Source organism: Salmo salar, chromosome 05 (genome assembly GCF_965601325.2).
Source record: "Salmo salar chromosome 05, fSalSal1, whole genome shotgun sequence".
In the NCBI taxonomy this organism is placed as follows: domain Eukaryota; kingdom Metazoa; phylum Chordata; class Actinopteri; order Salmoniformes; family Salmonidae; genus Salmo; species Salmo salar.
This window is the reverse complement of record NC_138295.1, coordinates 55,321,462-55,393,550: the sequence shown is the minus strand read 5'-3', so window position 1 is coordinate 55,393,550 and position 72,089 is coordinate 55,321,462. Positions and strand designations below refer to the sequence as shown.

The window sequence follows — 72,089 nt, the reverse complement described above, 5'->3', positions numbered from 1 at the left end:
AGGGTGGAGAGACCCACTGGAGGACCGGTCCGTGGAGGAGACACGGGCTTGACCAGGATAGGGAGATCCACTGGAGGACTGGTCCGTGGAGGAGACACGGGCTTGACCAGGATAGAGAGACCCACTGGAGTACTGGTCCGTGGAGGAGGCACGGGCTTGACCAGGATAGGGAGACCCACTGGAGGACTGGTCTGTGGAGGAGACACGGGTTTGACCAGGATAGGGAGACCCACTGGAGGACTGGTCCGTGGAGGAGACACGGGCTTGACCAGGATAGAGAGACCCACTGGAGTACTGGTCCGTGGAGGAGGCACGGGCTTGAGCAGGATAGGAAGACATGCAGGAGGCTTGGTTCTGGGCGTAGGTACAGGATGTGCAGGGCTGGGAAGACATGGAGGAGGCCTGTTTCTGGGCGCAGGCACAGTCTTTACCAGACAACCAGCACGCACCTCAGGACGAGTATGGAGAGCTGCCTCAGGTGACATCATACCCACGACACGCTCATTAGGGCGAATGCCGTACTTTATGCACCACACTAGCAGCTCTCTCATCTCTCTCTCTCCTAATTTTCCCATTAACCCCGTCACAGTCTCTGTCTCATAGCCCTCGCTCACCTCCAATGTCATCCCGACTGGCTCTGGTTCCGACCTCAGCTCCACCGACTGTCCCGTGTGCCCCCCCCAAAAAAAATATTGGGGCTGCCTCTCGCGCTCGTTGCGCTCTCTCTCCTCGTAGTATCGCCTCTCCGCTCTCGCCGCTTCAATCTCCCACTGCGGGAGGCGATAATCCCCAGCCTGAGTCCATGGTCCCTCTCCGTCCAGGATCTGTTCCCATGTCCATTTGTCCATAACGCAGTAGTCCTGCTGCTCCTTCCTCTTCCGCCGCTTGGTCCTGGTTTGGTGGGTAATTCTGTAATGGTTGTCTACGGAAGAAGTGGACCAAAATGCGGCGGAGTTAGGGTTCGTCATTTTTAATGTTACGAACACTATGCAATTAACAAAACAACAAAACTGACAGCCAACACAGTCCTGTCAGGTGCAACAACAGTGACAAGCACAATTACCCACACCACACAACGGAAACGTAGGCAACTTATGTGTGACTCCCAATCAACCACAACCCTCTACAGCTGTGCTTGATTGGAAGTCACACGGCCAAAATTAAATGAAACAATAAAACACTTACTCCCTTCTGCCACGTCCTGACCCAACTACATCCTCTACTGGTCAGGACGTGACACCAACCCACAACTTCTCTCCAACGATGGGGGATCCCATTCGAATGTGGTGGCAAACTGTCACGTCCTGATCCTAGTAAGATGTCATTTTCTATAGTAGAGTCTGTCAGGGCGTGACAGGGGGTGTTTTGGGTTGTTCTATGTTTTCTATTTCTATGTTTAAGTTCTAGTTTTTCTATTTCTATGTTGGGATTGTTTGGGTTGATCTCTAATTGGAGGCAGCTGATCCTCGTTACCTCTAATTGGAGGTCATATTTATGTTGATGTTTGTCCCACCTGTGTTTGTGGGTGATTATCTTTTGAGTAGTGTGTTTTCCTCTCTGCATCACGGTTTGTTGTTTTTGTGTTTCAAGTATTTAATGTATTGCATTTAGTTTCACGGAATAAATAAATATGTGGAACTACGAACACGCTGCATTTTGGTCCGATCCTTCAGACAGCCGTGACAGAATCACCCACCAAAAAAGGACCAAGCAGCGTGCCCAGGAGGAGCAGGGATCCTGGGCCAGGGAAAGGAGAGAATGGAGGACGTCCTGGACATGGGAGGAGGTAATGGCAGGGGACAAGACCCTGCCATGGAAGCAGGTGGAGACAGCGAGGGAGGAATGGCGACATTACGAGGAGCTAGCCCAACAAAGGAAGCACGAGAGGCATCCCCCACAAAAGTCAGGATTGAGACCTGAGCCAACTCCCCGTGCTTACCGTGGGGAGCGAGTGACGGGGAAAGCACCGTGTTATGCGGTGATGCGCACTGTGTCATCAGGGCGCACTCACTGGCCGGTGCGATCTGTGCCCGCGCCCTGCATTACTCGAGCTAGGTTGAGCATCCAGCCAGAACGGGTTGTGCCAGCTCTACGCTCGAGATCTCCAGTGCACCTCCACGGCCCAGTATATCCTGTGCCTGCCCCACACATCAGGCCTCCAGTGCGCCTGCCCAGTCCGGGGTGTCCTGTTCCTGCTCCCCGCACTCGCCCTGAGGTGCGTGTTACTAGTCTGGCGCCTCCTATGCCAGCCCCACGCATCAGGCCTCCAGTGTGCATCCTCAGTCCGGAGCCTCCAGCGACGCTCCTCAGTCCGGAGCCTCCAGCGACGCTCCCCAGTCCGGAGCCTCCAGCGACGCTCCGCAGCCCGGAGCCTCCAGCGGCGCTCCGCAGCCCGGAGCCTCCAGCGGCGGTCCGCAGCCCGGAGTCTTCAGCGGCGGCCCGCAGCCCGGAGTCTTCAGCGGCGGCCCGCAGCCCAGAACCTCCAGCAATGATCTACAGTCCGGTTCCTTCGATGACGATCCACGGTCAGGTGGTAATAAAGCAGAGGGATCAGCGGGTGGAGCGGGGAGTACGCCCAGAACCGGAGCCGCTTCCTATGCTGGAAGTTATGTGGCCTGCATTTGAGCCGCCATAGACTTTTATCACCCTCCCTACCTCCCTTTGTGTTTTGTGGTTGTTTTGTTGGGTTTTGATTATGTTGCAATCGGAGTCTGCACCTTTGGGGGGTACTGTCACGTACTGATCCTAGTAAGATGTAATTTTCTATAGTAAAGTAGGTCAGGGCGTGACAGGGGGTGTTTTGGGTTGTTCTATGTTTTCTATTTCTATGTTTAAGTTCTAGTATTTCTATGTTGGGATTGTTTGGGTTGATCTCTAATTGGAGGCAGCTGATCCTTGTTGCCTCTGATTAGAGATTATATTTAAGTAGGGGTTTTTCTTCCTGGGTTTTGTGGGTAGTTGTTTTCTGTTTAGTGTATGTCACCTGACGGAACAGTTGTTTTGTTAAAGTGTATTCATTAAAAGTAAATATGAGCACTATACACGCTGCGCCTTGGTCCCCTTTAGACGACCCACGTTACACAAACCTCTGGGTTATTTTGATTGAAATGGCTCAAAGCAGCAGTGGCTCCGTCAGCACTTCGGTAGCACTTCAGTTAAGCTCTGAAACCCCCTTGTCATGAGAGCAGGTTTTCTACAGCAGGGTCTCCACAGCACAGCGCTCTGGAGTGTGAGAGAGAGCTTAGACCGTCAGCAATTCATCTCTTTTTGTTTAGTCAGGCCGGTAGAAAGCTGTACTCCCTCACCAGGGCCACCTATCCAATTTTGACTCAAAGCAGAGCTGCTTCGAGACCCTTCTAATTAACCACACTGAGATATTATCTACAAATGTACATAGACAGTCAATTAGGAGCTTACTTCAATGCGACGCCACGGCTGTTTTGATTATCCCCTCTTGCTGCATGCTGTCGATTTAAAAAAAGCAACTGTACCTTTTAGCCTCGTTGCATCCTCTGCATCTGGCATTTGTCTAGCTAGTGGATAGGGAGAAAAAATACATTTAAACGAAAAGAAAATGTTTATAATTCCTGCCACAGTGTATTAGTGCACAGCCAAACAATAGTGAGGGAGGAATCGCCTAATTGCATTGCTTATGACGAATCATTGTGCTTTTCGGGCACTGCGGTTTTATACCAGCTTTAATTTGATGCTGCTGTGGCCTTTTGAGATTTTTCAGGGCTTCACTGTACAGAGGGGGGCTTTTAACGCCTGGATTTGTGTTTTGGAATTACATTTTCCTGTAGGCCAAAATCTCTCCTCGGTTACAGATTTTGAAGAAGTTCTGTGATTTGTTTTGCTCTGACAAAATCAAGACCGAGGCCACACACTACATGTTCCTGTGATGAACACCTAATCCTCTCACTGAATGGTAACAACGCTGACCTGATTTTGACCTGCATTCCATCAACAACCATAGTACAGCCATAGAACAGCTCAGGTTTCTCTGTCTTATATCATCTATGTTACCAGGCACAGGTAAGCCATCAAGGGGAATTGGTTCTCATTCATTAAACTGCACCAGCCTTTCTGAACCCTCATGTACTTAGGTTAGCTACATAATTAGCCCTGCAGTGTTATTTAAGACATACTGTAACTGAATAATCTCTCAACTCCATTACTATGCAATCTCAAACCAAAGCAATGGTGTCCTAACGACAACGTTTACAGTATCCACAGGTGTAAGAGCAACTTAACGTAAAGTGTTACCAAACAATACAGTCAAATTATGAGACGCCTTGACTCTTAGAACAATATGAGGTCCGGTGTTATAAAACATATGATCAGCTCTGATAGCTCTGATGGGAAACGGTGTTGCCTGGATCTCACGTCCTACTTCTGTGATGTCAGTCACGAACACGCTCCACGGAGGAGGTCCGCATCCATCCAAGAACTTGATCGAGTGAATACCAACCCGCCAGAGGGATGCCATGACCTCGCTCGTTGGCCCTGGGCAGAGGCAGAAACGAAATAAACAAGCTCTCCTTCCCGTGAGGCTCCAGAAGAGGACCCAAAAAGAAGAAAGGGAAGAGAAGCACTCTGCAAGTCATCTGTCAAATATTTATCACACTGGCTCCTGGATGAGTGGCCAGAGCACATGGGGCTCCCCTACTTGCTAGCCCACTTGTTTATATAGTTCTATAAAAACCAATACATGCAGAATCCTGTATTTTAATACAAGATTGCTTGGTAAATCTGCAATTTATTGCAGTGGTGTAATTTAGCTGTGTCTGCCACAACTTGCTCTGTCTGCACGAGAGCACTGTGACCTCACTCCTCCCTCCAAGACATGGCTTAGACGCTCCAGAGTCTGGGAGCACTGATACATGCTTTTGTAAACCTGCCTGAAGAGTAGGGCATAAATAACCTTACCACACAAGTGGAGGAGAAAATAGACCCATCTCACATGGCAAACATCATCAGGATCACTTTGACTTCGTCCTAAATGGCACCCTACTCCCTATATAGTGCTCTACTTTTGACCAGAGCCCTATGGGGCCTGGTTAAAACTAGAGCACTAAATAGGCAATAGGGTTCCATTTGGGATGTACACTTTGTCTGTTTAAAGTCAACCTACTGAAAATGTAAAATACTTTGCAAAACCCCTATGATACAAAGTGACATAGTATATAGTTTACGAAAGTTCAATCAAGAAGGCTGGTCTGAATGCTTGTTTAAATTCATCAAGTAAGCAGAACATAATTTACTTTGTTTCCTATTAAATGGGAATGGTGGGAATGAATACAAACATATCATCAGCATAGCGTCTTGCTTTTTCTCTTTCCTATTAGTCATGTGCGAAATGTCATACACCTATTTACCTCATAGCCTATAAGCACGGCACCGTGATGTACATTCCCTCATGCTTGCTGTTCAACCTATGGGCTCACTCTTGCAATTTTCACCATCTCTCTCAACCAATGGGTGTAAATCTTGGGAGGTATTTTTGTCAACTTACCCATGTTCTCTCACTTGCCGTTTTTCAGCAACAGTTGTCGACAACCGTTCACTTCCCCATCACCACCAGCATAATAACCTTAAGCCCCGTCATTGGAACTCCTTTCCCCCAGTGAGGGAGTTTTGATGCCAGCTGCCTAGCATTGGGCTGTCATCAGCATCTGGCTCCGATGAGTATACCCCAAACTATTCAATAAAATTTCATATTGCATTCTGTCTTTGTTGTCTATTCAGTTTAGCCTGTGTTCTACTTCTGTTAGATAGTTACAATTACAACGAAAACAAATCTTAGTCAAAACGTTTTCCGTATGTTGTAGATGGCTGGTTCCATATGGTAGTAATGACTGGTTTCACTTTGCAACATTAATTTACAACACTTTATTGCTCAAAGAACAAAATGTTAAACAGATAAACAGGAATAGGGTATTATCTATGACGTATGATATGATCAGAGTAATACTCCGAAATTACCCTAAATTGAACTCCCACTCTAATCTAAATGGTTAGGAAAATGTGAAGTGGTCTTGAAGCAAAAAGGCAAGACATTGCCTTACAGCTCTAATGTTAAAAAGACAGATGAGCTCAAAAAGGCAAAAGGTATAAAACCTGAAAATAATTTAAGAGCATTTGTCTGTTCTCTTTGTTTGTCCTAACAAGACCCCAGCCTTTGCTTGACATTTCAATACATTGAGGGGAAAATGCAGCTTTATGATATGAGGGCAACTGTAGTTGAACACTGGCAGATCCACCTTCAGAGGCAGTGAAAATTGGTTCTACGGCATGGCACTGTGCCATATAGTGTAGTACTACCACAGTAGCCAACTCAACTCAACACAATCTTATCTTTACTTCTATGAAGTGTTGAATTGAGTGCAATTTATGTTCTTGCGTCATATACCTTGATGATGAAAGTAAAACACGCTTAATAGGCTGTTAAAGTGGTACTTTACATGTCTCTTCCGACAGGGTAAAATGCCTCTAAATACACAGTCAAGGTAAAACGTTTCAAAATTCATTTAAACCTCATAAAATAGATATAGAGGGCATTATTAAGCTGGGTATGCCTGTTTCTTATTGGCAACGTGCAAGGCCTTTGATGCCATTATCTACGCATTCCACAAGCTATCTGCACAGGTTTCAAATGTATTAGCCTATATACCGTAGGCTAAACACATTTATTATATTTGCCAGGGCTGTACCGTCACACACAAAAATACCTTTAAGATCACATTTTCATCAACTTATCCTCTATGAGCACAGATTGTTGCAGAATAACAATGTAATCTAACCAACATTTGCATTTGAGCTGAAACTGATGCATTTAAGCTAACTTTTTAATAAATTAGTGGACAAGTAATCAGAATGACAGTGTTTTCAGTTAGGAATGCTGAATGGAAACAGCAAAAAGACAGGTAGGATGTATGACAAACAGTCCAAAGTTGGTAGTTAGGCCTATATAAATAGTTGTGTATGCCTATAAACTGCACACGTCGGTAGGGTGTAAAATACATGTTATGTGGTTGAATAAAGTGCAACTGTAAAACTAAAATAGGAAGGCTATTTATAATCCAAATTTATAACCTGACAGAACAGTTGCAATAGGAATAGATGTATAGGATTGACAGTAAAAGGCTTAATGTACACTTCTGTGCATAATCCTCCATGACCCAGGCAAGCAAACCAATGCAACTGTGTAGCACCCTCTTCTGGAAAAAGCAGCAATGTGCAGAATTATAGCATTTAGTAGCTAGTATCACCAGTACAAGCTACTACAAACTACTAACTATATAAATAGGGTCTACATAAAAAAAACTGCTTTCTCAGTTGGTGATAAAAAAATACAAATTCTACAAAAACAAATGAAAGAGCAGAACATTTAGTTTGGGGATTGAGGGAGGTCACCTCGAAAAACACAGAACATGTATTTTATTGGTCGTTTTGGGACGTAGTTTACATTGTTAGTATTTCGCTTGGCTAAACAGCGCCCGTTTGGGAATTTGTTTGGGAATGTAAAAGAAGCAGAAGACCTGAGACCACCAGCTAAACAATTTTAGGACATTCCCCAAAATGTAGGTCTACTCTTAAGGAGCCTACCGTTACTCTTTAAGATCCAAGGATGATATTTATTATATTCATAGGCAACTGGCTCTGCCAGCCAAAACAGCCAAAAGCTCCATCTAAACGTGAATTTATTCCCAATTGCTATACGGTTCTAGAAACATAAAGCCCTTTACTTTCATGTCTCATCAAAATAATTTCACAAATGCAAAATATACATGCGCACAAAAAGCACTGTTTTAACCGACTTCATCACAGTTGCAGCAGACAGTATTTTTCAATGATCAAGTTTATAAGCGCACAGTATTCCAGATAGTAACTCATACCCCGCTTAAGGTGTTATTCGGGAGCTGTTTACATGCACCTTTGATAACCCACTCATAAATATCCCTGTATCTATGAATAAACAGAATGTTCCTCATTTAAATAGATGGGTTAAATGGAATAACTGAAATATGAACTCTGACTGAAGGCCTATAACTGCTCACCTGTTGTGTAATATACACTGAATGAAACAAGTAAAGTGTTGGTCCCATGTTTCATGAGCGGAAATAAAAGATCCCAGAAATGTTCCATGAGCGCAAAAAGCTAATTTCTCTCAAATTTTGTGCACACATTTGTTTACATCCCTGTTAGTGAGCATTTCTCCTTTGCCAAGATAATTCATCCACCTGACAGGTGTGGCATATCAAGAAGCTGATTAAAGAGCATGACCATTACACTGGTGCACCTTGTGCTAGGGACAATAAAAGGCTATTCTAAAATGTGCAGTTTGTCACACAACACAATGCCACAGATTAATCAAGTTTTGAAAGAGTGTGCAATTGGCATGGTGACTGCAGGAATGTCCACCAGAGCTGTGGCCAGAGAATTGAATGTTAATTTCTCTACCATAAGCCGCTGTCACGGCTGTTTGAAGGATCGGACCAGAATGCAGCATGTTCGAAGTTCCACATATTTATTTATTCCGTGAAACTAAATGCAATACATAAATTACATAAATTACTTGAAACACAAAAACAACAAACCGTGACGCAGAGAGGAAAACACACTACTCAAAAGATAATAACCCACAAAACAGGAAGAGAAAAACCCCTACTTAGATATGATCTCTAATCAGAGGCAACGAGGATCAGCTGCCTCCAATTAGAGATCAACCCAAACAATCCCAACATAGAAATAGAAAACAGAACAACCACCCAAAACACCCCCTGTCACGCCCTGACCACTCTACTATAGAAAATAACAACTTACTATGGTCAGGACGTGACAGTACCCCCCCCAAAGGTGCGGACTCCGACCGTACCTAAAAAAATAAAAATAACCCCCCCCCCCCCCCACACAACAAAACACAAAAGGAGGGTAGGGTGGGCGACTAATGTCTATGGCGGCTCATATGCAGTACCCAGAAAATTCTTATCTAGCGCCTCCCCCCATGGAGGCGGTTCGGAATCGGGGCGTAACCCCCACTCCACCCACTGATCCCTCTGCTTCTTTACCACCTGACCATGGATCGTCGTCGAAAGAACCGGACTGTAGATCATTGCTAGAGGTTCTGGGCTGCGGGCCGCCACTGATGGTTCCGGGCTGCGGAGCGCCGCTGAAGGCTCCGGGCTGCGGAGCGCCGCTGGAGGCTCCGGGCTGAGATCCTTCTCAGTAGGCTCCGGACTGTAGGCCGTCTCAGTAGACTCCGGACTGTAGGCCGTCTCAGTAGGCACCGGACTGTAGGCCGTCTCAGTAGGCACCGGACTGTAGGCCGTCTCAGTAGGCACCGGACTGTAGGCCGTCTCAGTAGGCACCGGACTGTAGGCCGTCTCAGTAGGTTCCGGACGGGGAACTGTCGCCGGAAGCTCTGGACGGGGAACTGTCGCCGGAAGCTCTGGACGGGGAACTGTCGCCGGAAGCTCTGGACGGGGAACTGTCGCCGGAAGCTCTGGACGGGGAACTGTCGCCGGAAGCTCTGGACGGGGGACTGTCGCCGGAAGCTCTGGGCGGGGGACTGTCGCCGGAAGCTCTGGACGGGGGACTGTCGCCGGAAGCTCTGGACGGGGGACTGTCGCCGGAATCCTGATGCGTGGTACTGGCATGGGTGGCGCCAGACTGGTAACACACACCTCAGGGCGAGTGCGGGGAGCAGGAACAGGACACTCCGGACTGGGCATGCGCATTGGAGGTCTGATGCGTGGGACTGGCCTAGGTGGCACCAGACTGGTAACACGCACCTCAGGGTGAGTGCAGGGAGCAGGAACAGGACACTCCAGACTGGGCATGCACACTGGAGGTCTGATGCGTGGAACTGGCCTAGGTGGCGCCAGACTGGTAACACGCACCTCAGGGCGAGTGTGGGAAGGAGGCACAGGATGTACCGGACTATGGAGTCGAACTGGAGACCAGGCATGCTGAGCAGGCCTACTCCTTCCTGGCTGAATGACCATCTTTGCCCTACACCGGTGAGAAGCTGGCACCGAGCGCACCGGGCTGTGAGTGCATATGGGCGAGATATTGTGCATCACACCATAACCCATTGCTCGTCCATCCACTCGCTCCTCAGCACACCCGCTCCGTAGTGCTCTTTCTGCCAGTACCTCTCTTCGGAATCTTGTGTCGAGCTCCGCGCTTGACTCCCTGACATCGCCAAACTCCCCGTGTACCCCCCCCCCCCCAAAAAAAACTACTTGTCTCTCGGTGCATATAGAGCCTCGTAGTATCGTCGCTCCCTTTTTGCTGCTTCGATTTCCTCCTTCGGGTGTCGATACTCCCCAGCATGACTCCAGGGTCCTTCCCCGGCCAAAATGTCCTCCCAAGTCCATACCTCCAGCTGATCCCCACCACGCTGCTTGGTCCGTTTTTGGTGGGTTATTCTGCCACGGCTGTTTGAAGGATCGGACCAAAATGCAGCGTGTTCGTTGTTCCACATATTTATTTATTTCGTGAAACTAAATGCAATACATAAATTACTTGAAACACAAAAACAACAAACCGTGACACAGAGAGAAAAACACACTACTCAAAAGATAATAACCAACAGAACAGGAAGAGAAAAACCCCTACTTAGATATGATCTCTAATCAGAGGCAACGAGGATCAGCTGCCTCCAATTAGAGATCAACCCAAACAATCCCAACATAGAAATAGAAAACATAGAACAACCACCCAAAAACACCCCCTGTCACGCCCTGACCACTCTACTATAGAAAATAACAACTTACTATGGTCAGGACGTGACAGCCGCTTCCAACATTGTTTTAGAAAATGTTGCAGTACGTCCAGCCAGCTCACAACCGTTGACCACGTGCATGACGTCATGTGTACAAGCGGTTTGCTGATGTCAACGTTGTGAACAGAGTGCCCCAATGTGGCGGTGGGGTTATGGTATGGGCAGGCATAAACGACGGACAACAAACACAATTGCATTTTATCGATGGAAATTTCAATGCAGATAGCGTGACGACATCCTGAGGCCCATTGTGAGGCCAATTTTTTTATGGTATCTGTGACCAACAGATGCATGTCTGTGAAATCCATAGATTAGGGCCTAATGAATTTATTTCAATTGACAGATTTTCTGAAATAAACTGTTACTCGGTAAAGTCTTGGAAATTGTTACATGTTGCATTTATGTTTTTGTATTGTATAAAATGAATTCCTGCGGAATTATGCATTTTTTTCTATGAAATTATACAACAAATGTTAATTTTGTTTCAGGAACAGGAGTGAATAAATATTTTTTTATTTTTTGGCATCTCTTGAGAAAATGCAAATGCACATGTAATGTGTTGTCTTTGACACTGTTAAGCAAGCAGACAGTATTGCAACCACATAAAATATGCACCCATACATGTTTCATTGTTTTCTCAGCTTTTCATTTCCTTAAAACTGTTCAAACTGATGAGACGTTGTCATTTTGCACAGGACCAATCTTTGCACTGTTTTGGAGTTATTGTGTTTTCTCCCTGCTCCTTAATTGAAATACTAAACTTAACCAGTGTTAACTACACTGAACAAAAATATGAACGCAACATGTAAAGTGTTGATCCCATGTTTCATGAGCTGAAAAAAAAATCCCATAAATGTTCCATACACACAAAAAGCTAATTTATCACAAATGTTGTGCACAAATGTATTTATATCCCTCTTAGTGAGCATTTCTCCTTTGCCAAGATAATCCATCCACCTGACAGGTGTTGTCATGTCCTGACCATAGTAAGATGTGATTTTCTATGGTAGAGTAGGTCAGGGCATGACAGGGGGTGTTTTGTGTTTTTCTATGTTTTCTATTTCTATGTTTAAGTTCTAGTTTTTCTATTTCTATGTTTTTTGGGGGGGGGTTGATCTCTAATTGGAGGCAGCTGGTCCTCGTTACCTCTGATTGGAGATCATATTTAAGTAGAGGTTTTTCTTCCTGGGTTTTATGGGTGATAATCTTTTGAGTAGTGTTTGTTTCTCTCTGTGTCACGGTTTGTTGTTTTGTAAATTCAGTTATTTATGTTTTGCAAAGTTTCCCGGATTCAATAAAATGTGGAACTACAACAACGCGCACTTTGGTCCGATCCTTTCGACAGCCGTGACAGAATCACCCACCACCAAGGGACCAAGCAGCGTGATATGGACCTTTGGACATTTGAGGAGATAAGGAGCGGTATATCTAGGGCTTTGGAGCATTTAGGGGCAGGAGAAGAGCGCCTTCCCGGGGAACGGGTGGAGGCAGCAAGAGCGCAACAACGGAAGAACGAGAAGCAGCCCCTCCCAAAAAATTTGGGGGGCACACAGGTAGTTTGGCTGGGCCAGGGGTGAGACCTGAGCCAACTTCCTGTGCTTATTGTGGTGAACATGTGCCTGCCTCTCGCACTCTCCCTCCAGTGCGCCTCCATAGCCCAGTACGTCCTGTGCCTGCTCCTCACACTCTTCCTCCAGTGCGCCTCCATAGCCCAGTACGTCCTGTGCCTGCTCCTCGCACTCTCTGTCCAGTGCACCTCCATAGCCCAGTACGTCCGGTGCCTGCTCCTCGCACTCTCCCTCCAGTGCGCCTCCATAGCCCAGTACGTCCGGTGCCTGCTCTGCACACCCGGTCCTCAGTGCGTCTCTCCAGTCCGGTGAGACCTGTTCCAGCTCCACGAGAAAAGCCTCCAGTGATAATCTATGGTCCGAAGCCTGTAGAGATGATCCATGGCATGAAGCCTGTAGTGATGATCCATGGCCCGGAACCTGTAGGGATGTTCCATGGCACGAAGCCTCCAGAGGTAATCCATGGCCCAGAGCCTGTAGAAATAATCCATGGCAAGAAGCCTGTAGGGATTATCCATGGTCCGGAGCCTGTAGGGATGATCCATGGCAAGAAGCCTGTAGGAATGATCCATGGCCCGGAGCCTGTAGAGATGATCCATGGTACGAAGCCTCCAGCGACATTCCCCAGTCCGGAGCCTCCAGCGACGCTCCCTGCAGCCCGGAGCCTCCAGCGACGCTCCCTGCAGCCCGGAGCCTCCAGCGACGCTCCCTGCAGCCCGGAGCCTCCAGCGACGCAGCCCGGAGCCTCCAGCGACGCGCCCTGCAGCCCGGAGCCTCCAGCGACGTGCCCTGCAGCCCGGAGCCTCCAGCGACGCGCCCTGCAGCCCGGAGCCTCCAGCGGGGGTACTGTCACGTCCTGACCATAGTAAGATGTGATTTTCTATGGTAGAGTAGGTCAGGGCGTGACAGGGGGTGTTTTGTGTTTTTCGATGTTTTCTATTTCTATGTTTAAGTTCTAGTTTTTCTATTTCTATGTTGTTTTTTTGGGGTTGATCTCCAATTGGAGGCAGCTGGTCCTCGTTACCTCTGATTGGAGATCATATTTAAGTAGGGGTTTTTCTTCCTGGGTTTTGTGGGTGATTATCTTTTGAGTAGTGTTTGTTTCTCTCTGCGTCACAGTTTGTTGTTTTGTAAATTCTGTTATTTATGTTTTGCAAAGTTTCACGGATTTAATAAAATGTGGAACTACAACCACGCTGCACTTTGGTCCGATCCTTTCGACAGCCGTGACAGGTGTGGCATGTCAAGAAGCTGATTAAACAGCATGGTCATTACACAGATGCACCTTGTGCTGGGGAAAATAAAAGGCCACTTTAAAATTTGCAGTTTTGTCACACAACCCAATGTCACATACTGTATCTTGTAAGTTTTGAGGGAGTGTGCAATTGGCATGCTGACTGCAGGAATGTCCACCAGAGCTGTTGCCAGATAATTCTATGTTAATTGCTCTACCATAAACTGCCTCCAACATCATTTTAGAGCATTTGGCAGTACGTCCAACCGGCCTCACAACCGCAGACCACGTGTGACTACGCCAAATCCATATATTAGGGCCTAATACGTTTTTTTCAATTGACTGATTTCCTTATATGAACTGTAACTAAGTAAAATCTTTAAAATTGTTGCATGTTGCGTTTATATTTTTGTTCAGTATAGATTACTAATGCATTAATTCTATCGATGTAAGACATTCTGGTGAGCACTACTTTATTTAGTCTTCTGTGGGAACAAGTTATGATAGAGAAGCTACATGATATCATAAGGTGAATCCACCAATTTGTAAGTCGCTCTGGATAAGAGCATCTGCTAAATGACTTAAATGTACATGTATCAAACTATAGTTGACAAAGAAATGGCCTACCAAATATCGGAAATTATAATATGGCCTAGCAAATGTTGGAAATTATAAGTAGAAAGTTGTCTAAATTAGGGGTGAAAGTAGCCAGTAGTAAATTATAGTAAATTAATTATAGTAAGAAAAATTATTATGTTGGATTGAACTGCGCAGGTAACCTGCTTTTTGAAGGGATTTGTTTGACAATCAGATGAAAACGTCATCACACAACATCCATGATATGTGAAAATGAGCCTGCACAGACCGCAATAACAACAGTAAACAGGATAAGATGTTTACATGCAACAGTATCCTGTTTTAGATTAGCATATCCCAAGCATCTTATCCAGGTTTTTCATAACCGGGATACAAGCTTTTTCGGGTGATTGTAAACGAGATATGAGGTTTACACAGTATGTGTCAACTCAAAAACAGAATACTTGAGTATCCCGAATAATAACGGGATTTTGGTGTGCATGTAAACATGGACACTGACAACACGTTTCTGATGGCCTTCATCCATCACACACAGGTGGAGCATGCTAGATAACTAATTAGCACAGGTGGTCCCTCTGTCTTCTGTAAATACATGCTGTAACATGGATATATGGCTGTGTGGGAACAGTAACCCCTGCATAGCCGCTTGAAGTTGGGGTGCTGAGGGCGCTACAGCACCCCCTGAAAAATCTGAATAAAAAAATTGAATTTTTCATAAAAGTAGTGCACTGCGCTTTTAAAAGTCCTTTATTAGCGGAACAATATGGCTATGAGTAAAGGGTTATGGTTAAGGTAAGGGTGGAGAAGTCCTAATGATCCCGGATAGCCCTGACCCTTACTTGAGCATCACATGGTCAGAGAGGAAGAGGTGAAGTGAGAGATTTCATGCAGCGTTCAAAACAACTGGGAACTCTGGGGAAAAAACGAGCTCCGACTGGGAAAAATAATTTTGAACGGTCCTCCAACTCAGATTTCCAAGTCAGAAACTCTGCCATCGTTCTAGAGCTCCGATTTTCCGGCCTAAAGATCACTGACGTCATGATTTCAGCTTGTTTTTTTCCCAGAGTTCCCAGTTGTCTTCAACGCACCATCACTATCGCTAAAATCTGTCCAAATAATACAGCGTTCAAAACCACTGGGAACTCGGAACTTGGAAATCTCAGATTTCCGACTTCAGTGCATTCAAGACAACTGGGAACTCTAGGTAAAAACGAGCTCCGACTGGGAAAAATTGTTTTGAACGGCATCCAACTTGGAATTCCAAGTCGAAAACTGCCATCTTTCTAGAGCTCCAGATCAGTGTTTTGGTACATGTCTTGTCGATGTGACCCTTTTGGTCACTTTCTTTGTCTTGTTATCAACTGTAACAACATCGTTACTATTATTATTAACAACATTTATGGGTACAATTCCAAACTTGAAAATGATCAGTTACTTGAATCTTTGGAAAAGTGTATTCCCCATTGGCTAACCAAGTTCACTAATGCTTAACTTATAGTAGGTGGGAATTTAATATTTCTCCGAATAATTTAATTGATAGATGGATGGCCTCCGGGACAGTCCACTTCTATGAATTCAAGTTTAAGGCAGTTTATGGAAAGGTTTGATATTATAGATATTTGGAGAGTGAAGTTTCTTTATGACCAGTCTTTCACTTGGAGTAATAAGGCACGCTCCAGACAATCATGCATATATTTTTGGCTAGTGTCTAAATGTTTTGATAAACAGGATATTTCTGTTAACATCCTTGCCACTCCCCTTACTGATCATAGAGCTATTTATATTGACATTAAACATTTTATCTCTGATAATGGCCTTGGCAGAGCATTCTACTGGAAGCTTGATAGCTCTATATTAAAACATGAGTTGGTCAAGATGGAGATAACCAATTTAATTACAAACTTCTGGAACAAAGCTATAAATGACAATTCATACAGTAATAACTGGGAGCTTTTTAAATATGAGGTTGGAAAATATTCAAGAAAATATAGGAGTATTCTTGCCAAGACGAGGAGAGCTGAAGAAGAAAGTATAATTACAAAGATCACCTCTCTTGTTCAAAAGCCTGTTGAAAGTCTCTCAGAGGAGGACAAATCTGTTCTGTTTGAGCTACAACACAAGTTGGATGATATGTATAAACTGAAAGCAGAGGGAGCCTTTGTCAGATCTAGGAAGAAGTGGCTAGAGGAGGGTGACCAAAATGAATCTCATTTTCTCAGGTTAGAAAAATACTACTCTAAAAATAACACAATTCAACAATTAAATACTAATGGTCTCATCACAGATGATCCCAAATTAATCTCTAACTTTAGTTATAGTTCTAAGTATTGTGAGGTTTCCTCAACTCTTTTTTTGACTCTCTGGGGGATGTGAAATCAATTGGGGAGGCTGAGAGGGAACAGTGTGATGACCCTATTATAGTTGAAGAGATCATTTATTCTATTGAACACCTTAAAAATAATACGTCTCCTGAGACTGATGGTATATCTGCTGAGTTTTACAAAACATTTTCTCAACATTTAGCCCCATTTCTGTTGGAGGTCTTTTCTGAAAGCATTGCAAATAAGGCTCTCCCTCCCAGTTTGACTCAAGGTCTGATTACATTAATCCCTAAGCCCAAGAAATACTTGCTTCTCCTAGATAATTGGCATCCAATCTGTCTGCTCAATAACAACTACAAAATATTAGCCTCTATATTTGAAAAAAGAATGAAGGCAGTATTGGACTCAATTATAGAAGAGACCCAATCTGGCTTCATGAGGAATATACATATATCTAATAATATCCGACTGGTGTTAGCCTTATTGACTATTCTGATCTAATCTTTGAAGATAGTTTTATTGTCTTCTTAGACTTTTATAAAGTCTTCGATACAGTGGAACATAAGTTTATATTTCTCTCCCTTGAGAAATTTGGTTTTGGGGAATTATTTTGTAGTACTATTAAAACTCTTAATATGAATGGGAACAGTTCCATTAAATTAAAGCATGGCACTTCTCCCAGATTTGATTTGAAAAGAGGAATTAGGCAAGGTTGCCCATTTTCACCTTACCTTTTCCTGCTTGCAACCCAACTTCTTACAAGTTTTGTTAAATCCAGCGATATAAAAGGAATCTCTGTTGCTGACAGAGATATTATCATAAGTCAGCTTGCAGATGACACCACCTTCTTTTTCAAAGATGCTGACCAGATTCCTAGAGCAGTCGATAAATATTTTTCCAAATCATCTGGTATTTGCCTAATCCTTAATAAGTGTGAATTGTTTGCTGTTAAAGACTGTGTGATACCCTCTATATGCAATATTACAGTAAAGAAAAAAGTAACATACCTTGGGATTACCATTTCTAAGGATCAACAGGAAAGATACTCATTAAATGTTATATTATAGAAAAAAACTGAAAGAAGTTGAACCATTGGTTGCAAAGTGATTTATCCTTGAAAGGTTGAGTATTGCTTTCTAAAGCTGAAGGTATCTCCAGACTTACTTATGCAGCCCAGTCCCTGCATCTTGACAACAAAATAGGTAAAGCAGTTGACCAGATGCTTTTCAACTTCATCTGGAAAAATCTTACACATTATATTAGGAAATCTCTCATTATGAACACATATGAATATGGTGGTCTGCATTTTTTTGATTTTCCTTCTTTGAATAATACTTTTAAGATAAATTGGACTAAACATTTCTTAAAGAATCCAACTTTAATTTGGAATTTCATCCCTCATTACATCTTCTCCCATTTTGGTGGCTTCAATTTTATGTTACTTTGCAACTATAACATTGATAAGATTCCTACAAAATTATCTGCTTTTCATAGACAAGTATTCTTAGCGTGATCGTTAATATATAAACATCATTCTTTCCCCCGCAAAGGTATTTTATTTGGACGGATATTTTGTATAGAAACAAGTCTTTATTTTTTAAAGAACTGGTTAGATAATCATATCCTGCTGGTGCGTCAACTTTTTAATGCAGAAGGATTGTTACTTAATCATGAGGAATTTTTATCTCGTTACAATATCCCTGTTACACATGGAGAGTTTGCCATAGTTTTTGATGCTATTCCATCTGGAACTCTCATGTTGTTTAGAGTTGTAACCAGACCTCACCTTCTTGAACTACCCTCACTTAATCCAGTTGACTCTCCAATAGGAATAATGTGTCTCTCCTTGCTCCCTCAGAACAACAGATCTATACGTGCTTTATTTCAAATGGATATTGTATCCATTCCTTATGTCACAACTTACTGGAATACATTTGTCAATAATATCTGTTGGGAAAAAAAGTCTGGTTATTACCACACAAATACCTGCTTGTTAACAAGGTCAAAGAGGTCTCTTTCAGAATGACCCATAAGTAGTACCCTGTGAATCATTACCTGAAGAAACTCAAAAAAGACATTAACATTAACTGTACTTTTTGTGTTGAGCATCCAGAAAGAGTTTTGCATTTATTTTGGCATTGTCTACATGTAAAGAAATTATTTGTTTGTATGTATATTTGTAGTTTTATAATTGTTAATATTCTTGATGACTTTTGTTTTTTTATGGGAGAGTGTGCTGCTCGGGTTTCCTTAACTATAATAGGGATAAAGATACAGAATTTTACCTCATCAAATCGAATTGTGCAAATGTAAAATTCATATTCATAAATGTAAATTCATTAATAAAAAAAACACTCTTCCGTGTTTTCTATAAGGAATTCGAACAGTACATTCTACATTCTTCCAATAAGAAAGCTGCTAAAACAATATGTGTGTATATTTTTAAGGTCTTAGTATAATCTGTAATTTGTTGTACCCCCTAGTATATGTTATCATTGTCTGTTTGTATACTTCTTGTATGTATACTGGTTTGTCTGCAATAAATACAATTTAAAAAATATACAAATAAAATATATATCCACAAAAAAATAAATACACGTACTGTCGCTCTCTGATGACGTCTTTCCGGAACGTGCGGGACTCTGAGTTAAAACACGTGGTTCGGGTACAAAGAATAAGTTGAAGATATAACTTTACATTTTGAGTGTTTTCGTTTATTGGTCATCGTCTACGTGTGTGTCAGATAACCTGCCAAGATGGTGAAGCCACGGTTCAAGGGGAAAAGCACGATAAACACCTCGGCGGCCAGCAGTAATCCTGGTAAGTTACAGTCCATGCGCGATGTAACGTTACTGTTTGTTTACAGCTAATGTTAGCTAGCTAACGTTAGTTGGCTAAGCCGATAGACTTTCTCTCTGAAAAGAAACAGACAAATCTAACCATACCTAACTATCTATACAGAAACATTTGGTCCATATGTGACATTCGTATTAGCTACAAATGGAAAAATATACAATATGTTTGGCACTGACATAATTAGTTCGCTACAGTAACTAGCTAATTTAGTTATCGTTACACATTATGTCTAACGTTATGCCAAAAACACAACATAACTTCCATAACAACATTGAGAACTACACGTTATATGGATTTCCAATATTGTTCTGACACTGACAATGAATTAACCCAAAATACCACCACCTATAATCTCCAACACTGTGTGACATGAAATTGCTATATCACCATAACTATACCTTATGACTACCTTTTACAGACCGACCCAAGACTCCTGCAGGTTCAGGCAACAGCATGAGGGACCGCGCAACTGTCAGGCGTCTGAATATGTACAGACAAAAGCAGAGATGGTAAATGATGGGTGGGGGGAAAAATGTGACACTTCCCCTGTGACTTACATATTAACTATTTATTTTAATGCTAGTGTAACGCTCAGGTCAGGGGTTGACACATTACCCAGATAGAGCCCACAGTTCCTGGTATTCCACAGTTAGCTCATCTTCATTCTTTCTTGTTTAAAATGATTGTTTTGTAATATATTTGACTGTAACATCATTTCCATGCACCTGCTTTCGTGACCACTGACTATTTCCTCTGCCATTAGCAACAACAGAGGCCAGGTGATCAAGCGTTTGTCGTACCAGTCCACTGTGGCTGATGGGACACAGGCCAGAGTGGAGCCCAACATCAAATGGTTTGGTGAGTTGTGCTGTTAACAGCAATTGCCACACTGCCACAACTTCTCTTGTCTGTTTTTATTATTGATTGGACAGGTATAATGGCAATTTCTCTAACAATTGATCGGCTCTGAGCAAGTTCAAACTGTATACAGAATGGTGAAGTTCTTGTCAATAATGACTGGCAAACCCTTGATTTAAGAATACATCTGTTTTATGCCTTTTTTTAATATCTGTGTACGGAGAGATAAGATGGCAGCCTCAACACACACACACTGGATAATTCTTCCCCTCTGGTCTCCTCTGTCTCAGCAAACACTCGGGTCATCAAGCAGTCGTCCCTACAGAAGTTCCAGGATGAGATGGGTGCGGTGAAGAAGGACCCATACCGCGTGGTGATGAAACAGAGCAGGCTGCCCATGTCACTCCTGCACGACAGAGTCAAGGCACACGTGAGTACCAAACAGGGTCGCATTAATTTGGGCACACTATAGTGTGGTCACGATACCAGCATTTTGACCTCGATTGCAGGTTTAGTATCATGATACGGAAACAATACCGTCACAGCGTAACCACTGGCCTTAATTTTTTTTAACATATGTTGATAATTAGTTTTTTTTATTCAACCTTCATTTAGTACAACATCTAAAATAATATATTCAATTTCTTTCAAAAAATAAAACACCATATTAAATGTGATGTATGTGAGACATATATATCCTAGATATGACAAACTTCAAAATGTTCTTTATTTATTTTACTGTCATTTTTGCCATTTTGTGAATGTGCTATTCAATTTGTTACTATGGACTATAGTAGTAAAGGCCAAATTCAATATGTTATCAAATGTTTATACTCTTAAGCATTAAATAACAGAAGAATATCTCTTTTAAAATGTAATTTGACATATACAGTATCAGGGTTAATATACCGTAAATTCTGGACTATAAGCTGCAACTTTTTTCCCACGCTTTGAACCCTGCGGCTTAAACAATGACGCGGCTAATATATGGATTTTTCCCGCTTTCAAAATTAAAAAATTAAAAAACACATTCTGTGACGTGCTCAGTTTTTTGGCGGCATGAAGCTTTCATTAGACCAATGAAATTCCCGAATGGGTTAAGGTGAAACAACTTTTTTGTTTACTGTTTAGATTAAATCGAGCGCTCTCAAACTTCCCATCATTCTGATTACGGTAGTCATTTTGTCACCCTCATCATGGCAAAGACACGGAGAAATGCATATGATGCAGCTTTCAAGCTAAAGGCGATTGATCTGGCTGTTGAAAAAGGAAATAGAGCTGCTGCACGGGAGCTTGGTCTTAATGAGTCGATGATAAGACGTTGGAAACAGCAGCGTGAGGAATTGACTCAGTGCAAAAAGACAACTAAAGCTTACTGCTAATCTTTAATTTTTTGTTACAAGCTGTGTTTCGTTAAAGCCTGTGTAAGGTTCATTTGTTTCAATGTACCGGTAGGCACCTGCGGCTTATAGACATGTGCGGCTTATTTATGTTCAAAATAATATTTTTTTTTAAATTCAGTGGGTGTGGCTTATATTCAGGTGCGCTTAATAGTCCGGAAATTACGGTAATCATCGTTGGCCATAATATTGGGTCAAATGACATTCATTAGACCTATAATCCATTTTTCATTACAGCTAAATCATTTAAAAGTTCCAAAACAATGTAAAAAAAACTCTTTGAAGGTAATTTCTGAAGCTTCTATACCGCAATAGTCTACACCCCTCAAACTCAACCCTGGACCTCGAAGCCAGTTCCACTGCTTGTTTTCATTGTTCCCCTCTAATCAGGCACCGATTTAGACCCGGCAGACCAGGTGGGTATAATACATTTTCAGGTAGAACAGCAAACCAGCAGGCTCCGAACCTCGTATGGTAAGAGTTGAATACCCCTGGTCTACGCAGTACACACCATAGGAATACAATGGAATTTACATAGCATACTACAATTCCCAGAGTGCATTTTAACTCCCAGGGTGTAATGTCTCACCCAGGGCTGCTTGCTGGCTGATGCTAGCAAGCCCAGACAAACGCAAAATAGTCTAAATATATTGACTTCGTTCTTAAGTTATGAGTGCATTTCACATTACTTTTGGGTTGTATTCATATTATAATGCTCATATGAATGGCATGCTGAATATACAGTACCAGTCAAAAGTTTGGACACCCCTACTCATTCAAGGGTTATTATTTATTTCTTGACGCATACAGTATCACATACGCCAGATGACCTGGCCTCCACAATCACCCGTGTTGAGGTCTTCACTATTATTTTACAATGTAGAAAGTAGTAAAAGTAAAGGGAAAAACCCTGGAATGAGTAGGTGTGTCAACTTTGACTGGTACTGTATGTTCGTCATTGTCATTCAAATCATTCAAATGTAGTTGCTAGTAGAATAACGTTACAATGCAAATGTTCTGTGAACAGTGGCAAGAAAAAGTTACAATGCAAATGTTCTGTGAACAGTGGTAAGAAAAAGTATGTGAACCCTTTGGAATTATCTGGATTTTCTGCATAAATTTGACATAATTTGATCAGATCTTCATCTAAGTCACAACAATATCCAAACTCTGTGTGCTTAAACTAATAACACACAAATTATTGTATTTTTCTTGTCTATATTGAATACACCATTTAAACATTCACAGTGTAGTTTGGGAAAAAGTGTGAACCCCAAGGCTAATTACTTCTCCAAAAGCCAATTGGAGTCACGAGTCAACTAACCTAGAGTCGAATCAATGAGACGAGATGGGAGATTTTGGTTAGAGCTGCCCTGCCCCGCCCCATAAAAAATACTCAAACATTTTTAGTTTGCTATTCACAAGAAGCATTGTCTGATGTGAACAATGCTTCGAACAAGTGTCCTCGACTTGCTCAATGGTCACACCTTTATGTACAAATCCAGTTGAGGTTTCGGTCTTAGAAAATGTTTGGAACCAAATACAATGCTTTTAGTTTTAATGTATTTAAGACCAGTTTATTATGAATCACCCATTCTGATGCTGACTAACTCCTTTTTTAGAATTTCAGTGAGCTTTCTGGCTTTGGTTGCTGAAATGTAGCGTGTGGACTCATCCGCATACATAGTCATTATAGCTTTGTGGAAAATCGTTTGTAAAAAATAATAGGTGATTAACGGCCCAAGACAACTGCCCTGAGGGACACTGAATATACTTTTGGTCATGTAGTGTAAGTGAACAGCTCATCCCAAAATCATGGGAATTAATATGGAGTTGGTCCCCGCTTTGCTGCTATGACATCCTCCACGCTTCTGGGGAGGCTTTCCTCTTAGATGTTGGAACATTTCTGCGGGGACTTGCTTCGAGCATTAGTGAGATCAGGCGCTAATGTTGGCCGATTAGGCCTGGCTCACAGTCGGCGTTCCAATTCATTCCAACTGTATTTGATGGGGTTGAGGTCAGGGCTCTGTGCAGGCCAGTCAAGTTCTTCCATATCGATCTCAACAAACCATTTCTGTATGGACCTGGCTTCGTGCACCGGGGCATTGTCATGCTGAAGCAGGGAAGGGCCTTCCCCAAACTGTTGCCATGTTGTGATGTAAAGCCATAGCAAGTGAGGTTTTTCTATTTATTTATTTTTTCAATTTATGATCAATAAAATTAAAGGCTTCACTGAAATCTAACAATACAGCTCCACCTATCATTTTATTATCCACTTATTTTAACCATCAGTCATCTGAGTCAGTGCAGTACAAGTTGAGTGCCCTTCTCTTTATTTTTGCTGAAAGTCAGTAGTTAACTTATTGTAAAATCATTACCTCAGGTAGCCGATTTCTTAGAGCCTGGTTACACCAGACTGAGCGTTCATTCGGGTTTAACCAGGCTATATTTGTGACCTATTGGCCTATTCCCGCTTGTTTTGCTTCGCTTCAACCTTGAACCAACCTGCCTGTATCGTGTTGTTTTGCAAGAAAGAGTTTGATGCAGTTGGCCAACTTTGCACCCCTGCCACCGGTGGTTTTGCTACACAACGTTCCTGTAGTTTGTTCTAAAACCATTATTTTGTCAACTGTAATAGCCTATGCATTATGAGGATTCCTGCTATGAAAGTATCTGCCTGTTCCTGTTTTGTGGCCGGCTGCTGTGTGTGCGAGCCACTCTCACTCCCTCTCCTAACTGTGCGCATGGTGGAGGGAGAGAGGCATTTTGAGAAGCTCAAAACGCTACTACAGGAAAATGTAGTTTTCAAAGCTTCTACTCTTTTTAGTTACATCAAGTAGCCTTCGCCTAGAGCTGGAAATGTTATGTATGGTACAGTTGAAGTCGGAAGTTTACATACACCTTAGCCAAATACATTTAAACTCAGTTTAAAAAAAAAAAATCCTGACATTTAATCCCTGTAAAAATTCCCAGTCTTAAGTCAGTTAGGATCACCACTTTATTTTAAGAATGTGAAATGTCAGAATTATAGTACAGAGAATTATTTATTTCAGCTTTTTCACATTCCCAGTGTGACGGCTGCATGGTCCCATGTAGCTCAGTTGGTAGAGCATGGTGTTTGCAACATCAGGGTTGTGGGTTCGATTCCCACGGGGGGCCAGCACAGAAAAAAAAAAATGTATGAAATGTATGCATTCACTACTGTAAGTCGCTCTGAATAAGAGCGTCTGCTAAATGACTAAAATGTACAAAAATAAATAAATAAATAAGTTAAATGTACCTTCAGGCATTTGGAAATTGCTCCCAAGGATGAACCAGACTTGTGGAGGTCTACAATTTATTTATTTTTTCTGAGGCTGATTTCTTTTGATTTTTCCCATGATGTCAAGCAAAGAGGCGCTGAGTTTGTAGATAGGCCTTGAAATACACTGCTCCAAAAAATAAAGGGAACACTTAAACAACACAATGTAACTCCAAGTCAATCACACTTCTGTGAAATCAAACTGTCCACTTAGGAAGCAACACTGATTGACAATTCATTTCACATGCTATTGTGCAAATGGAATAGACAACAGGTGGAAATTATAGGCAATTAGCAAGACACCCCCAATGAAGGAGTGGTTCTGCAGGTGGGGACCACAGACCACTTCTCAGTTCCTATGCTTCCTGGCTGATGTTTTGGTCACTTTTGAATGCTGGCGGGGCTTTCACTGTAGTGGTAGCATGAGACGGAGTCTACAACCCACACAAGTGGCTCAGGTAGTGCAGCTCATCCAGGATGGCACATGAATGCGAGCTGTGGCAAGAAGGTTTGCTGTGTCTGTCAGCATAGTGTCCAGAGAATGGAGGCGCTACCAGGAGACAGGCCAGTACATCAGGAGATGTGGAGGAGGCCGTAGGAGGGCAACAACCCAGCAGCAGGACCGCTACCTCCGCCTTTGTGCAAGGAGGAGCAGGATAAGCACTGCCAGAGCCCTGCAAAATGACCTCCAGCAGGCCACAAATGTGCATGTGTTTGCTCAAACGGTCAGAGGGCCCCACGTCCACAGGTGTGGGTTGTGCTTACAGCCCAACACCGTGCAGGACGTTTCGCATTTGCCAGAGAACACCAAGATTGGCAAATTCGCCACTGGCGCCCTGTGCTCTTCACAGATGAAAGCAGGTTCACACTGAGCACGTGACAGACGTGACAGAGTCTGGAGACGCCGTGGAGAACGTTCTGCTGCCTGCAACATCCTCCAGCATGACTGGTTTGGCGGTGGGTCAGTCATGGTGTGGGGTGGCATTTCTTTGGGGGGCCGCACAGCCCTCCATGTGCTCGCCAGAGGTAGCCTGACTGCCATTAGGTACCGAGATGAGATCCTCAGACCCCTTGTGAGACCATATGCTGGTGCGGTTGGCCCTGGGTTCCTCCTAATGCAAGACAATGCTAGACCTCGTGTGGCTGGAGTGTGTCAGCAGTTCCTGCAAGAGGAAGGCATTGATCCTATGGACTGGCCCGCCCGTTCCCCAGACCTGAATCCAATTGAGCACATCTGGGACATCATGTCTCGCTCCATCCACCAACGCCACAGACTTGCACCACAGACTGTCCAGGAGTTGGCGGATGCTTTAGTCCAGGTCTGGGAGGAGATCCCTCAGGAGACCATCCGCCACCTCATCAGGAGCATGCCCAGGCGTTGTAGGGAGGTCATACAGGCACGTGGAGGCCACACACACTACTGAGCCTCATTTTGACTTGTTTTAAGGACATTACATCAAAGTTGGATCAGCCTGTAGTGTGGTTTTCCACTTTAATTTTGAGTGTGACTCCAAATCCAGACCTCCATGGGTTGATAAATTGGATTTCCATTGATTATTTTTGTGTGATTTTGTTGTCAGCACATTCAACTATGTAAAGAAAAAAGTATTTAATAAGATTATTTATTTCATTCGGATCTAGGATGTGTTGTTTAAGTGTTCCCTTTATTTTTTTGAGCAGTGTACATCCACAGGTACACCTCCAATTGACTCAAATTATGTCAATTAGCCTATCAGAAGCTTCTAAAGCCATGACATCATTTTCTGGAATTTTCCAAGCTGTTTAAAGGCACGGTCAACTTAAACAAATGTGTTTAATGAGCCATTCGCAGTTTCACTGTACCGGCCGTGTGTACTTAGACTTGCATGGCTTAATCTTTGAGACAAGCGTCTGACCCACTGGAATTGTGATACAGTGAAATAATCTGTCTGTAAACAATTGTTAGAAAATTACTTTTCATGCGCAAAGTAGATGTCTTAACCGACTTGCCAAAACTAGTTTGTTAACAAGAAATGTGTGGAGTGGTTGAAAAATGAGTTTTAATGACTTCAACCTAAGTGTATGTAAACTTCCGACTTCAACTGTATGTATTAAAAAATATATATATTGTAGGACATTAACCCACATTTTACTGATGGATTAATCAATTATCCTACATGGCTATATAGAAACACTATCATATTTATAGTTATCAATCTAGCTAAATGTTTTGAGTTCCCTCTTCCTTAAGATGTGAGTATTAGAACTTATAGGCCAATATGCACAAAGATGTCAAATTCTCTGAAGAGCAAAAAATATATCTGATAATTCTGGATTCTATTTTGACAGTTAGATGAAATAATAGCTTTTTTAATCAAAGGCTATAATCTCTGTCTTACTTGGCACTGGATAATTGTCCAGAGCCCTGCCACTAATGTGCAGTGAATGTCCTTGTATTTGTTATCGAGCAACATGGTCAAATTTATCACAATTTGACTTATTGTCCATTTCGCCCAGCTAAAAAAAAAAACACCCCAAAAGTCTCCAAGCAACACTTCTGTTCAGTTCTTCATGTTCTCTCTGAACATTGTTGTTGACTGAGTTTCAGTGTTCTTTTCCCTCTAAATAGCTCCATATGCGTGTAAGACCTTTCAAGACGCTCAAAGCTGTTGGAGATGAATGGCCTTTTCCTTCTTTCTTTTTTACTCTCCCTCCTTTCCCCACTCCTCCTCCTTCCTTCTCTTGCCATTTTATGTCTTAAGCCATTTAGGGAATTGAGCCCCATGCCAAATCAATGTGAGCAAGTCCAGATATGTTGCATAAATTATTTTTAATTGGATGTCAATTTTGGTTCTCTATCTTTTGATCTGTTCCTGATCTTCACTGTTTGTTGGCAGTGTTCTCACCAAGGTCTTTGTCAGGCCTCTCATTCTATTTTATGGTGATGTTTTCACCATAGTTTCGGTGTTCAGTCGGTAACATGTATTTGGAGTTTTTGCTCCCCCCCCTTCAAGCATAAAGAAAAAGATTGTAACTTACTGTTAGATTTTAATTTTAAAAGCCAGGGTTAGCGTTAGAATACTGCAAAAAAAGACCAGAAGGGGTGGAAGAATGAAACGGGAGGTGATAGATGCATAGTTTTACAAAGAACAACCTCCAAAACATCCTGGCGGATGGTCAAAGTGAAGCTGAAATCTTAAACATCATTGCTTTTGACAAGATCCATAAACTGTTTGTTTTCTCTCTCTCTCCGTGTTGGAATAGGACTAAGGCTTCCTTTTACGGCTGTGTTGGAGGGTAATTTAACTCCTAATCAGATCTGGCTCAGGCAATGCAGTTTATTGACAGTTTCACTGCATACTTGGGGTTCTGTGTGTTGTGTTTGTTCTCCACCGTTGTTTATTGGTGGAACCCCTGGAACATGGACATCAGCTCCATCGCATAAAGCTTTGCGGTTTGCACCAACTAATTATAACTTAACATATACCTCACACGGAACACACATGGAATTCTACATCACTGTTCTTTCTCTCCACTACTGTTCCAGCCAAGAGTTTTGTTCCAGCTCTAACCACCTCCAAGCCGTTGGGTTTTTATTCTGCTTGTTTCTTCGCAGTGAGAGAAATAAGCTGTTGCTTTAGTGGAAGCATTTATTTTGCATTGCATGCACCATTACAAAGCCACACTATACAATGCAGGCGGCCATAAATCTGTTGTGTGAGCACAGAGCTGCTCTCCTCCAGCCCCCCCGGTTGTGGTTTGTCTGTAAGGCAGCTGAACAACTTGCAGACATTACGTTTTGAGGACACTTGTGGTTAGAGCTCAGACACCCATTGAAAACCATAATAAGAGAGTACAGCACAGACGTAATTGCATCCATCGTCCCACATTTCCACATCCGTCTTTCACATCTATCGTAAAGTCTTCCCCTTGTCTGTCTTCCGAATGTCTCCCTCCTGCTGCTTCTCTCCTTTGGAAGCAGCTGTGATAGAATGGCCTCTTAAATAGGTTGCAAAAGTCCCTTTTTTCTCCTCCTGTTATCTCCTCCTGTCTTCTAACCAATGCAGTCTGTCAAGCAATGTTGTCTAAATTCTCTCCCCATCCCCTCCCCTTGGCCACCATCTTCTGCAGAACTCTAAGGTACACATCCTGGACACCGAGGGCTTTGAGACCACGTTCGGGCCCAAGGCGCAGCGTAAACGACCCAACCTGATGGTGGGAGACATGAAGGACCTGGCAGAACAGGCCGAGGTCTCGGCACAGACCTACAGCGCTGAGAAGGATCGCGACCTGGTCACAGAGGACGACGGGGTCAGGTAAGTGCAGTAGCTCCTGTTAATTCTGTCACTGGCTACTGTCACTGATGTCACTGACTGACAGTGACAATGCCTTCAAACAGTACTTTGCTTTTTCATGTATTCGATGTCTACCAATAACTACTAACCATTTTCTATTTACTACTACCCCAATTCCATGATGGATACTCCATCATTTTCTTTGTTTTGATAATATAGCCTAGGTTTTGACTGTATGTCGGACCACATGAGCGGTTCCAGTCTATGGTTATTGTTAGGGTGTGGCACCTGTTGAACTGTATGTTATCTACACACAGAGAGGAAGCTCGTGAGGAGATCTTCAAGAAGGGCCAGTCGAAGAGGATTTGGGGAGAACTCTACAAGGTACAGCATCTTTCTATCGGATTGATATAGGAATGTTTATTGTAGTTCACCTTGATCTTTCCTAATAGAGACTGCGTACGGTGCAGGTATCAGGGACGCGAACTTGCCGCTGTATGTTTCTCATATCGAAGTTAACCTCTTACATCTAGACGTTCCGCTAGCGGAACACCTGCTCCAATATCCAATGATAGGCGTGGCGCGAATTACAAATTCCTCAAAAATACAAGAACTTCCATTTTTCAAACATATGACTATTTTACAGCATTTTAAAGACAAGACTCTCCTTTATCTAACCACACTGTCCGATTTCAAAAAGGCTTTACAGCGAAAGCAAAACATTAGATTATGTCAGCAGAGTACCCAGCCAGAAATAATCAGACACCCATTTTTCAAGCTGCATATAATGTCAGAAAAAACAAAACCACAGCTAAATGCAGCACTAATCTTTGATCTTCATCAGATGACACACCTAGGACATTATGTTATACAATACATGCATGTTTTGTTCAGTCAAGTTCATATTTATATCAAAAACCAGCTTTTTACATTAGCATGTGACGTTCAGAACCCGCAAACCTCCTGTGAATTTACTAAATTACTCACGATAAATGTTCACAAAAAACATAACAATTATTTTAAGAATTATATATACAGAACTCCTTTGTGCAATTGAGGTGTCCGATTTTAAAATAGCTTTTCGGTGAAAGCACATTTTGCAATATTCTGAGTAGATAGCCCAGCCATCACGGCTAGCTATTTAGACACCCACCAAGTTTAGCCCTGACCAATCTCCGATTTACTATTAGAAACGTTTGATTACCTTTGGTGTTCTTCGTCAGAATGCACTCCTAGGACTGCTACTTCAATAACAAATGTTGGTTTGGTTCAAAATAATCCATTCTTATATCCAAATAGCGGCGTTTTGTTCGTGCGTTCAAGACACTATCTGAAGTGTAAATAAGGGTCACGAGCACGACGCATTTCGTGACAAAAGATTTCTAAATATTCCATTACCGTACTTCGAAGCATGTCAACCGCTGTTTAAAATCAATTTTTATGCCATTTTTCTCGTAAAAAAGCGATAATATTCCGACCGGGAAAGCGTGTATACGTACAAAGAGAGAGAAAATAATAAAAGCATGGGATCCCCTCGTGCACGAGCCTGAGTCTCACAGTACTGTGACCAGCCACTATCCAAACGCGCTACTTTTTTTCAGCCAGAGCCTGCAAAGCCACGATTCAGCTTTTTGCCGCCTTCTGAGAGCCCATGGGAGCCGTAGGAAGTGTCACGTAACAGCAGAGATCCCCTGTAATGGATAGAGATAATCAAGAAGGGCAAGAAATGGTCAGACAGGGCACTTCCTGTAAGGAATCTTCTCAGGTTTTGGCCTGCCAAATGAGTTCTGTTATACTCACAGACACCATTCAAACAGTTTTAGAAACTTTGGAGTGTTTTCTATCCAAAGCTAATAATTATATGCATATTCTAGTTTCTGGGCAGGAGTAATAATCAGATTAAATCGGGTACGTTTTTTTATCCGGCTGTGAAAATACTGCCCCCTAGCCATAACAGGTTAATGACATCCCTGACGTGTGACAGCTGTGAGCAGCTATCTGCATCCCCTACCTAGCCATTAGTCTACTCAGCTGCTTTTCTCCCTCCGTTCTTTCTGTTCATCTCTATCAGTTTTAAAAAAATGTTATTTAGCCTTGATGGCGAGCTGGGGTGTGCAGGCAGTGATGGGGTTGAACACGCGAGCGATGTGGATTTACGCGTCTTTTCATTTCACCTGTAAGCATGCCAGTCTGACTAAGCTTTATTGTCATGCAGCCTCCGAGTCACTGCCATAGAGGACAAATGGAGCACAGTGACAGTCATGCTTGTACCTTTACATCACTGAAAATAAAGTTTCAAACCCAAACCACTTTCTACTGCAAATTGGCGCTAATGTTATATAATTTTATAAACCATGTCGTGGGCTGTTTTTAAACTACTCCTGGGCCTCAAGTTTTTGGTTTGATAACAAGCAACCTTGTTTAGTCATGTTAGCTAACAACATGGTTTCATGGTTTCATGGTTATGCAAACATTTGGCTGGCACAGGGATAACGGAATAGGGATAGATGGCCCACTCAAAGAGATGCTTCAAAGGTAAGCTGCATATGCCTAATCAGTGTAATTCTAAGCTAAATCTGAATAAATGTATTTTTCTGGTGTTCCTTAACTTCTTATGGCTGAAATCCCGTTAACGGGATCGATTTGACAACATCCGGTGAAATGGCAGAGCGCCAAATTCCAAAAAAATTATAACAAATATTTAACATTCATACATTCACAAGTGCAATACACCAAATTAAAGCTGAACTTCTTGTTAATCTAGCCACGGTGTCAGATTTCAAAAAGGCTTTACGGTGAAAGCAAACAATGCTATCATGTGAGGACAGCACCCCATCAAACAACACAGACAATCATATTTCATCCCGCCAGGCACGACACAAAACTCAGAAATAACGATATAATTCATGCCTTACCTTTGACGGGCTTCTTCTGTTGGCACTCCAATATGTCCCATAAACATCACAAATGGTCCTTTTGTTCGATTAATTCCGTCGTTATATATCCAAAATGTCCATTTTAATTGGCGCGTTTGATCCAGAAAGCCACTGGTTCCAACTCGCGCAACATGACTACAAAATATCTCAAGTTACCTGTAATCTTTGTCCAAACATTTCAAACAACTTTCCTAATACAACTTTAGGTATTTTTTTAACGGAAATAATCGATAAAATTTAAGACGGGATAAACTGCGTTCAATACCGGAGGAAAACAAAGTGCTTTTCAGGTCACGCGCCTCTATCAAACAGTACACTTCCCTCGAGCCTCATTCTGAACAGGGCTACTTCTTCATTACACAAAGGAAAAACATCAACCAATTTCTAAAGACTGTTGACATCCAGTGGAAGCTATATGAACTGCAAGCAACTGCCTTAGAATTATGGATTCTCAATGAAAACCCATTGAAAAGAGTGACCTAAAAAAAAGAGAACTCCTGCATGGTTTGTCCTCGGGCTTTCGCCTGCCAAATAAGTTCTGTTATACTCACAGACATCATTCAAACAGTTTAGATTTAGAAACCTTAGTGTTTTCTATCCAAATCTACCAATTATATGCATATCCTAGCTTCTGGGCCTGAGTAGCAGGCAGTATACTTTGGGCACACTTTTCATCCGGATGTGAAAATGGCGCCCTCAAGCCATAAGAAGTTAAATTTTGTTTGGTGCCCAACTTTTGGGAGGAGTGTGTGAGAGGGATGTGTGAATGAGTGAGCGGGAAAGAGGATCATTATGCATTTATATTCCTTATAACATTGAGGCCTTTAAATATGAGCAAATCAGCTGTTTTTTGCCTTAACCTTTTCTATTATACCGTATGAAGTATGAAGTTGAAATTGTGTTGTATTGAGTAGAAGTGTTTGTAAAATGTTGGTATTGTAACAACCTCGTTCTGAAAATAGGCACATTTTTGGGCCCTCATCAGTTTGCATCCCTGAAGTATAGTGATTTTAGATCAACTAAGAACTCTCAAACCATGACTTTGCTTCCTCTCTCAATCTCACTCCTTAACCCACAGGTGATAGACTCGTCAGACGTCATCATACAGGTGCTGGATGCCCGCGACCCCATGGGTACGCGCTCGCAGAGCATCGAGACCTACATGAGGAAGGAGAAGCCTTGGAAGCACCTGATCTTCGTGCTCAACAAGTGCGACCTCATCCCCACCTGGGTCACGGTAAGAGACCCCTTTTACTTTATCCTGAGACAAATACACGTGTAGTGGGGTAATAATTATGGTATGAGTATTACACTGAACAAAAATATCAATGCAATATGTAAAGTGTTGGTCCCATGTTTCATGAGCTGAAATAAGAGCCCAGAAATGTTCTATACGCTCAGATTTTGTGCACAAATGTGTTTACATCCCTGTTAGCATTTATTTTTTGCCAAGATAATCCATCCTCCTGACAGGTGTGGCATATCTAGAAGCTGATTAAACGGCATGATCATTACACAGGTGCACCTTGTGCTGGGGACAATACAAAGCACACTGTTAAAGGCCCATCTTAAATGTGCAGTTTTGTTACACAACACAATGCTACAGTTGTCTCAAGTTTTGAGGGAGATATGAATTGGCATGCTGAATGCAGGAATGTCCACCAGAGCTGTTGCCAGAGCATTGAATGTCAATTTCTCTACCATAAGCCACCTCAAATCATTTGCGAATTTAGCAGTAAGTCCAACTGGCCTCACAACCACATACCATGTGTAACCACGCCAGCCGAGGACCTCCACATCTGGCTTTTTCAACTGCGCGATCGTCTGAGACACCCGGACAGCTGATGAAACTGGGTTTGCACAACCAAAGAATTTCTGCACAAACTATCAGAAACCGTCTCAGGAAAGCTCCTCTGCGTGCTCGTCGTCCTCACCAGGGTCTTGATCTGACTGCTTTTCGGTGTCGTAACCGACTTCAATGGGCAAATGCTAACCATTGATGGCCACTGGCACGATGGAAAAGTGTGCTCTTCAGGGATTAATCCCGGTTTCAACTGTACCAGGCAGATGGCAGACAGCGTGTTTGAGCGAGTGGTTTGCTGATGTCAACGTTGTGAACAGAGTGCCCCGTGGTGGGGTTGTGGTATGGGCAAGGCATAAGCTACGGACAACGAACACGATTGCATTTTTTGTATTTTTCACCAATCTTTTTTTCTCCCCAATTTCTTGGTATCCAATTGGTAGTAGTTAGACTTGTCTCATTGCTGCAACTCCCATACGGACTCGGGAGAGGCGAAGGTCGAGAGCCGTGCGTCCTCCGAAACACAACCCAACCAAGCCGCACTGCTTCTTGACACAATGCCCATCCAACCTGGAAGCCAGCCGCACCAATGTGTCGGAGGAAACACCGTACACTTGGCGACCGTGTCAGCGTGCACTGCGCCCGGCCCGCCACAGCAGTCGCTAGTGTGAGATGAGACAAGGATATCTCTGCAGGCCAAACCCTCCGTAAACCGGACGATGCTGGGCCAATTGTGCGCCGCCCCATGGGCCTCCCGGCCGCGTCTGGCTGCGACAGAGCCTGGACTCGAACCCAGAATCTCTTGTGGCACAGCGCCTTAGACCACTGCGCCACTCGGGAGGCCTTCACAATTGCATTTTATTGATGGTAATTTGAATGCGCGGAGATACCATGACAAGATCCTGAGGTCCGTTGTCGTGGAATTCATCCGCCGCCATCTCATGTTTCAGCATGATAATGCACGGCCCCATGTCGCAAGGATCTGTACACAATTCCTGGAAGCTGAAAATGTCCCAGTTCTTCCAAGGCCTGCATACTCACCAGACATGTCACCAATTGAGAATGTTTGGGATGCTCTGGATCGACGTGTACAACAGAGTGTTCCAGTTCCCGCCAATATCCAGCAGCTTCTTACAGCCATTGAAGAGGAGTGGAACAACATTCTACAGGCCACAATCAACAGTCTGATCAACTCTATGCTAAGGAGATGTGTCGCGCTGCATGAGGCACATGGTGACCACACCAGATACTGACTGTTTTTCTGATCCACTCCCCCTACATTTTTTGAAGGTATCTGTGACCAGCAGATGCATATCTGTATTCCCAGTCATGTGAAATCCATAGATTAGGGCCTAATGAATGTATTTAAAATGACTGATTTCCTTGTAGGAACTGTAACTCAGTAAAATCTTTGAAATTGTTGCATGTTTCGGTGATATTTGTGTTCTGTGTGTGTATACACCTCCCGTACGTCTCATAAGACTAAGCAATTAGCCTATTAAAATATGTTTCTGTCTCCAAAAGATAAATGGCAATATGCATGAGACTACATTTGAGTTAAAGTAATAGGCGATCAAGAAATGTCTGATAATGGAGTTCTAAATAGAAGTGTATTTAATGACTTTGTAAAATGAGGCATGAAGCTTAAGTTGCAAGCATTACAAGGCATTATTCCAAGCATATAGATCTTAACCTTAGCTTTCAAGACAAAGCATGAACAAATAAGCCTAGGAAATGAGAATTGATCATACAACCTTGCTCCATGGACTGGATACAGGATCAGAGAGCAAACAGACCTCGATTCCATTGATACCCTCTGAGGTGCAACCTGTTCAACCTAAAAACAACTTCCATTGACCAATCAAACGATACCAGGTTTATAGTAACCTGATCACCAAGGCCCAATCTCCACAGGATGTCACAGCATTTAAATGCTCGTGTGGGGTATGAGACCATTGTAAGTAAGACAGAATTCCGGAAGACAATAACCCCTTTTGTAGAGAGTAATTCAGTGTTCACCCTGTACAGATATGAGTTACCACTTCTGACTCACTTCCCACTTCTGACACCATTTTTTGGGGGCTCCCGAGTGGCGCAGCGGTCCAAGGCCATGCATCTGAGTGCTAGAAGCATCACTACAGACCCTGGTTCGATTCCAGACTTTATCACAACTGGCCGTGATTGGGAGTCCAATAAGGCAAGTGGCCCAGCGTCGTCCGGGTTTGGCTATCATTGTAAATAAGAATTTGTTCTTAACTGACTGGCCTAGTTAAATAAAGGTAAAAAAAATAAAAACACAGATCATGCATCAGTTATCCTCCAGCTCCAGGTGACGGAGAGCACATCAATTAGGGCCGAGCCCAGAGGTGAGACCAAGTCACTATTATTCGAGTCGCAAGCAAATCTCAAGTCACAAGGGCCGAGTCTCAAATCCAAGTCATGCATTCTGAGCAAGTCAAGTTTAAAAACATTTTTTTTTACATGCAATGACTTGTTTAACTACAAATCGAGACCTTGGGACATAAGGTTATATCTGACTCATATTTTTTATTTAAAAAATAAATAATAATAATAATCTTTTAGATGTTTTTTTTTCATGTTTGTTTAGTAGGATTTTTGAAAAAGTAAATTTTATCTGCAATCCAATCACAAGCCTGAACAAATGCAGACCAATCAGAACACATGTCTTTGCCATCTCCCTCTAAGTATGATTTAGGCTAGTCTAACCAGCAATAATGGCACGTAAGCAAAAAACTGTGTCAAATCTTTTAATTATATTTCACATCGTTGTTCAGTGATAACAGTAATTTGTCTGATCATAATACATTAAGAAATGTATTTGTTTTCTATTTTGGTAAAACAGTGTTATTCTATAATTTATGTATTCAAATAGCTGAAGGCTTCTTAAAAACTGAACATAGAAGTGTCAAACTTATGGCTGAACCCAGATTGACATTTCAGAGCCATAAGGTTCTATCTGCAATTGCACCCCCCCTAAAAAAAGAAATGAATTAACAAATGTTGCAGGATTTTGATACCTTTTATGGTGAGGACCTTAATGGGTTTGACAACATGATTCACTACAAAACAGTTCTGATATCTGGGATGTGAAAATTGATGCTCAATATCTCAGAACTATGCTTTGTGCAGATAGAACCTTTTTTAATAGTCCTATGGTCACAAAATCGTTTGTCTATCTAGTGAGGCTACCAGACAGCCCTTTTCATTATTTTGATTATGTAATAATTAATTTAGCAACACATTCCTAATGCACGCTTCATAACTCAATTATCAATTCCAAGCAATTTTGACATGCCGAAAGACCAGCTATGCTAGTAATTGTTGCTTCATGCTCCCACGTGCACGCGCGCTCACGTTATGCATTTTCAAAATGTTTACAATAATATGGTGCAGTTCCGTAGGCCTAGGTTAGTGACCAGATCGAATAAGCAAAGGTATAAATACAAAAATTCCTATTGAAATATGTATGAATTCATGTATTTTCCCCATTTTAATTTCACACTCATGACCCCCCCCCTCCCCCAAATTAAAACACTGCGCAACTGTAGCTCACCCGACCTGTGTTGATTGACCGTTTGCTGGTCCAATCAGAGGGCCGAGTGCGTTTCACTAGCCAATCAGTTTTTTGCAAGTGCAACGCGGTCTCTGGCTGCATGGAGAGTAGTGACAAAACGTTACAAAACCTGCCCAGATAATTAAAAAGTCATAAATAAAAAGTAATCAGTCTCAAGTCTAAGTCGAGTCCCAAGTCTTAAGGGTCGAAGTCAAGTTTCAAGTTTTATTTTCTGTCAAGTCATCAAATTTGTGGTTTGAGTCTGTCTCGAGTCCAAGTCATGTGACTTGAGTCCACACCTCTGGCCAAGCCTACAGATGTACCCCATTCACACTATTTTGCCGGCCCAAACTGAGCTGAGTTTCTTTTCACATTGTCTTTTACAACACGGTTCCTGGAACTATGGTGGGTGGAAAACAAACCAGCTCAGTCCAGTTTGGTTTGGCTCACTAGTGTGGAAATCCCTAAAACTGTGAATGTGTGATCAAAAGACTAATATAGGATCAAGACTGGCAATGCCTTCTATGTCAATTGTTTTCTGGAGGGAGTTGATGTTCTCAGGAGTTTTATGTAAGTAGTTATCGTCAACTTTTTTTTCAATCCCGGATCATGCTTGATCTACCTTGACAAATGATAGCCTGTGGCCTCAAATAACGTGTGTGTGTGTGTGGATTCAGGGGTCACCAAAACAGGAAGGATGGTGTCAGCGCCAACCGTTTTCATAATGTGCTGCAGGATTTTGCTGTAGTGCCATTAGAATACACTAGAGGTGCACTGTAAAGCACACATTATGAATGAATATCAGACTTAAATTGAAATGACACATTGTGCCTGTGTCATTAAATGGGTTCATTCTTCAGTGCTAATCTTGTGTAACCACCCCTCATTCCCACTCAGAAGTATATTATTTACTCCATCAGCATCAGAGAAGATGCTGCCTTACCCTAATGATACATTTCTAGACATACATTTTTCAATGGCCAACTGAATTGTGAGTACTTTCAGGATATTTGATGGGTTTGACATTCGCCTGGTTTGTAGGCTACAATCTACACACTTTCCTTTCATACGGACACACGTGCAGTGCAAACTAACTACAATTTCACATAGAGTAAATGTATGTCCATGTCTGTCTGACTTAGGTCTGTCTGTTTTGTATTCAAATCAGAAACGCTGGGTAGCCGTGCTCTCCGCAGAGTACCCCACCCTGGCCTTCCATGCCAGCCTCACCAACTCGTTCGGCAAGGGCTCCCTCATCCAACTCCTCAGGCAGTTTGGCAAGGTAGGTACCGCCTTCTCACATGAGTCACCCACTCCAAACGGACCGAACTAAACTCCCCATTTGGTCAAAAGTAGGTCCCTAAGGGGCAGATGTTGGTACAAATGGCCAACTCTTGTCATGGCACCCTACTCTAACCACCCTTATGAGCGTATGGCTCCACACAAGGTCCTCCCATCTGCTGCCAAGCTATTTTTGGTATGCACAGGCCATAAAACAGGGCCTTGGATGCTCAGAGGAGGCTTAGTTAACATAAATCAAGTTGAAAGGTATATCGCTGACACTTTCTCTCTTGGGTTTAAGATGACCGTGTTGAGTCATAAACATACTAAGGTTTCCATGATCTGTGTATGTGAACTGAGGTTCTTTAGGCATTTGCCTCACTCCAGGGGTTTAAGTTGTTGGCCTCGGCTCACAGACATGTCAGAGAGATAACGAGGCAAAGAAACGGTTCAAATAAATGGCTGTTAGAATTGACCTTTCGGGACAAAGTGGAGAGACTAATATTTATACCTACCTCTTGGTTTTGACAGATTTTTCATCCACGGTGTAGACTTATCTGCATCCTGTAGCTATTTTTCTCCGGTGAAAACAAGCTTTTTTAAATTACATGGTCACATGTTTTATTAGTATTGGCCTCCGTCAAAGTGCTGTCTAGAGTTGTGGCTGTCCGGAATTGAAGACAGGTTAAGTTTAGACTATTGTTCAAGGAAACTGCTATTTTAACTTGTTTTGCCTCTTCAGCTCCACACAGACAAGAAGCAGATCAGCGTTGGATTCATCGGCTACCCCAACGTGGGAAAGAGCTCTGTCATCAACACGCTACGCTCCAAGAAGGTCTGCAACGTGGCACCCCTCGCCGGTGAGACTAAGGTATGGTATCATTCCCCTAAAAAAATACCTTCAAAATAAAAACACTTGAACATAATCCCATATTGATACCTGAGGTGTCATGATGAGCAATTTACATACGTCCATGTAATCTCAATAAAGGCCAATGCAGGGGGGACAATCTCACGCTATTCCCTTGATTGCTAAGAGAAAACACAAAATGGAATGTTGCATGCAGCACTATTTGTGTATCAATGTGCTACTCATAGCCTAAGTAACTTCCCAACGATGTGCTGAAGTATATGTATTTAAACCCTTCGCCTCGACTATATACACTATCGTTCAAAAGTTTGGGGTCACTTAGAAATGTCTTTGTTTTCCATGAAAACATATATGAAATTAGTTGCAAAATGAATAGGAAATATAGTCAAGACGTTGACAAGGTTATAAATAATGATTATTAATTGAAATAATAATTGTGTTCTTCAAACTTTGCTTTCGTCAAAGAATCCTACATTTTCAGCAATTACAGCCTTGCAGACCTTTGGCATTCTAGTTGTCAGTTTGTTGAGGTAATCTGAAGATATTTCACCCCGTGCTTCCTGAAGCACCTCCCACAAGTTGGATTGGCTTGATGGGCATTTCTTACGTACCTTACAGTCAAGCTGCTCCCACAACAGCTCAATAGGGTTGCGATCCGGTGACTGTGCTGGCCACTCCATTATAGACAGAATACCAGCTGACTGCTTCTTCCCTAAATAGTTCTTGCATAGTTTGGAGCTGTTGTAGAAGGAAATTGGCTCCAATTAAGCGCCGTCAACAGGGTATGGCATGGCGTTGCAAAATGGATTGATAGCCTTCCTTCTTCAAGGTCCCTTTTACCCTGTTCAAATCTCCCACTTTACCACCACCAAAGCACCCCAGAGCATCACATTGCCTCCACCATGCTTGACAGATGGCGTCAAGCACTCCTCCAGCATATTTTCATTTTTTCTGCGTCTCACGAATGTTCTTCATTGTGATCCGAAAACCTCGAACTTAGATTTCTGTCCATAACACTTTTTTCCAATCTTCTTCTGTCCAGTGTCTGTGTTATTTTGCCCATCTTAATCTTTTTTTTTTATTGGCCAGTCTGAGAATTTTTTTTGCTACTCTGCCTAGAAGGCCAGCATCCCGGAGTCGCCTCTTCACTGTTGATGTTGAGACTGGTGTTTTGCAGGTACTATTTAATGAAGCTGCCATTTGAGGACTTATGAGGTGTCGGTTTCTCAAACTAGACACTCTAATGTACTTGTCCTCTTGCTCAGTTGTGCACCGGGGCCTCCCACTCCTCTTTCTATTCTGGTTAGAGCCAGTTTGATCTGTTCTGTGAAGGGAGTAGTACACAGTGTTGTATGAGATCTTCAGTGTCTTGGCAATTTCTCGCATGGAATAGCCTTCATTTCTCAGAACAAGAATAGACTGATGAGTTTCAGAAGAAAGATCTTTGTTTCTGCCCATTTTGAGCCTGTAATCGAACCCACAAATGCTGATGCTCCAGATACTCAACTAGTCTAAAGAAGGCCAGTTTTATTGCTTCTTTAATCAGAACGACAGTTTTCAGCTGTGCTAACATAATTGCAAAAGGGTTTTTTAATGATCAATTAGCCTTTTAAAATTATAAACTTGGATTAGCTAACACAACGTGCCATTGGAACACAGGAGTGATGGTTGCTGATAATGGGCCTCTGTACGCCTATGTAGATATTCCATAAAAAATCTACCATTTCCAGCTACAATAGTCATTTACAACATTAATGTCTTCACTGTATTTCTGATCAAGTTGATGTTACTTTAATGGACAAAAAAATTGCTTTTCTTTCAAAAACAAGGACATTTCTAAGTGACCCCAAACTTTTGAACGGTAGTGTACGTCTGATACCTGGCAGAGACGTGGCCAAAAAGCAAGGAAAACAATAACCCTCATCCTTCATTTCCTCTCTCTGGACCTGTTTATCCTGTTTGGAACAAAACGGTGGATCTGGAGGTCTGGAAACCCCACTGAGGGTGATACTATCGGAGTTGGCCGTCTGTTGCCAGAGCTGTGAGCGTGCAAAAGAGATCAGTTTTTTTTCTTCTCCCCTTTGGGATCTATCAGATCGGCGTGTAACCAGCAAGAGTTTATCGCCCAATGCAAGGTGGCTCTTGCCAGAGGCTGCTAGCGTCTGTCTGTCTGCCTTTGTCTGTGACCAAACAAGGTTGTTCAGCATTGGGCTGGCCCTCCTCGCTCTCGCTCGCCCTGGTTGTTTGAATGGATGTGCAATGCGTTTTTGTGTTTCTGTGTTAAAAAAAAAGCTTGTCAAATATTTCCTTCCGTCGTCCAAATGGGGATATGAGTATTGGTTTTCAGGCAGAAGAGAAAAGCAATGTGATTCTCAGTACAGTAGCCAGCTCCTCTCAAAAGCAGGGGAATAGACCTTCTTACAAAGGGTTGGAACTGACATTATTTTCCAATCGTTTCGTCCATTTTTTTCTTCTCATTCTGTTCCTTTTCAAACCTCTGAAATCGCTACTTTTTTTTTTTTCATTTACCTCAACATTAAATTACTTCACCAATGGATAGAACTGCTTGCTATGGAGCAGGCAAGCTATGTACATGCATTGGACAGACAAGTGTAGTGTAGGGTGCGCGATGCGACTGAAATTGGGAATCTTGTTCTTATGACATGCATTATCTGAATTAGGCCTACAGAATTATACCTACAGAAGAGTGGCTTCTATGAAGGAACTTTGAATGTCTTTTGAATTTCAGAGATTTGGCTTAACTAACGTTGGACCAGAGCTAGGCCTTAATCATGACTATTCCATTACATTACACATAATGCCACCTAGAGTTTGAGAGCTAGACCAGAGCTAGCTAGCTAACAAGCTTATGTGCAGGGTGGCACCAGAATTAAAATTCAACCGTCTTACCTTTTTGTAGTTACTAAATTCAATGTGAAACGTGATAACAATAGTATCCTTAACTAGCATGGATTTAAAAAATATTGTTCATTTCACTGATAATCATAAGAAACGAGAGTCTATCCACTTCCTCTTTATGTCCCCGTTGTTGCATAGAGATCTATAGAGCTAGTAATGTTTTCTGTCCCATTATGGCGTCTGTAAGCACACAGGCAGCGCCATTGAGGCCAATACAACATTGCGATCTCTATGCAACAACTGGTCAGAGAATGAGGAAGTGGATAAAATCTAATTTCATGATTGTCATTGGAATTAACAAATGTATAAGATATTGATTACTATGTATAGATTTGTAAGACTATAAATGACCAACCACCCAGTTTTGGTGTAGTTAGGTCTATTTCCCTGCTTTTGAGAGGAGCTGGCTACTGTACCGGGAGATTTCCAGCAATTGCGCTAAGCTAACTTCAAACTGCACGCTGCCATATAAAAATGGTATTTGTGAGTTCGTCTGACTCTGGGCAAGTAGATAAACAACCTAAATTAGATCCTGACTGGTCGCACCGAATACAATAGTTAAACTTTTGTACTATGGGGGATAGTCGATTGACATAAGCCTAGTGCTTTTGCTGTTCGCTAGTCCTACTCACCTTTTTGGCTGACAAAGTACATGTGGACAGTTCTGAGGTGTGCTCTGAATGGTCTGTCCTCTTTTAAGATCTGTTTTGTTTATGTTGGATGCAGTAGGGTCTTCATTTCTGCTACATTATCAAATGTGATTGTCTCAAACCGGTGAAATGTTGTGAATAGGCTCTGAGTATAAAATCATTAGACCCTGTGACTTAGCTGATCTTGGGCCCGGTCTCTTCTTTCAGGTGTGGCAGTACATCACCCTGATGCGACGCATCTTCCTCATCGACTGCCCGGGTGTCGTTTACCCCTCTGAAGACAGCGAGAGCGACATCGTGTTGAAAGGAGTGGTATGTTACTATTTTTCTCCATCAATAATCTATATGGTTGTTTTTGTTTTGTAGTAAACATTTATATTTTATTTGAGCAGGCAGGGCTATACAGTGAGCTCAATGTATTGGGACGGTGGAAAATAGTTTGTTTTGGCTCTGTACTCCAGCACATTGGATTTGAAATGGTTAAAGTGCAGATGGTCGGCTTTCATTTGAGGGTATTTTCATCCATGTTGGGTAAACTGTTTGGAAATGTACTTTTTGTGCCTGGTCCTCCCCATTTTAGAGGAACAAAAATATTGAGACAACTTGACTTGTGTATTAAAGTAGTCAAACGTTTAGTATTTGGTCCCATATTCCTAGCATTAAAGGATTTCATCAAGCTGGTGACGCCAAACTTGTTGGATGCATTTGTTGTTTGTTTTAGTTGCGTTTCAGATTATTTTGTGCCCAATAGAAATGAGTGTTACTTTCATGGTGAATAGAATGTTTCTGAACACATGCATATTAATGTGGATGCTACCACGATTACAGATAGTCCTTAATGAATAGTGACTAATGATGGGTGAGAAAGTTAGATGAACAAATAGCATACCACCCTCCCCTCCCAAAAATGCTAACCTCCCCTGTTATTGTAATGGTGAGAGGTTAGCATGTTTTGGGGGTATAATATTTGTGTGAACTTTTTCACTGATAATTTTGTATACTTCCATGTCTAAACCTGTACCATTTCTAACCTAACAATTGTATCATTGTACGCTTCACTGCTGTTTCCCAGGTGCAAGTGGAGAAGATCCGTAACCCGGAGGAGCATATCCCGGCGGTGCTAGAGCGGGCCAAACCAGAGTACATCCAGAAGACGTACCGCATCCCCACCTGGAGCTCCCCAGAGGACTTCCTGGAGAAACTGGCGATGCGCATGGGCAAACTCCTCAAGGTCAGGGCCTGGGTCATATTATTTAGCGCGCACCATAGCAAAACATTTTAATGGAAAACAAAAAGTGTTTCTTATTGGACAAGCCCAGATAGTCCCTCCCTGTTCCAGTCAGTTGTCTCGTGTTTGGTACTTAATTAACATCACCCTGGAGTGTATGAATGGGGGCTGAAGTCACCGTTTCAGGGTCATTGACTGTAGGCTGTTGGTCGATCCAGATCTGTTTGTGCTTCATAGCCAACTCCTATGGTTGTTGTTTGGCATGCTAATGACCATAGGGATTGGCAAGACAGCACAGATCTAAGACCACCAGGCTACATTGTCTGGGCTGCTTGTCTTCATTTCTGACCATCTTTCATCTGTCTGAATTAGCTTTATAACTCTTTGTGGTCAATGGAATTTGAATGTCACAATATACACTGCTCAAAAAAATAAAGGGAACACTTAAACAACACAATGTAACTCCAAGTCAATCACACTTCTGTGAAATCAAACTGTCCACTTAGGAAGCAACACTGATTGACAATACATTTCGCATGCTGTTGTGCAAATGGAATAGACAACAGGTGGAAATTATAGGCAATTAGCAAGACACCCCCAATAAAGGAGTGGTTCTGCAGGTGGTGACCACAGACCACTTCTCAGTTCCTATGCTTCCTGGCTGATGTTTTGGTCACTTTTGAATGCTGGCGGTGCTTTCATTCTAGTGGTAGCATGAGACGGAGTCTACAACCCACACAAGTGGCTCAGGTAGTGCAGCTCATCCAGGATGGCACATCAATGCGAGCTGTGGCAAGAAGGTTTGCTGTGTCTGTCAGCGTAGTGTCCAGAGCATGGAGGCGCTACCAGGAGGCAGGTCAGTACATCAGGAGACGTGGAGGAGGCCGTAGGAGGGCAACAACCCAGCAGCAGGACCGCTACCTCCGCCTTTGTGCAAGGAGGAGCAGGAGAAGCACTGCCAGAGCCCTGCAAAATGACCTCCAGCAGGCCACAAATGTGCATGTGTCTGCTCAAACGGTCAGAAACAGACTCCATGAGGGTGGTATGAGGGCCCCACGTCCACAGGTGGGGGTTGTGCTTACAGCCCAACACCGTGCAGGACGTTTGGCATTTGCCAGATAACACCAAGATTGGCAAATTCGCCACTGGCGCCCTGTGCTCTTCACAGATGAAAGCAGGTTCACACTGAGCACGTGACATACGTGACAGAGTCTGGAGACACCGTGGAGAACGTTCTGCTGCCTGCAACATCCTCCAGCATGACCGGGTTTGGCGGTGGGTCAGTCATGGTGTGGGGTGGCATTTCTTTGGGGGGCCGCACAGCCCTCCATGTGCTCGCCAGAGGTCGCCTGACTGCCATTAGGTACCGAGATGAGATCCTCAGACCCCTTGTGAGACCATATGCTGGTGCGGTTGGCCCTGGGTTCCTCCTAATGCAAGACAATGCTAGACCTCATGTGGCTGGAGTGTGTCAGCAGTTCCTGCAAGAGGAAGGCATTGATGCTATGGACTGGCCCGCCCGTTCCCCAGACCTGAATCCAATTGAGCACATCTGGGACATCATGTCTCGCATCCACCAACGCCACGTTGCACCACAGACTGTCCAGGAGTTGGCGGATGCTTTAGTCCAGGTCTGGGAGGAGATCCCTCAGGAGACCATCCGCCACCTCATCAGGAGCATGCCCAGGCGTTGTAGGGAGGTCATACAGGCACGTGGAGGCCACACACACTACTGAGCCTCATTTTGACTTGTTTTAAGGACATTACATCAAAGTTGGATCAGCCTGTAGTGTGGTTTTCCGCTTTAATTTTGAGTGTGACTCCAAATCCAGACCTCCATGGGTTGATTAAATTGGATTTCCATTGATTATTTTTGTGTGATTTGGTTGTCAGCACATTCAACTATGTAAAGAAAAAAGTATTTAAGATTATTTCTTTCATTCAGATCTACGATGTGTTGTTTAAGTGTTCCCTTTATTTTTTGGATCAGTATATATTAGTCCTGAAAGGTGCATGTTCAGGATTTATCTTTGTGAATTTGACAAGCTGTAGGTCAGTGGTAAAAATGATCTTCCCTAAACATACACTATGTTTTTGTATGGGCCTTTTCTTGATCAGTTTGAAATTCTACACTTGACCCTAACGCTTATTTGGAACTCATCGATCCAAGTGGCACATAAGGTCTATATAAGGATGCTCCATTTATTCCTACTTTATTTTCTTCTCATGTTTCCCTAATGTATGATCTGTTGCAGGGGGGCGAGCCAGACCTTACCTGTGTCTCCAAAATGGTGCTGAACGACTGGCAGAGAGGACGCATCCCCTTCTTCGTAAAACCCCCTGGCTGTGAGGAAGAGCATGAGGTGAGAGGTGGACGAACGGCTGGACTAAAACCTTCTGTCTCGCACACACAGAGACATTCCCAACAGTAATGTTAGCACATACTCTGGTTATAGTCTGCCACCCTCTGGCTAAATGTAAAATATCATCACAGGACTTGCCAAGAGTGCATGCATGGTCACATTGACTTTCTTTGCTGAAGTTTCTTTTTATTTGACAAGTAAAAATACATATAAAGATGCTCCAGCCAGGGACAACAATGCATACATTAAAATGATTGAGGCTAAAACCCAATCTTATTTCCGTTGTGGTCCTCTCAGGTGAGCAACAAGATTGTCCACTCAATCTGAAATGTACACATGGTCTGCATGCATCCCGATTATCTACCTTTCTCCTGAAGTGTGCACTTTCACACACTCCCCATTGTGGATTTAATTGGATTGGTGTAAGCATTGGCTGGAGGTAGTTTCCATCATTTTTAAGTCCATGCGAATGAGTGCAAGTGCACACTTCAGGAGAATCGAAACCTAGCCATGATTATGAAAGCTGTACTGACTGGTGTGTTGTTTTCAGGGCAAGGAGAAACTGCCAGTGGAGGGGGCACCAGAAGCTACAGAGTGTGTACAGGAAGAAAGAGCAACAGAGGAGCAGAGCGAGGAGATGGTGGCTGCAGTGTCGCCTGAGCAGGAGGCCCAGCAACAGCAGAAACGCAAACATGAGCAGGTGCAGAAGATCCTCTCCAATGTCCGGCAGAACTTCGGCAAGATCAACGTGGCGCCCGAGTTCAACGACGAAGACCTGGCACCCGTGCAGACCGACGACCTCGCTTTCTCTGACCTGTCCGGCTCGGACGTGGAGAAGGATAGCGAGGAAGAGGAAAATGGAGATGAGGGGGAGGGGGAGACAGAGGCTGAGGCCACCACTGAGGCCACCACCACCCCAACCAGTCAGCCTGCCAAGGTGGGGGGAAAAAAGAGTTCGCGTGAGACGATCCGCGAGCTGGACGGGAAGATTGCGAAGTACAAGCAGTTCCTGGACCGGGCCAGACTCAAGCGCTTCTCCGGCATCCGGTTTGTCTTATTCTTCTCAGTTCTCCCCACCACTTGTTTTGAATATGTGCTTAATTAAGCCCACATCAACCCCAGAGCTTGTCCAAAAGACGGGCATAGCTCTATCCCAAGTGGCACCCTATTCCCAATATAGTGCACTCCAAAAGTAGTGCTCTATGTAGGATGCCATTTGGGACAAAGCCATAGGGAGAGAGAGATGAAGGGTGCCTGGGTCCTTTGAGGTGAAACATGATTGGCAGCTGCTCATACTGTTCTGTCTGATCGATGGGGTTTATCATTTGTTGATTTGTTCCACCCACTCATCCACCGTCTCTCTCGCTGGAGAACTTCAGCTCACGCCCCCGCGCTCAACGTCAAATAAGAGTCGTCTGCGGCCAATTTGCTTTCCATTGTCGGCTCAGCGAATTCCAACGGGACTAAACCGTCTGGATGTGTAGGGAGTAATGAGGTTATATGTGACGTCTCTTTCTACTTTTCTTTTTTGTACAGGATTCCGAAGGCGCTCTCTGACAAAGTGCTCACAGACATGAAAGTGAAGCAGGCGGCGAATAAACCACAACCTAAAGGTAACAACTTCATTTCAACTTATTTGTGATTTTCCTTTGTTGGCTTACCTGACATGCCAAATGCAGGGGTTAAAGTTCTGTCACTGACGGATTTCTGTCATATGGATTCTTTTTTTGTTATATTTCCAATTGAAAAGGACTGGAATTGGTCAAACTTGTAGTTTAATACATTTACAAAATTATCCTCTTTCCCTAAAAGCATGATGGTCATTACTTTTTGTTACATGAAAGGGGAGGTTAACTTCCCTCCACAGACATTCGATCTGAGATCAACTTAAGTTTCAGTAATCTGATTTATTTTCCTTTAACCTGCCAAATGTATTGCATCAAATCATTTTGATTCTTTCTTCTCGCAAAATATGCAAGTCTTCATGGATGGCAGTGGATAAAATGTATAATTAGAGTAGGTATTTGGCCAAAGACCACTAAACAAGCAATAAAGGGGCATACCTAGTCAGTTGTACAACTGAATGCCTTCAACTGAAATGTCTTCTGCATTTAACCCAACCCCACAGCCTTAAATTGACATCCACGACTTCGGCGCCTGGGGAACAGTGGGTTAACTGCCTTGCTCAGGGGCAGAACGACAGATTTTTACCTTGTCAGCTCTGGGATTCGATTCAGCAACCTTTCGGTTACTGGCCCAACGCTCTAACCACTAGGCTACCTGCCGCCCCAATGGGAATGTCCTATTAACTGGTTTAGTAATTCCATGCCTTTTGTTCTTCAGCCGTAACACAGGTCGGCAAGAAGAGGAAAATCGAGGAGGCAGAGGAGCTCACGCGTCCACACAGAAGTTTAACATCCAAGCAGGTACTGCATGTTCACTTACCCTGCGGTTTGACATCAAACAGGCCCATCTATCTTGACTGGACGCCTCTGATGCATAGCCACTCCCCTACCGCTATTGTTAATGGAATGAAGGCAGTGTTCTTCCTCGAGCTTAAATCTCACTCATTTGTCTCTCTCTCCCCCTCTGCAGAGGAGAGCAGCGGATCGTGCTCAGAAGGTGAAGAAAGTTGGAACACGCTATTACGAAACCCACAACGTCAAGAACAAAAACAAGAACAGAAAGATGCCTACAGCGCCCAGCGAGGGCAAGAAAGCCAAGAGATCGAAGCGCTAGTCTGGGGTCCAAGACACCAAATTGGGACATTTCTAATAAATATTTATTTTAATGACCCTGTCATTGTAATGAATTGTTTTAAGGTGTCTTGGTACCTACCCTTGGTATCTTGATGGAAAGTGATTTGGGTTAGGGTGCATTAGGTTTTGATGAACCTAATCGCTTGACGCATTAACCTAATCCTGAGTGACCTTCAACGAAGTGACAACGTCAATGTTTCTTCAAACTATTACTTAAACTCATAAGGAGCTTCACTGCGAAGTGAAAGGATGAGTCTGTCATCCAAAAAAAAGTACACTTGTACTGCATAGCCTGGATGCCAGTCTGTTTTCATTCTTTTGCTAACTCCTTATGGAACTGTCAAATTTGGCATGACAATTCCATAAGGAGTTGGCTAGAGAGCAGAAACACACTGGCACCCAGGTTATGTACTGCACTTTTGGAAAAAACATCAAGTGACATTATTCTTCTTGAAATATACATGTCATACCATAAAATAAAGATTACGAACAAATTACTTGAATTTTTTATTTATTCTGCTTTAGTAACGCAAGGCTTTATGGTTATGAAGTAGACGTTTATTACATAATGCTGTGTTGGACCATCTGAAATCTGCCGGTTATAGATCACTTGTGGAATGAAGGGGTCACTTTTTGGGGGCAATGAACCCCTCCAGCTGTGCCTGTAAAGGACAAGAAATTGAAATGTTAAAAATATCTATCAAATATACACTATATATACACAAGTATGTGGACACCTCTTGAAATGAGTGTGTTCAGCCATACTCGTTGCTGACAGGTGTATACATTTGAGTACGCAGCCATGCAATCTCAATACAAACATTTAATTAAGGGCATTCTACTGCCAGAGCTCAGTCACTTTCAACTTGGCACTGTCATAGGATGCCACCTTTCCAAGAAGTCAAATTTCTGCCCTGCTAGAGTTGCCACGGTCAACTGTAAGTGCTGTTATTGTGAAGTGGGAACATCCAGGAGCAACAACGGCTCAGCCGCGAAGTGGTAGGACATAAGCTCACAGAACGGGACCGCAGAGTGCTGACGCGCTTAGTTTGGAACTCCCTACCGAGTTCCAAACTGCCTCTGGAAGCAACGTCAGCACAAGAACTGTTCATCGGGAGCTTCATGAAATGGGTTTTCCGTGGCCGAGTAGCTGCACACAAGCAATGCCAAGCGTTGGCTGGAGTGGTGTAAAGCTCGCTGCCATTGGACTCTCGAGCAGTGGAAACGTGTTCTCTGGAGTGTTGAATCACGCTTCAACAGACAAACCTGGATTTGGCGAATGCCAAACAAGTCTCTGAATGTCATTGAGGGGCCCGGACTTGAGCCTGATCGAACATCTCTGGAGAGACCTGAAAATAGCTGTGCAGCAATGCTCCCCATCCAACCTGACAGAGCTTGAGAGGATCTGCAGAGAAGAATGGGAGAAACTCCAAATACCGGTGTGCCAAGCTTGTAGTGTCATACCCAAGAAAACTCGAGGCTGTAATCACTGCCAAAGGTGCTGCAACAAAGTACTGAGTAAAGGCTCTGAATACCCATGTAAATTGTTTTTTTAATATAAATTAGCAAACATTTCTAAAAACCTGTTTTTTCTTTGTCATTATGGGGTATTGTGTGTAGATGAGGGGGAAAAAATATTTTTGAATAAAGCTGTAACCTAATAAAATGGAAAAAGTCAAGGGTTCTGAATACTTAATGAAGGCACTGAACGAAAGTATAAACGCAATATGTAACAATTTCTAATATTTACAGAGTTATTGTGCATATAAGGAAATCAGTCATTTAAAATAAATTCATTAGGCCCTAATCTATGGATTTCACATGACTGGGAAAACAGATATGCATCTGTTGGTCACGGATACAGTTGAAACTGGGATTCATCCGTGAAGCGCACCCTTCTTCACCGTGCCAGTGCCCATCAAAGGTGAGCATTTGCACACTGAAGTCTGTTACAACGCTGAACTGCAGTCAGGTCAAGACCATGGTGTGGACAACAAGCATGTAGATAAGCTGAAAGTTTGTGCAGAAATTCTTCAGTTGTGCAAACCCACAGTTTCATCAGCTGTCCGGTTTGCTGGTTTCAGAAGATCCCGCAGGTGAAGAAGGTGGATGTGGAGGACCTGGGCTGGCGTAGTTACATGTGTGTCTGCGGTTGTGAGGCAGGTTGGACATACTGCCAAATTCTCTAAAATGACGGAGGTAGCTTATGGTAGAGCAATATACATTCTATTCTCTGGCAACAGCTCTGGTGGACATTCTTGCAGTCAGCATGCCAATTGCACGTTCTCTCAAAAATGTTGACATCTGTGGCATTGTTGTGTGACAAAACTGTACATTTTAGAGTGGTCTTATTGTCCCCAGCACAAGGTGCACATGTGTAATGATCCTGTTTAATCAACTTCTTGATATGCCACAGCTGTCAGGTGGATGGATTATCTTGGCAAAGGAGAAATGCTCACTAACAGGGATGTAAAAAAAATGTGTGCACAACATTGAGAAATAAGCTTTTTGTGCGTGTGGAAAGTTTCCAGGCTAATTTATTTAAACTGGTACCAACACTTTTGATGTTGTGTTTATTTTTGTTAAGTATATTTTATATGACTTAAAGTGATTGATTTCCTTTCAAAGACTTTCTTGGAGTTAGGAAAATCCTGCCTTGGCGCGAAAATGCCCATAGGAGTTGGCAAGACTGCACAGGGATGGTGACTGGGTGCCTTTACCTTAAGCTGCTGGTTGGTTCTCTTCAGGAACTGAATCTCCTCTGTGTGTTTCTTCTCCACCTGCCGTCTCTGTCTCTCTCTTCTCGATGGCCTCACACTTGGCCTTCTGCTCGTTAACCTGTCTCGCCAGGTCCCGCTTCTTGTTCTCCAAATCGGAGATCTACACAAATCAAATTCACTTTGGGGTAACAAAGGTTTTTAATCATTCAATGGCACAGCAGTCCATTCACTTGGATTGTTTATCCTCATTCATTATCTTTAGCTTTATCTGTAAGATGAAGTGGTAAAGGATGAGTGTTCTCTGACGTCATGGGCTGGGTTTAGACAGGCAACCTAATTCTCATATTTCTTTTCACTAATTTGATATTTTAACCAATCAGTTTAACTCGGACACAGATTAAACCCACTGAAATTGCTTTTTAGTTCAGAACCAGGATTATGCTAGCCTAATCTAGTCCTCTTGGAAATTGGCCCGGCTTTAGAATTTGCATCCAACACACTTTTCCAATATTACTACCGTCCATGCATCTCATCTCATCTTTTCTTCCTCTCTCTCTCCTTACCGAAGCACTGGGAGTAGAGCTCCCTGAGGACTGGGCAGATGCCAGTCTCCCTGGTCTGTCTCTGCTGCAGCTTCAGATCCAGCTGCTCCTATAGGTGCACCACGTCCATGCGGGTACACGGCGTGCTAGACACCTGCTACACCCACAGCTGGTTGGTCTCCATCCATTCCCTGTAACACTGGTAGAGCTGAGATTAACACAGGGTTGCCAGATTTCAGGTTTTACAAAACCGGGAATATTGGTTAATTTCCCTAAGGGGAAAAATAGGGAGAAGGGTGTTAATCAGTAAAGATGTGTGTCATGTCATACCGGGGTGGTAGGATGGCATTGAGGATCTCGGTTTGCTCTTTGTTGGCATCGGCTGAGGAGGTGTTGGGTTTGGGTAGAGGTGGCACAGGGCCAGTCGTGGCAGGCTGTTGTGGGGCCACTTTCAGAGTCCGTGCCTGAATTTGCAGTACACATTTAGATTAGAAGAACATCCATCTTCAGCTAATTTGATGTTGAAAAAAAGCTAAGATAATTGTTTGACATCTCTCACCGCTCACTAGGAACATTGGCATGACATTGATTTCAAAATAATGCCCGTGGATGTAATGTATGTTAGATACCACTATATGGATTCAGTTAGCTACCTGTAGCTGGGTGATTATGCAACTTCAGACACTTTGGCAGTGCAAACTTTCAGAAATTAAAACTTATTCAAACACCATTTTACCAGTATTGTACTTGTCTTTGATTTGTCTAGAACCTATATCTGATAATAGCTGCGATTGTACTATTCAGGAATTTATATATTTGTCATTTTTCCCCAGACAGCCATAGACAAATGTAATTTCCATCACGTCATTAAACATCCATTTTAGTTGAAAATGAAATATCATACAATTGATTTATAATGGATTTCTTATACATTTGTACATGAACTTGTATTGAATATTATTTAAAGTGATTTTTTTAAGGCTTTCCTAATATTAATAATTCAACATGTCGCCTGAATGTATAAACTTGCCTTGGTGACAGCTGAAAACATTTATTTATCATCAAAAATAAGATATTTCCACCCAACCTTTTTGAGAGATTATGATAACAACCATATGATTTCCATATCTAAAACAAATAAATGTATGTACATTATACATAATATACTCATTTACCTCAAAAATATGGGTTGTGATGGAAATGACGAGGAGTGGTGGAAATGACATCTATGTAAAAAAGAATGAATGATAACAATATTTTATTGCAAACATTTTGAACAACAACCATTAAACATTTCAGACCTATTCTGGGTTGTAGGCCCATCCCTCACAAAGTGTACAGCAGTAGCTGATGGGCAGAGCTCAAGGAAGTAGGTCAGTGTTTTTGCGAGATGGGCCAAGATAGCAGAGGGGTCATGCCGCATAGAAGAGCTCAGTGAGCAAGTGAAACTGTATCATTTGTGGTATATCCAACACAGGTGTGGAGGGTCACCTGCTTGTGAGAATCACCAAAGTGAACTGCCTGGATTTCACTGGTGTATTTACACAGGTAGTTCTCTGCAAAGTCAATATGCACAATGATCACCTCTTTCCCCAGATTCTCTTAATTTTCTCAGTTTGGAGTATTGGTGTCGAATTTTGTACATGTGTTTCCCCAACTTCTCTTTCAATCCTTTGGAAAAGTCCTCCAATAGAATCTGGAGTGTGCCACATACCTTTTCTTTTACTGTCAAATGTACAGTGAACTTCTCCATGTTCCCTCTTTGTTTTTCTACACAAGCAATATTTACCTCGATTTTTCTTCAATTTCTGGACATCACATCTGGAACAACTGTCCACTGCAGCCATGCGCTTCAGTGTCAATATGTTTCCATGGTAACTACATTAACATTCTCTTGAAAAAACTTTATTAATGAGGAATTTGTCCTCAGTGGTGGAAATGACACCACTCCCAAAGGACAGGTATATTTTGTGTAAAAAAACAATATAAAGGGCATACTAACAATAAATATTGATAATAGATTTTATTTAATTGACTCTTTCTGCAGTACATAACATTATATGATGTGTAATTATTAATATTTTCTCATAGAAAAACATAGTAGAAGCTTAAAAGTCTGGGTCAGGAACAAGGGCAAAATAGGGAAATTGAGGTATAAAATGTATTTGAAAAGTAGCTAAGATACTTGATAGAGAGGTGTTTAAAAAAGTATGGGGTGATTCCAGTGTGAACTTAACATACAAATATTTTCTATAGAATCCCCAAAATTGACCAGAGGACATGGAAGTGCCCGTAGTTGCAGAATCACCCAGCTACTGTAACTAACGTTAGCAGCCAGCATTAAACACGTTTTTTTGTTAACGTTACTCTACCTTTGGTGACTTATTATCTGTGTTTCTGCTCACCAAGACTGGGTTGTCATATTTCAGCAGAGAATCAGCTAGAGGAATCATTGTGATACATTGATTACACTACACATAAAAACGTGGTTTGTTGTAGCAAGTAATGTCTCGAGGAATGTATGTATGTGTTGTTGAAATGTGAATTGATAACTTATTTGTTTATTTCTACCATGGCAACTTAATTCCATGCGCGACTCACTAACCTCTCGGAGCGGCTCGAAGGCATGATTCAGAGTTGTTTCAAACCTTTGATGCTATGAATTGGGAAAGGAAAATTAAGTACATTTAATTATAACATTTGTAGGTGCATGACCTCATTGAAAATATGGTAGAATAGGTCTGCAATATTACAACGGAACTAAAGTGAAGTAGTCTATAGCCACGGTGAAAAATATATATAGCGTTCTGCCGGAGGCGGAAACGCGTTTCCTTGCGCACAATAGGAAACTTTCTCAGCGTTTGCAGTTGAGTTTGTTGTTCACGTTTTATACATATGTATTCGCTGTGAACTTTATTTCGTCGATTAACAACGATTGGTTGAGTTTCATAATGAATAAAGAGAGACGGCATAAAAGAGTGGAATCCCCTGTGCGGGACTCAAAACCGAAAATCAAACAAGAGAAACTGAGCCCTGCTAGGCCCCAGAGATCACGCCGCTCGAGTTCGGGGTCCAACGGCAGTCCAAGCCCACCGCCGCAGAGGAGACGAACGAGCAGGTAGCTAGCCTGATTTCATGGGTGTATGGTATTGTAGTTAGCGAGCACAAATTACACAGTGGGGTTGCAAGCCCATGATTTTACACAATATCAATAATAGCAACTAGTTAACAATTTAGCTAACTAGTAGGCGTTATTGTTATGCGTTAGTCTTGGAACGTTAACGTCAGTCCTCAATTAGCCCTTGATCTTGACTCAGTTTGGAGTATTACACAAGTCATTGGACAAAGGCGTCTTTTGGAACGCATCGCTGGCGGAAGTATAAGGACCTTATTTTTAGTATCATATAATTTCAAAAAACAAAATGTTAAATTGATACACGCCTTGATAGGGTTAAGGTTAGTGTACCCACACTGAAATATCTCCATGTTAAAGTGCTTGTTTACGGAAGACGAGGCGACCGACCACCTGTGCTATCTAGCTAGCATGCTCCATCCCAACACCTGTGTGTAAGCATAACTCGGGAAGTGTAGCTGAAGTGTAGTTTCATCTGGTGGAGGCTACCAAAGCCGAATGGATCTGCAAAACTGTTAGATTAAGTGTTTTTTTCTCTCTCGCTGATGGATAAATGCCAAATGTTTTGAGAGACGTATGGGAAGTGATGATTATTGACGTTTCTAAACGTTAAAACGGTGTCAGGATTGTACCTAGTTCACATGAGGTGGTAGTGGGCAAAGTAAATGACTGAACTGTGGGGTCAAAGCAGAATGCTGCCTAGTTTCCCCTCAATTAGCTAGCTAAGTCTCATTTAATGTTAGTTGACTGGAAACCGTGAGAGCTAGCTAGAATTCAAATAAAATTGTCACAAGCACTGGAGACTTTACCGTGAAATGCTTGCTTATGAGCCTTTCCATTGATGCAGGGTTTAAAAATTAAATGGTAAGGAGGAATAAAATAGAATAGCGCTGCACATTGACTAACCTGTGCCCCTGCTGCACATTGACTAACCTGTGCCCCTGCTGCACATTGACTAACCTGTGCCCCTGCTGCACATTGACTAACCTGTGCCCCTGCTGCACATTGACTAACCTATGCCCCTGCTGCACATTGACTAACCTGTGCCCCTGCTGCACATTGACTAACCTGTGCCCCTGCTGCACATTGACTAACCTGTGCCCCTGCTGCACATTGACTAACCTGTGCCCCTGCTGCACATTGACTAACCTGTGCCCCTGCTGCACATTGACTAACCTGTGCCCCTGCTGCACATTGACTAACCTGTGCCCCTGCTGCACATTGACTAACCTGTGCCCCTGCTGCACATTGACTAACCTGTGCCCCTGCTGCACATTGACTAACCTGTGCCCCTGCTGCACATTGACTAACCTGTGCCCCTGCTGCACATTGACTAACCTGTGCCCCTGCTGCACATTGACTAACCTGTGCCCCTGCTGCACATTGACTAACCTGTGCCCCTGCTGCACATTGACTAACCTGTGCCCCTGCTGCACATTGACTAACCTGTGCCCCTGCTGCACATTGACTAACCTGTGCCCCTGCTGCACATTGACTAACCTGTGCCCCTGCTGCACATTGACTAACCTGTGCCCCTGCTGCACATTGACTAACCTGTGCCCCTGCTGCACATTGACTCGGTACCTGTACCCCCTGTATAAAGTCTCATTTTTGTTATCTGATATTGTTAATATATACTTTAGTTTATTTAGGAGATTTTCTTAACTGCATTGTTGGTTAAGGGCTTGTAAGTAAGCATTTCATGGTAAGGTCTACACCTGTTGTATTCGGCGCATGTGAGGAATAACATTTTATTTTATTTCACAGTATGTACAGCGAGTACCAGGTCATTGTGCATAGGTGCGAGCTATGAGGTAGATATGCACATGAAGACGGTAAAGTCACTAGGCATCAAGATTGATAATAAGAGTAAAATAAAGAACAGCGCAGCAGCAGCAAATTAGTGTAGAGGTGTGTGTTTGTATTGTCTGTGTGAATGTCTGTGGGAGTGTCAGTGTAATGTGTATGTAGTCTAGTGAGTGTGCATAGGGTCAGTGCAAGACAGTTCTGGTACCATTAACTGGCTATTGAGCAGTCTTATGGCTTGGGGGTAGAAGCTGTCTCAGAGCCGTCTGAGAGCCGATCGTCCGGCAGCAGAGTGAATAGTCTTTGGCTTGGGTGGCTGGAGTCTTTGGCAATTTTTCAGGCCTTCCTCTGACTGATGTACTGGGCTGTCCGCACCACCCTCTGAAGTGCTTTGCGCTCACGGGTCGGTGCATTTGCCATACCAAGAGGTGCTGCCGCCTGTCAAGATGCTCTCGATGGTGCAGCTGTATAACTTTGAGGATCAGAGGGCCCATGCCAAATCTTTTCAGCCTCCTGAGGGGGAAGAGATGCTGCCGTGCCCTCTTCACGACTGTGGGTGTGCGTGTGGACTAGAGGTCGACCGATTATGATTTTTCAACGCCAATACCGATTATTGGAGGACCCCCCAAAAAAAGCCGATGCCGATTTAAAAAAAATAATAATAAAAAATGTTATTATTTATAATAATGACAATTGCAACAATACTGAATGAACACTTATTTTAACACATCAAAATCAATTTAGCCTCTAAATGAAACATGTTCAATTTGGTTTAAATAATGCAAAAACAGTGTTGAAGAAAGTAAAAGTGCAATATGTCCATGTAAGAAAGCTAACTTTAAGTTCCTTGCTCAGAACATGAGAACATATGAAAGCTGGTGGTTCCTTTTAACATGAGTCTTCAATATTCCCAGGTAAGATGTTTTAGGTTGTAGTTATTATAGGAATTATAGGACTTTCTCCCTATACGATTTGTATTTCATATACCTTTGACTATTGGATGTTCTTATAGGCACTTTAGTGTTGCCAGTATAACTTCCGTCCCTCTCCTCGCTCCTACCTGGGCTCGAACCAGGAACACATCGACAGCCACCCTCGAAGCAGCGTTACCCATGTAGAGCAAGGGGAAAAACTACTCCAAGTCTCAGAGCGAGTGACGTTTGAAACGCTATTAGCGCGCACCCGGCTAACTAGCTAGCCATTTCACATCGGTTACACTGCCTCATCTTGGGAGTTGACAGGCTTGAAGTCATAAACAGCGCAATGCATTGCGAAGGGCTGTTTGAATGAATGCTTACGAGCCTGCTGCGGCCTACCATCGCTCAGACTGCTCTATCAAATCATAGACTTAATTATAACACACAAATACGAGCCTTAGGTCATTAATATGGTCGAATCCGGAAACTATCATCGCGAAAACAAAACGTTATTCCTGTTACATTGCACAACCTTCAATGTTATGTCATAATTACGTAAAATTCTGGCAAATTAGTTCGCAATGAGCCAGGCGGCCCAAACTGTTGCATATACCCTGACTGCGTGCAATGAACGCAAAATGACACAATTTCACCTGGTTAATATTGCCTGCTAACCTGGATTTCTTTTAGCTAAATATGCAGGTTTAAAAATATATACTTCTGTGTATTGATTTTAAGGCATTGATGTTTATGGTTAGGTACAGTCGTGCAACGATTGTGGTGTTTTCGCAAATGCGCTTTTGTTAAATCATCCCCGTTTGGCCAAGTCGGCTGTCTTTGTTAGGAAGAAAGTCTTCACAGTTCGCAACGAGCCAGGCGGCCCAAACTGCTGCATATACCCTGACTCTGTTTGCAAGAGAAGTGACACATTTTCCCTAGTTAAAAGAAATTCATGTTAGCAGGCAATATTAACCTCTCTGGGCTAGGTGGCACCAAATCGTCCCACCTACATAACAGCCAGTTGAATCCTGTGGCGCGATTTTCAAATACCTTAGAAATGCTATTACTTCAATTTATCAAACATATGACTATTTTACAGCTATTTAAAGACAAGACTCTCGTTAATCTAACCACACTGTCCGATTTCAAAAAGGCTTTACAACGAAAGCAAAACATTAGATTATGTCAGCAGAGTACCCAGCCAGAAATAATCACACCCATTTTTCAAGCTAGCATATAATGTCACAAAAACCCAGAAGACAGCTAAATGCAGCACTAACCTTTGATGATCTTCATCAGATGACACACCTAGGACATTGTTATACAATACATGCATGTTTTGTTCAATCAAGTTCATATTTATATCAAAAACCAGCTTTTTACATTAGCATGTGACGTTCAGAACTAGCATACCCCCCGCAAACTACCGGCGAATTCACTAACAATTTACTAAATTACTCACGATAAACGTTCACAAAAAGCATAACAATTATTTTAAGAATTATAGATACAGAACTCCTCTATGCGACTCTGTCCGATTTTAAAATAGCTTTTCGGCGAAAGCACATTTTGCAATATTCTAAGTAAATAGCCCGGCATCACAGGGCTAGCTATTTAGACACCCACCAAGTTCAGCCCTGACCAAAGTCAGATTTACTATAAGAAAAATGTTATTACCTTTACTGTTCTTCATCAGAATGCACTCCCAGGATTTCTACTTCAATAACAAATGTTGGTTTGGTCCAAAATAATCCATAGTTATGTTCCAACAGCGGCGTTTTGTTCGTGCGTTCTAGACACTATCCGAATGGTAAATAAGGGTCACGCGCACGGCGCATTTCATGACAAAAGATTTCTAAATATTTCATTACCGTACTTCGAAGCATGTCAACCGCTGTTTAAAATAAATTTTTATGCCATTTTTCTCGTAAAAAAGCGATAATATTCTGACCGGGAATCTGCAATTAGGTAAACAGCCGAAAGATAATACAGCATGGGGTCGACTCGGGCACGCGCCTAATTCCTTTGTCCTCTGATCGGCCACTTGGCAAAGGCGATTATGTGTTTCAGCCTGGGGCTGCCTCGACATCGTTCAGCTTTTTCCCGGGCTCTGAGAGCCTATTGGAGCCGTAGGAAGTGTCACGTTACAGCTAAGATCCTGACTCTTCAATAAACAGAGGCAAGAACAACAACACCTTGTCAGACAGGCCACTACCTGCATGAAATCTCAGGTTTATGCCTGCCATATGAGTTCTGTTATACTCAGACACCATTCAAACAGTTTGAAACTTTAGGGTGTTTTCTATCCAAAGCCAATAATTATATGCATATTCTAGTTACTGGGCAGGAGTAGTAACCAGATTAAATCGGGTGCGTTTTTTTATCCGGCCGTGTAAATACTGCCCCCTAGCCCTAACAGGTTAACTAAATATGCAGGTTTAAAAATATATACTTGTGTATTGATTTTAAGAAAGGCGTTGATGTTTATGGTTGGAGCAACGTGTACCTAAGCGATTATATGCAACGCAGGACAGGCTAGATAAACTAGTAATATCAACCATGTGTGGTTACCTAGTGATTATGATTGATTGTTTTTCAAAAGATAAGTTTAATGCTAGCTAGCAACTTACCTTGGGTTCTTACTGCATTCGCGTAACAGGCAGGCTCCTCGTGGAGTGCAATGTAAAGCAGGTGGTTAGAGCGTTGGACTAGTTAACGTAAGGTTGTGTGAGCGGACCAAGTCATTTGGTGTCACTCTAAAGCGGAAAGGTGGAATAAACGAGTCAAGAGTAGGTTTTCTTGATTCAACACAGTTCTCTATTGAGGGATTCCTAACAATAAACACTCCGACACAGTCAATTGAGAATCTCCAAAGGAACAACATGCATCTTCTTCTTTAGATGACACAGGATCACATTACGATTATCTTCAAACTATAACAACAATCACATATTCGTCACCGTCTTAATGGATCTTCTTGGATAGCACCTCTCTCCGTAGCCATTCTCCAGAGATAGTTTATCTTCCTCCCTTGTTGCTGGTTCCATCCTCTCTCTTGTAGAGGAATGTGAATATCTCATTAGTACGGTCAGCTGTGCTTAATTGCCTCTGGTTACCTTGTCTCACATGCCTTGTTGGGCTACTATCCGTGAGCCCAGCCTGCCCTCTGGTGGTCCTTCCACAGTTGCAAGATTGAATCCCTGAGCTGACAAGGTAAAAATCTGTCATTCTGCCCCTGAACAAGGCAGTTAACCCACCGTTCCTAGGCCGTCATTGAAAATAAGAATGTGTTCTTAACTGACTTGCCAAGTTAACTACATTTTTTAGACTTTTATTTTTTTTAAATCGGCGTCCAAAAATAACGATTTCCGATTGTTATGAAAACGTGAACTAGGCCCTAATTAATCGGCCATTCCAATTAATCGGTTGACCTCTAGTGTGGACCGTGTTAAGTCCTTAGTGATGTGGACACCAAGGAACTACGCATGCTCTCCCCTCTTTCTCCTATAGTCCACAATCAGTTCATTGATCTTACTGATGTTGAGGTTGTTTTCCTGGCACCACACTCTGCTAAGACTCCGACCTCCCTGTAGGCTGACTCGTCGGTGATCAGGCCTACCAGCGTTGTTGTCAGCAAACTTGATAATGGTGTTGCAGTCGTGCACGGTCATGCAGCTGTGTGGGTGAACAGGGAGTACAGGAGAGGACTAAGCAAACACCCCTGAGGGGCCCCCGTGTTGAGGGTTAGCGTGGCAGAATTGTTGTTGCCTACCCAGGATCCAGTTGCAGAGGGAGGGGTTCAGTCACTGGGTCCCCTAGCTTGGTTATGAGCAAGGAGGGGACTATGGTGTTGAACGCTGAGCTGTAGTCTATGAAAAGCATTCTCGCATAATTATTTCCGCTCTTGTCCAGGTGGGAGAGGGCAGTGTGAAATGCAATTGAGATTACGCGGTCTGTGGATCTGTTGGGGCGGTATGCGAATTGGAGTGGGTCTAGGGTGTGTGGAATGATGGGGTTGATGTGTGTCATGACCAGCATTTCAAAGCACTTCATAATTACAGATGTGATTGCTACAGTCATTTAGGCAGGATACCTTGAATCTCTTGGGAACAGGGGCAATGGTATTCCGCTTGAAACATGTTGGGGTTACAGACTGGGACAAGGAGATATTGAAAATGTCTGTGAAGACACTGCCAGGTAGTCTACGCATGCTTTGAGAACGTGCCCTGGTATTCTGGCCTTGTGATTGTTAACCTGTTTTAAACATTCTGCTCACATCGGCCACAGAGAGCTATATCACAGTCATCTGTAAAAATGGATTTTCAAGCAAGGCACAGTGCTCTATTCTTTGAAGCGAGCATGAAAGGTATTTAGCTTGTTTGGGAGTTCTGCATCGCTGGGCTACTCTGGGTTTCCCTTTGTAATCCTTTATCGTCTGCAAGCCCTGCCACATCACGGGCGTCTGTACTAGCAAAACAGTCTTGTAGCCTTGCGCCAGCTCCCACCACTTCTGTATTGAGCACATCACTAGTGCTCCTTTTTGAGCTTTGGTTTGTTAACAGGAAGCAGGAGAATGGAGTCATGGTCGGATTTGCCCAAGGGAGGACGAGGGAGGGCCTTGTATGTGTTTAGTCTGATTAATCAGGCAGTAATACAGTTAATTGGTACAGAGCCCGAAACTAATGTCTCCAGAATGTTTAATAAAATTACATTTAAACATTACTGGTTGCCTGAGTGGTTTGTTCTTCATTTTCTCCAAATTTGAGAAAATATCCACAGGAAGGTATAGTTTACCCAACTTTTTAGAGAGCCGGTAGGTATATGGTTCGGAACGAGGTAAAGTTAGTTTTAAGGAACCTTTACATGATTTTGCAGTCATTAGTTTCAGGCTGTATATACCAATTAATTCTGTATTACAGCCTGATTAAATCAGACTAGCTATAAATGGTACATTTGCCAGTGGCACACCGGCCCAGTGCCAGCTGAAAGCTGGCACAAATGGGAAAAATTATATACTGTCCCGGGCCAAGATCTCACGTGAAAAGGATAATGTGCGCATAATTTCAATATCACGTAATTGTATACATATTTTGCGGGCTGAGCAAGTAGCCTATAATAACCTACCCTCCATACACTAATAATTGCATTTTAACTTGACAATTTAATGTTTACATTGATTGTTTAGAGGGAAAGAATCTTACCGTAATCTCAAAAAGATTATTGTTAGCGATTTTGAACATTCAGCAGGCTACTATAGGACCCTATAAAATCAGTTTTATCTTTTGCTAAATTCCATTTTCCCAGTTTTGTTATTCCCGGTTTCTGAGTTTCCTATTTTTGTCAGGGTTTCACTCTCAAAATCACACATTTTCAAATTTTTATAGAAAAGCATAAAAATATGACGTTCTACGTCCGGAACAACGCATAAACCACATCAGGGGACTACATTTTTTTCCAGACCTCATAAGTGATGTTGGGGGAGGGGAGTAGTTGCCTTTCAATTCAATTGCGCACCTAGCCAAGAGACAGTTGTTTGGCTAGTGGTGTTTCTGTACTGTACAGTGTAGCCTAAATTTGATGCCAGAGTTTGCAAAACAAATGCTGGCCCAATTGATCAAAATCAGAATTGATATCATTCTGCCAGGTTGATCTACATAGCAGTCCTAATTGTAATTTGATATTTTTTATTTTTTTTGGAAAGCATTCAGAAATGTTCATTCAAACAAATCATCATGACTGAATTGCGCATCGCAGGGATTTAACCATGACTTCGGACCAAACTTTTTAAATACCTGGTTTGCATACCCATTTGTTGCCTTAGCTTTTACTGGTAGTTGTCATAAATTGAACGTCTTCCCTACTGCTGTCGTTCTTCTGTGAGCTGCTCTACGTGACAACGAGTTGAGAGCTGCATCCTCTTGCTGCCCGACAGATTATATTCCTCTCAAAGGCTATGTGTGCGGTGCGTGTAATAAATAATGTACATAAAGAAGTAACAGCTTTGGGAATTTTTGTTTTTCATCAATTATATAGCCCAGATTGAAAATAGCATTATTACAACAACAAAAAATCTCACTGGCCCAAGCAGGCCATTGACAGGGATGATTGACTCCCTAGGCCAGCCTGTATTACGAATTATTTGTCAGATGTCGCTCAGAGAATAATCCAGTAGGAGCTGTCCGTTGTAGCTAGCTATCCTTGGTGTTAAATTACTCAACTATTGGACTTAAAGCCTTTCCCTGTTGATTTGATTGACTAGATCGCCACCCAGGACAAAAGGTCATTCGCCAGGTAGAAGGGCGTTGGGAAGACGAGACAGATCGCCCAAAAACACCGGCAGGAGCCGAAGCCCTCCCCGCAGTGCCGATGTCAAAATAAAGCGGGTGATTCTGCCACTACTTATGAGTAAATGTAACAATTGGGGAAATGCATTCATGTAAAATTTTAATTCAGCAAATATCTTCTTTAAATAGTAACACTTTACCTACTAATTTTGGCCCTATGCTTGACTCTGGAATCAGGCTAATTCTCCTGTCCCACTGTCTCCCCTACAGGAGCAGGATGACCACCGCGGTGCCGATGACCGTAGAAGGCGTGACCGCAACGACAAGCCAGAGCCCTCGGAGCCACCAGTGCGGCGAAGTAGGTGGGAGCAGGCTGACGGACCCAGAGATTCTGACAGACCCAGGGAGAGAAAACGAGGTGAGAGAGAGCGGGGTGGAGGTGGGGACAGGCCCAGAGAGCGCGAATCCTGCTCCTTCCAGGAGCAGCAGGCTGAGAGACAGCAACATGACAATCAACGACGGGACAACCGGCACCGCTTTGAGGAGAACAACGGTGAGGGACAAGCTTTCGGACAAGGTACCCAAGAGGGGGGCGAGGGCAAAGACAGCCCCCCAGTTGATAAAGAGAAGCCCAACTTTGAACTCTCTGGCGCACTCACGGAAGATACCAACACGTTCAGGGGGGAAGTGATCAAGTACAACGAGCCCCCCGAGGCTCGCATCCCTAAGCGCAGGTGGCGACTCTACCCCTTCAAGAACGATGAGCAGCTCCCGGTCATGTACGTCCACAGGCAGAGTGCCTACCTTATGGGGCGGCAGAGGAAGATTGCTGATATCCCCATCGACCACCCCTCCTGCTCCAAACAGCACGCAGTGTTCCAGTACAGGTGAGATCTGACAATCACTTGGTTGCTCAAATCAGGCCCTCGGGATGACGTTATTTTAGCTGCTAATCCTTCGAAAATCATCTCTCTATGTTTTGAAATTATGCCATTTTCCCATCTTCCCAACATTTTCTTGAAGTCTGACACTTAACATCTGGTTAATGTAGTTCTGTTGGGTTTGTGATTTCAATCTCTAGGTCAGGGCTCTCCATCCCTGTTCCTGGTGAGCTGCCCACCTGTAGGTTTTTGTTTCAACCCCAGTTGTAACTAGCCTGATTCAGCTTATCAACCAGCTAATAACTAGAATCAGATGATTAGCAAAAGCCTCCATGACGGTAGCTCTCCAGGAACAGTGTTGGATAGGCCTGGACAGGCCTGCTCTAGGCTATGTAGTTCTGAGTTGGGACACTTTCAACCTCTGGGTAATGTAGTTCTGTGTCTGCTGATTTCCAGGCTGGTGGAGTTCACGCGTTCGGATGGAACTGGCGGGCGGCGGGTGAAGCCCTACATCATTGACCTAGGTTCGGGCAATGGCACCTACCTGAACAACCAGCGCATCGAGGCGCAGCGCTACTACGAGCTCAAGGAGAAGGACGTGCTCAAGTTTGGCTTCAGTAGCCGCGAGTACGTCCTGCTGCATGAGTTCTCCGACACGGCTGAGGTGGACGCCAGGGCGGAGGAAGATGACGAGGGCCTGGACGAGGGCCTGGACGAGGGAATGCAAGACCTCTGAGCCTTTTCGAATAGTTGACTTGCGTCCTTCCATCCTACTTTCCTTTTAAGTAATCACAGATCTTAATTGGTTGGATTGTTGAAAGTAATAGGATTTTGCTTAGTTAAACCTATTCAGTCACTTATAAATATGTGCTTACCTCAGGGGAAACAAGGAAGGAAATGCGCATTCTTTCAAGTATTCTGACAGGGCCATGGATTATCCCATCAAGTGTATTGTGGGAAAATAATGTTCTCACCGATGCCTACCACCTGTTGGCCATCTCCTTAACACAAATGGAACAATGACCTGACATGATGGCGTGTTGGGTTAAGCATCTTTCAGGGTTAATGGAACAAATAAAAAAAGTGGTAGGAGAAGTCTGTGTGGTCTCTATTTGGCGGTCATATAAGCCTGCTTTAACCTGCAGTAACCAGTCTCAGTACTCCCTATTCTCAGGACATTAGTATAAGATCAGTAGTGTGGTTGATTTACCCCCCCCCCCCCGACTGCATACGTTCAACACAAGTGCTCAATGCCAGAAAGAAGTTCCTTGACAAAATAAATATTTTGTTATTATATTTTTGGAATACAACATTGAATACAAAGTAAGGCTAGCCTTCAGCAATAGATTATGTCCAGACCTTAACTGTAAATACACTGGATGTATTGAGTGTGAACGCTGGATTCATCGTATGGTGTACTGTATTTGGGTTTGAGCGTTGCAACAAGGAGTAAAGAAAGCATAGGCGTATATGTATCTGCTTTAAATGTGTGTTTCTTGTGATGTAGGAAAAACGTGTGTATCGCAGTGTATTCTCGTTTGTCCGGTCTTTACCACCAAATTGACTAGCCTATGGAGGTTTCTGGAGAAAGATCATACCACACTGTTAAGCATGACTATTCCTACTACAAAGACAATTTTGTTTTTTACTTTTTCAGACACCATCTACATTGTAGTTCCATTTTAGATGTTTTGTATTGTACATAAAGGTTGTGAAAGACTATTAGTTTTGTTGATGTTTGTTCGTAGTTCAGGTTTACATCTGCCATTCCTTTGATGGTTTACTGTATGGTCAAGTAAATCATTGTAACCTTACAGTAAGCCACATGCATCAAGTGATAAACCAGAGGTAAATGTTGCAACTTCTACAAACTCTAATGTACCCAAAATTCTGATAACCACGGTTATTTCAGTTTTATTACCCTCGCCTGCATTGTGAGTAACATTTTCTCATACATTTCTGTCATATCATTAGTAATAGTATCGCGTAGACCCCTCAAACTTAACTCTGGACCACACTGCATTTTTTCAGGTACTGATTTAGACCTGGGACACCAGGTGTGTGCAATTAATTATCAGGTAGAACAGAAAACGAGCTGGCTCTGGAACTCGTAGGTTAAGAGTTGAGTACCCCTGGTGGTTCTCAGTGTGGGCCACAGAAGTACTGCAAGATAAAAATTGCATTAATATTACAAAAACGCATTTTGGCCAAAGACTGGTATCTGTCGAATAAGTTTAGAGGGTGTAATGCAATACAATGTAATAATATTAAAGGAGCTAGATGTAATATTTTTGTATTGTGATTTCATAGAAGTCCTTAAACGTCCTTAATATATACAGTGATAGTATTTTTTTCCCAAAAAATGTTATTGGGGGCGGACACAACTGCATTCTAATGGTGCAGCCTTATTGGTCAACAAAAGGCGAACGTCTTGTCAAATTTGACTGGGGCCAGCAAATCTCTTGTCAAATTGACTGTGGTCAGCAAATGTTAAACATGTAGAAATCGCTCAGACCCAGTCAATTTGACGAGATTTGCTGGCCCCAGTCAATTGGTCGTCACTCGTTTCTATAACTACAAAGTCATAAACCCCGCCTATTTCTACAATTCTCTAACATTTTAATTTAAACCTAACCCTAACAACCGCAATGCTAACCTTATGCCTAACCTTTAATTAAACCCTAACCTATTTTTTTTGTAGCCAATTTCGACTTTGTGGCTGTGGAATCTTACTTTGGGGATATAGTAGGGGTTGATTGTTTAGCAAAAATACCGTCAAGTGCGCAACTATGGGACAAAACGGGGTTGGCGTAGATTTTTGACATTTGTTAACATATTCCATCTCCAATGTTTATTGAAAACACCAAGTTGAACAATGAGCACTTGTTTCTCAAATACATCGTTAGGTTTACATTAGATAGCTAGCAATGTTTTTGCCATATTAGCATAGATGTGACAGTCAAAACACTTACAAATAAGACATGGTATTAAGAACGAGATCAAATGAGCTGAAACGAGCCACTAAAGATTCACCAAATGGCAGTTTCTTGTCATTGTTGCAAGCTATCTGGCCATCAAGAACCATAACACACGGCCTTCTGCCCCTTGTAAGCGTGCACATCGTTTTTGCGACGTCAACTAACCTGTCTATTGAAGCTAAAGGAAACTCAGTCAATTTGACCACGAGATAGTCTTTTGTTGACCAATAACAATGCTCTACCATTAAATGCTATTTTGTGTGGACCTAATACATTTTTTGGAAAATAATATTGTGAAACACTATCATTTCACTATTACTGTCGACATTAAGAACATTTTTAGAAATAACAATGAAAAATATAACATATAGCCTAGCGCCTTTATTCTACAATGTATGTTCTTAACCCTGGGCAACATGGGTCTTGGAGGCTCCATAGTGCTCAGTACTTCTTGTATTCCCTTTAAAATGTTTTTGGAACATAAACTGAATTTTGTTATCTGCCTCGTGGCAAAATGTGTCGAATTGAAGGATATTAGCTTGAAGAATGACACATTTTCTCTCTGATGCTATTATAGAGACTGTATGTTGAAGCAGCCTTTTATGCCATAAGTAGCAGGAGGCAGCAGGATCAGGTGCAAAAGAGTGTCCAGTTTATTAACAGTGAAAGGTGGTTCCCGGTGAATGACGAAATCCAATGAATGAATATTTACACAATGTACTTATTTACATATTTACAATATGATCAGACTCTCAAAATACAGATTTAAATCGAAATCGAAAACTTAAGCCTTAATCAGGCCTACCCTACTAAACCAACTATAGCAGGTTGGGGTATACCAGGCTATAGACAGCCTCCCACACAGCTCACATAACAGAGCCAGAACATAACTCCAGCTCACAGGTACCTTTATACCTATGGCCCCTCCCTGTGGACTATACCATTAAACATGGAGCCCTTTGCCCACATATGGCATATTAACCCTTATACAATTACCACGGCCCTGCGGAAACCAAATTAACATAATATAAAAATCCCCATCAAAATCCTAATGTTTAAAAATATATATTTTTGCATGGGCTGCGTCTTAATCCACCGGCTCCGAAGATATCACCCTTCCGCATCTGTGGTGAAGGTGGCAGCGCTACTTCTAAAGCGTCCGAATGGTTTGGCCTACAAACTATTATGGAAAGATGAGACTTTCACAAACATGGTGTTCTCCATTTTGCTTTATGACCCCCCCCCCCTTAACGGGACTCTGTCTGTAGCATCCGAACAGATTGGGCTACACACGGAGTCTCTCATGAATACGTTCATGTCGGTTGTTTTGCTCGAGAGGCACACAAGCCTCACAAGACTTATCTGATGTTCCCCGGTACCAGTTTAATGAATACATGTTTCATAACAATAGTTCTGCAGGCCAATAGGTGGCAAAAGCATTACTTATGGAGGCACGCAGTCGCACGCGCTCCCATTACGCACGGGCATGACAGATAAGACATGGTGCTCTGAGACAGCAAACTTCAAACACAGGACACATTACAAAATGGAAATAAACTTTCTCATTAGTGTAGCAAGTGTTCATGTGGACATAAACATTGTATCCTAAACTCAGCAAAAAAAGACACGTCCCTTTTTCAGGACCCTGTCTTTCAAAGATAATTCTTAAAAATTCAAATAACTTAACAGATCTTCATTGTAAAGGGTTTAAACTCTGTTTCTCATGCTTGTTCAATGAACCATAAACAATTAATGAACATGCACCTGTGGAACGGTCGTTAAGACACTAACAGCTTGCAGAGACGGTAGGCAACTATGGTCACAGTTATGAAAACATAGGACACTAAAGAGGCCTTTCTCATGACTCTGAAAAACACCAAAAGAAAGATGCCCAGGGTCCCTGCTCATCTGCGTGAACGTGCCTTAGGCATGCTGCAAGGAAGCATGAGGACTGCAGATGTGGCCAGGGCAATAAATTGCAATGTCCGTACTGTGAGACGCCTAAGACAGCGCTACAGGGAGACAGGATGGACAGTTGATCGTCCTCACAGTGGCAGACCACGTGTAACAACACCTGCACAGGATCGGTACATCCGAACATCACACCTGCAGGACAGGTACAGGATGGCAACAACAACTGCCCAAGTTACACCAGGAACACACAATCCCTCCATCAGTGCTCAGACTGTCAGCAATAGACTGAGAGAGGCTGGACTGAGGGCTTATAGGCCTGTTGTAAGGCAGGTCCTCACCAGACATAACCGGCAACAACATCGCCTAAGGGCACAAACCCACTGTCGCTGGACCAGACAGGATTGGCAAAAAGTGTTCTTCACTGACGAGTTGCGGTTTTGTCTCACCAGGGGTGATGGTTGGATTTGCGTTTATCGTCTAAGGAATTAGCGTTACACCGAGGCCTGTTCCCTGGAGTGGGATTGATTTGGAGGTGGAGGGTCCTTCATGGTCTGGGGCAGTGTGTCACAGCATCATCAGACTGAGCTTGTTGTCTTTGCATGCAGTCTCAACACTGTGCGTTACAGGGAAGACATCCTCCTCCCTCATGTGGTACCCTTCCTGCAGGCTCATCCTGACATGACCCTCCAGCATGACAATGCCACCAGCCATACTGCTCGTTCTGTGCGTGATTTCCTGCAAGACAGAAATGTCAGTGTTCTGCCATGGCCAGCGAAGAGCACAGATCTCAATCCCATTGAGCATGTTTGGGACCTGTTGGATCGGAGGGTGAGGGCTAGGGCCATTCCCCCCAGAAATGTCTGGGAACTTGCAGGTGCCTTGGTGGAAGAGTGGGGTAACATCTCACAGCAAGAACTGAAAAATCTGGTGCAGTCCATGTGTTCAGGGACACATTATTCAATTTCTGTTAGTCACATGTCTGTGGAACTTGTTCAGTTCATGTCTCAGTTGTCGAATCTTGTTATGTTCATACAAATATTTACACATGTTAAGTTTGCTGAAAATAAACACAGTTGACAATGTGAGGACGTTTCTTTTTTTGCTGAGTTTATTTGGTATTTTATTAGAATCCCCATTAGCTGTTGCAAAAGCAGCAGCTACTCTTCCTAGGGTCCACACAAAACATGAAACATAATACAGAATGACATAATACAGAACATAAATAGACAAGAACAGCTCAAGGACAGAACTACATAAAACATTTTAAAAGGCACACGTAGCCTACACATCAGTGGATACACACAAACTATCTAGGTCAAATAGGGGAGAGGCGT

At 42.9% G+C, this 72,089-nt stretch overlaps 2 protein-coding genes and 1 long non-coding RNA gene across 3 annotated transcripts; 2 read left to right on the top strand and 1 right to left on the bottom strand.

The window, feature by feature from the left end:
• Positions 1–19,180: 19,180 nt before the first annotated feature.
• gnl2 (guanine nucleotide binding protein-like 2 (nucleolar)) lies at positions 19,181–50,074 on the top strand. The gene is given in 16 exon segments (NM_001140379.1): positions 19,181–19,329; positions 19,784–19,874; positions 20,129–20,223; positions 20,514–20,653; positions 29,035–29,219; positions 29,516–29,582; positions 33,213–33,371; positions 38,678–38,791; positions 39,533–39,661; positions 43,438–43,542; positions 44,303–44,461; positions 46,714–46,821; positions 47,372–47,868; positions 48,358–48,434; positions 49,165–49,247; positions 49,417–50,074. Coding segments are annotated over 16 exon segments (2,217 nt in total). The 5' UTR covers positions 19,181–19,265; the 3' UTR covers positions 49,561–50,074.
• A 3,145-nt stretch (positions 50,075–53,219) lies between these two features.
• Positions 53,220–54,712, bottom strand: LOC123743120 (uncharacterized). The gene is made up of 3 exons (XR_006769907.2): positions 54,632–54,712; positions 54,018–54,068; positions 53,220–53,306 (listed from the first exon to the last, which is right to left on the bottom strand). It is a non-coding gene; the product is annotated as an uncharacterized LOC123743120 (long non-coding RNA).
• Positions 54,713–55,656: 944 nt separating this feature from the next.
• Positions 55,657–66,958, top strand: LOC106605131 (smad nuclear-interacting protein 1). The gene is made up of 4 exons (XM_014200476.3): positions 55,657–55,960; positions 64,958–65,081; positions 65,253–65,869; positions 66,320–66,958. Exons 1-4 carry the CDS (start codon positions 55,794–55,796, stop codon positions 66,597–66,599), a joined length of 1,188 nt encoding a protein of 395 aa, XP_014055951.1. The 5' UTR covers positions 55,657–55,793; the 3' UTR covers positions 66,600–66,958.
• Positions 66,959–72,089: the final 5,131 nt, after the last annotated feature.

Coding starts and splice junctions, on each gene's coding strand:
- LOC106605131 (XM_014200476.3), top strand. CDS start 55,794: ATGAATAAAGAGAGACGGCATAAAAGAGTGGAATCCCCTGTGCGGGAC. Junction 65,082..65,252: donor CCGATGTCAAAATAAAGCGG/GTGATTCTGCCA, acceptor TCTCCCCTACAG/GAGCAGGATGACCACCGCGG. Junction 65,870..66,319: donor CACGCAGTGTTCCAGTACAG/GTGAGATCTGAC, acceptor GCTGATTTCCAG/GCTGGTGGAGTTCACGCGTT.